At 33.0% G+C, this 65,767-nt stretch overlaps 6 protein-coding genes and 3 pseudogenes across 8 annotated transcripts in view; 4 read left to right on the plus strand and 5 right to left on the minus strand.

Annotated features, from left to right (window-relative positions):
• LOC129872833 (potassium transporter 8-like) overlaps positions 1-4,502 on the minus strand; it is a 6,672-nt gene extending 2,170 nt beyond the window's left edge. Inside the window, exons 1-6 of the mRNA XM_055947747.1 lie at positions 3,888-4,502; positions 3,320-3,803; positions 2,995-3,048; positions 883-1,143; positions 702-754; positions 86-209 (exon numbers count right to left, since the gene is read on the minus strand). Of these exons, the coding sequence (XP_055803722.1) occupies positions 86-209; positions 702-754; positions 883-1,143; positions 2,995-3,048; positions 3,320-3,803; positions 3,888-3,926 (1,015 nt within the window). The 5' untranslated portion in view covers positions 3,927-4,502. The remainder of the gene's footprint in view (positions 1-85; positions 210-701; positions 755-882; positions 1,144-2,994; positions 3,049-3,319; positions 3,804-3,887) is intronic.
• A 10,018-nt stretch (positions 4,503-14,520) lies between these two features.
• Positions 14,521-22,677, plus strand: LOC129873757 (cyclic nucleotide-gated ion channel 18-like). 2 transcript variants are annotated; one of them, XM_055948928.1, is made up of 8 exons: positions 14,522-14,804; positions 15,461-16,204; positions 16,339-16,396; positions 16,484-16,551; positions 16,690-17,003; positions 19,689-19,800; positions 20,371-20,607; positions 21,731-22,677. In XM_055948928.1, exons 2-8 carry the CDS (start codon positions 15,758-15,760, stop codon positions 22,475-22,477), a joined length of 1,983 nt encoding a protein of 660 aa, XP_055804903.1. In that variant the 5' UTR covers positions 14,522-14,804; positions 15,461-15,757; the 3' UTR covers positions 22,478-22,677. The 2 variants fall into 2 exon arrangements, with proteins under 2 accessions (XP_055804902.1, XP_055804903.1); XM_055948927.1 differs by having other exon boundaries at positions 14,521-14,804; positions 16,339-16,551.
• On the plus strand, positions 22,537-27,427 carry LOC129872783 (benzaldehyde dehydrogenase, mitochondrial-like; annotated as a pseudogene).
• Positions 27,428-27,477: 50 nt separating this feature from the next.
• Positions 27,478-29,861, minus strand: LOC129872784 (probable receptor-like protein kinase At5g18500; annotated as a pseudogene).
• Positions 29,862-30,900: 1,039 nt separating this feature from the next.
• On the minus strand, positions 30,901-31,425 carry LOC129872785 (RING-H2 finger protein ATL56-like; annotated as a pseudogene).
• A 704-nt stretch (positions 31,426-32,129) lies between these two features.
• On the minus strand, positions 32,130-36,894 carry LOC129874471 (uncharacterized). Its single transcript, XM_055949760.1, has 6 exons — positions 36,568-36,894; positions 34,290-34,579; positions 34,062-34,168; positions 33,794-33,926; positions 33,489-33,683; positions 32,130-32,727 (listed from the first exon to the last, which is right to left on the minus strand). Exons 2-6 carry the CDS (start codon positions 34,563-34,565, stop codon positions 32,413-32,415), a joined length of 1,026 nt encoding a protein of 341 aa, XP_055805735.1. The 5' UTR covers positions 34,566-34,579; positions 36,568-36,894; the 3' UTR covers positions 32,130-32,412.
• Positions 36,895-39,675: 2,781 nt separating this feature from the next.
• LOC129872399 (homeobox-leucine zipper protein HAT5) lies at positions 39,676-43,493 on the minus strand. Of its 2 annotated transcripts, none has more exons than XM_055947385.1 (4): positions 42,828-43,493; positions 42,055-42,191; positions 41,342-41,584; positions 39,676-40,201 (listed from the first exon to the last, which is right to left on the minus strand). In XM_055947385.1, the coding sequence occupies exons 1-4, from the start codon at positions 42,910-42,912 to the stop codon at positions 39,809-39,811; spliced, it is 858 nt and encodes a 285-aa protein (XP_055803360.1). In that variant the 5' UTR covers positions 42,913-43,493; the 3' UTR covers positions 39,676-39,808. The 2 variants fall into 2 exon arrangements, with proteins under 2 accessions (XP_055803360.1, XP_055803361.1); XM_055947386.1 differs by having other exon boundaries at positions 41,345-41,584; positions 42,828-43,477.
• An 18,365-nt stretch (positions 43,494-61,858) lies between these two features.
• On the plus strand, positions 61,859-63,782 carry LOC129874376 (bidirectional sugar transporter SWEET6a-like). The gene is made up of 6 exons (XM_055949654.1): positions 61,859-61,999; positions 62,437-62,473; positions 62,671-62,887; positions 63,000-63,161; positions 63,274-63,393; positions 63,483-63,782. The coding sequence occupies exons 1-6, from the start codon at positions 61,957-61,959 to the stop codon at positions 63,603-63,605; spliced, it is 702 nt and encodes a 233-aa protein (XP_055805629.1). The 5' UTR covers positions 61,859-61,956; the 3' UTR covers positions 63,606-63,782.
• An 815-nt stretch (positions 63,783-64,597) lies between these two features.
• LOC129873753 (peptidyl-prolyl cis-trans isomerase CYP38, chloroplastic) overlaps positions 64,598-65,767 on the plus strand; it is a 3,721-nt gene continuing 2,551 nt past the window's right edge. Inside the window, exons 1-3 of the mRNA XM_055948919.1 lie at positions 64,598-64,914; positions 65,238-65,528; positions 65,640-65,767. The exon at positions 65,640-65,767 is cut by the window's right edge and continues 72 nt beyond it. Coding sequence (XP_055804894.1) covers positions 64,735-64,914; positions 65,238-65,528; positions 65,640-65,767 — 599 coding nt within the window. The 5' untranslated portion in view covers positions 64,598-64,734. The remainder of the gene's footprint in view (positions 64,915-65,237; positions 65,529-65,639) is intronic.

Genomic DNA, 65,767 nt, shown 5'->3' on the forward strand with positions numbered 1-65,767 from the left:
CACATTTCAAATGCATTAAGTAAAAAAAAAAAAAAAAAAAAAAAAAGAAGTGAGAGTGTAGCCAAGAGAGGAGCAAAGTATTTACCAGGTACTGATACATAGAACCCAATGTGGTAATCACTTGCAATAGCGTGATGCTTGGAAAGATACGCAGCTTGTCCCATATAAGCAAGAATTAATGATGGGTAAACAACAAAGGTAAAAGCTATCTGCAGAGAAGCAGCTCTTGTTAGGACTTTGGTTGAATTTGCATTTGACAACATAAAGCAATTTAACTCTGTACCTCTACAAAGGAACTTTATTCACATCGAACAAAACATCAGCAGAAAATCTTATTTAGATAATGAACAATTTAACACACATCAGCTCAGTATCCTCCAAAATGCGGGGTACATATTTGACGGCACTCTTCTGAAGAAAAATTCAGGAAACTCATGCAAAACTGTACTGTGTCAATCTTTTCGGAACGAACAAAAGGGAAAGAGTGTCGCACGTGCAAGGACAAAGGGAGTAATATGACAGATGGGTTTATATAATCAAGTGCAGTAACTTTAAGTCACAGCTTAAGGGTAATCCATTATTTTCATTTAACCCTGTAAATACAAGTTCCATGCTTGATTGAAGAGTCTCTTGTCTGATATATTAGTCTTACAACTAATAAGCTTCAAGACTTGCATAAAAAAATTGCTCAAGTTAACTACCTTAATAGACAGCTGCGAAAAATGTCCAAGATCAGCAAACATAGCCTCCGAACCTGAAAGATGGACAAGCAAAGAGAATACAAAATTAACTCAAATAGTTTGAGGAATTTGACAAGCAAAGAAATGTCAAATTCCCACCATAAACATCAAGACAACTACTTCACATCAACGAATGCGCTACCTGTTATACATAATAAAATCCCACCCAGTGACATCCATCCTCCTCTTTGGGTCTTCTTCAAGAATTTGTACATGTAGTATGGAGATAATGCTTGGTAGACATGGGGGTTCCAGTGGATGATGTTGTACAATCCAATTGCGCTAATGCACAAAAGCCACGTAATCACTATCGGTGCAAATAGAAATCCTAGTCGATGCGTCCCATAATGTTGGAGAAAAAATAAGAACACAAGTATGACACAAGCAACTGGAACTTCTACATCTGCAGGATAAAAATCATTTCAGCACATTATTCATTAATTCCACAGCTGTTGCTTCTTGTTTCAACAAAAAGATTTTTAGTATGATCTAGAGGATAACAATAATTAGTGACATCGTTTCAGCAGACGAAACTAAAATTCATCATCTATAGAAACAAAATAAGTTTGCTTCTAACTCCCATAATTTCAAAAGTTAACTGGAGATATTATAGAAACTCCATACTAGTTAAGCAAGCATCATCCAAAAACCATCCAGTATCTAAACACAAAGCGTAACTAGTGACAACGGTTTCATTCACAGACGGTTATAGTGTGACTTAAAGCTGGAGAACCACATTTTCAGATTATTTCTGACACAGAAATCCATAAGTTGCTAGTAGGACTCCATCTTAGAGAATGAATATCCATGTTATGGGCAATAAGCAATATTTATATGAATAATAAGATTTTTTAGCTTATTCTCCAAACAGTTACAACGAAACTATTGAGCGGTTATCATTATGCTGCCAAATGGATGCACCCAACTATTTAGGTAAATAATTTCTGCAGTTCCTTATCATAATCGCAATCCACAATTTTAAGACATCAGTATATCTTTTGCTGTATTAGAATGTTCAAATGCTAGATCAGGTATATTTTCCGGACTGGAAGAAAGTATTATGTATATTGGGTAACTATCCATAAAAGCTCATAGGTGTACTTGTCTAAAGGATTCTCCCAATCTATTCTCTCAATTCTCACATTCTAAATACCAGATATGCAAATCGTGATGCAAGCACAACAGATAGAGAACTTGTCTTTAAGGAGCTCCAAGAGACATCATGCCAGTGGCATTAACTTTTTCCCTTCTCATTCAGCAGAATACACATTTAAATCAGACTAACATATTGTACAGCTTAACTTAATCGTTTTCCACTAATTCTATACAATTTCTGATAAAACCAACCATTATGCAGCAGCCTCTTGCTTTATGAAATAAAAACTATTAGTCTCAAGTTGAATCCTCACTTTTAAAATTAGGATAACATCAATGTGGTCTACCACAGTGGGGAAAGAACCTAACTTTATTTATTTATTGATGTTGATATGACTTTGATTACCATATACATTTTTGTCTTTAATTTAGTATCAAGGGACCCACAATAATGCATCTTCATCAGATATTGGCAACCTCTCCATGTCACAAATTGCACGTCCATTAGAAAAGTTTCTAGATAAAGAAAACCAACTTTAAATACCCGGAGTATCGTTACATGTAACCCAAATATTTCTGATTAAACTATGCACAAACCAAATTATAATAAGACAGTGGAATCAAGAAAAGCTAAAGAACAATCACTTGAGATCAGCCACAAGGAATTGATCTCTATCTTAATACTCCCTAATTTCAATTTGTTTTTCTTACTTTCACTATTTCAAAAAGAATGTATCTTTTTTTTGTCAACTCTATAATTTCAACTTTTCATACGACATGTTTAATACCACAAGATTAAAAGACATTTTGGTTTAAGAACACAAGATTGAAAGTCTTTTATCTTTTTAAATTCTGTGACAAGTCAAAATCATACTTCATTATGACCACTTTTAACCAGAAGTACACTAAACCTGAAACTATTTCCAGTAATTATCTTCTACACTTGGTCATAAACACCCCTAGGTCTTTTCAGTTAATCAGTTAGCTAGAGCATCAGAATATCACTATTTTGACATAACAAGGATAAGCATCTTTTAATAATATGGAAGAAAGCTGTAAAATAAAATAGATATGACTTCTGATTCTTCATTTTCTTCAAAGGGATATGGGCAAGGGGGCCATAAGGGAACAATAGATCTGCCAAAAGATATGGACTCACATTGGTGATGATGCTTTGCCATTGAAAGTTCTAGTCCAGAGACAGCAGAGAACACTGCAGATTCAATGCACCATAAAAGAAATTTAAAAAAAGGGGTCAATTATATAGCAACAAAATTACATTTCCAATCTGGCAATAAACTAAGTAAAACAAGCATCATACACGATGCGGATCCAGAAGTTAAATTTGATCGGTTCAACTTTTCTGTTGTCACCCCTGAAGGCCTGAACCCATTGCACTTTCGCAATTATGGGTTCAGAACACGATAATTATCAAAATTTTAATGATTTTTCACACACATATCGAAATCTCTGATCATATATACCTGAGATTGCAGGCGTAAGGACTCCATCACCGATAACCATACAAGTACCAATCAATGCTAAAATGAGCAAAATTTTCTTCAAAAATCTGTGTTTCTCCAGAGTTGATTTCAAGCTCATCCCAATCCTATCAGCTGATAAATTTCTATCATTCTTGTACTCATACAGATCCTCATCAGCCAATTGGCCATTAGGCAAAGTGCTAACACGGGCATATCGACACAATAGGGAATACAAGGCAAAAGTTCCACCTTCACCATTGTCATCAGCTCTCAGGACTATAAACACATATTTTAACAATGGAATAAGCGTTAATGTCCAAAACACAAATGACAAAACTCCAAATATCTCATCATTAGACTCTGAATGTTGAATATCCTCTGCAAAAGTGCTCTTGTATACATATAGAGGTGAAGTACTCAAATCTCCATAAACCACACCTAAACTCTGATAAGCTAAGGCTAAAACTGTCCTCCATGATTCTTTCTGCAACAAAATTGGATTATCAAAAATGACTCAAGACCTCAATTTTTTCAAACATTGGCAACATAATAGTGGCAAAGTTCTGACCTTTATAGGATTTTGACGGCCCCAACTTTCAATATCCATAACTGGGCTGATCAAACAATTGAAGAAAATCTCATAATAGGCAAGAAAATATAATCTTGAAGAAATTAATGACCCCTTAAGTTGAAGATATTGCAAGCAAAATCCAAGAATTTTTTTATGAGTGGATTGAGCAATTGAGCGACCCACAGGAAAGAAGATCAAAGGGACAGACACAAAACATCGTGAGGAAAAAAACAAAGATGATAGTATTGGGACGAGGAACAAAAAGTTGGTGGGAAATTGGAGCTAGCTGCTTTTTATTTATTTATACCAATGGAATAAATGATGACAAAATATATATGCACACTTTTTGGGTTTCACCTAAAATAATGACACTAATTCCCTGTAAGAAAGGGCATTATCAATATCACATACCTAATAAACTCATTTATGGAATGTAAAAATCTTAACTTTACATGACAAGAACCCAATATATACTTTTAAACAAGAAGGGTGGCCTTAATAATGTGTGAGATTTTAGTTTATCTTCCACACCCACTTTGTTTCTTGGCTGGAGCTTCTCTAATGGAGTAGAATATTTTTGAGTGGGGGTAACTTGTTGGGGGGGGGGGGAGTTATTTGTCAGTGAATGAATGTATCGACTGCAGGCACCAAATTAGCTGATATTCTGACCTATCGCACTGGACATTGAAAGCAACCTTCATTTGCACCATAAGCTTTAATAAAATGTTAATTACTACTCCGTTACTTTTTATCCCTAGTATAAAGGTTTTGTATAATTCTTAAGAAAAAATAATTTAACTAATATATTTTTTATTAATTTTTAAATTTTTATTTACTTATATATTTTTTGATTATAAATAATTAATGTTAAAAATAAAGTTTTAAAGAATAATAAATTTTCTGTTGATTATTTAAATTAATAAATATTTTTAATATATATGATAATTAAAATAGAACAAAGAGAGTACATTGTACCTGCAAATTTAAATTAGTTTAGACCAAATAATAAGGAACACTTTCTTATTCCATATTAATGGTGATGTTTGGTTAGACACGATTTTTTTTTCAGTTGTATGATTTCTAAACCAAACTAGAAATATTTGTGTCCATAAGTTAATTTTATTAGGTATAAAATGAAAGTTTAAAGTGTTGGTCTATTAACTCACGTAAATAAATAAAGATTAAACTTTATATAATTATTTCGCTGACATATGACAGAATTCATGTGCTTTCATTTTTTGGTCAAATATCTTATGGCAAAGTTTAAAACTTCTATTTGATAGAGTAAATTGTCTTAATTGACAAATATCTTTCAATAGTCTTTATTACATTTACTACCATTCTTTATTCTTTGTTTTAGACGTTTTAAATACCATCTTTTCTATATATACTTTTCAAGTATTCATGAAAGGAGGAGGAGAAACATTAATAAGGAAAAGACTACAGACTAAATATCTTCTTAATTTATTTTGCTGGATTTTCTCTTAATCTAAAATTATTGTTAAATTTCAGCTCTTAATTTTATACTAAAAAAGTTTTTTTAATCCTAAGAAACATACTTATAACGAATGAAATACTTAAGACAGTGTCATATACACGTTTTTTTTTAATATTTTATAATATAACTCACGGAGTTGACTCAGACGGTGACATGACAAGTACAAGAAAGAATGTAACCATATGCTGCTACATTTTAGAAAAAATCAAAGTAAAAATAAAGATATTAGATCAGACGCGTAGAAAACAAATATATATCGAGAGAATATGTACAATATACGAAATATTTTAATAATTCTACCACTTTCCTTTTTTATGAAGTGAAATACTGTAGAAAAATTGGTTGAAGTAAACATTTGTTCTTTTAAAATTCATATATGGACTTTATATTAGTTTATCGTTAATTCCTATGAGCTAGTAAATTGTGTTCCTTTATTTTTTGAATTACATGTTTACAAGAGTTGGTAAGAAAAACTAATAATGTTGTATAAAAACAAACGTTGATTGTTAATATAAGTTATGGACATGATACATAATATTGCACAAGAGGTTGAAAGTAAGGTGTTCCGGCAAGTGATATATGATCAGTCACACACAACTATTTATGTGTAATCCTATGTTAATTGGATGTGCTAGTTTAATGAAGATTAAACAAAGCTAAAAATACATAAAGGATTATTATATATGTTCAAACATCAAAAATTAAACGAAAATTATGCAACAGTATTTAAGAACTTCTAAATGAATTCTAACTAATTTACCAACCAAAGAAAGAGAATTAATTAGTTACTGATCATACCATACACATAATTTATCCATCGCTGAAAATCTCACCCGACTCGTTCCACCTATCCTTTTTTTTAATAATGGCTGGGCTGATAATTTTTTGACGTGTATGTGATATGAGTACCACAAATAAAGCAAAGTTGTCATTTTATTGTATGTGATGGACTAACTCGGATGTTGAAATATGTGAATGCGAAGTGACCATTTGGGGCAAATTTGGTTGTTTATGTAAATTGTGGACCACAACATATAGGATCGGAAACTTCAAGAGAGAAAATTGACAAACTAATGAAGGAAAGGGGGCTACCACGTAATCCCCTACGGCCCTACCTATAAAGTAGCTTTAGCTTGCACTTGACTACTTATCATCCTTTTTCTTTTATTTGAAAAATTAAAATAAGAATCACCGGGAAAAAAAAAGAGAGCTAATTTTGGACTAGAGGGCGGCTGTAGTAGTAGATATGAAATTCGTATAATTCAATACTCTCTCCTGTTTAAAATAAGTTTCCGCTTAGATATTAATTTCTAAAATAAAGGCATTTTAATTAAATTATTATTTATTAAATAATATTCCGTTAATATAATATTTTGATGATATAAAAATTCACTCATCTAAATAGAAGTAAATTTAAAAGAAAATACTCAATTAGTCCTGTTTTGATTATGTAAGTGAACGCTTACTTTTAATCAAAGGGAGTAATTTTTATTTAAATTTTTTATCCAAAAATTATTAAATATATTTAAATGCATAAGTTTTAATTTAATAATTAAAATGAACTATGAATTTTAGAGCAAATTCAGAAATCATAAATTTCAAATTTCAACTCTTATCTTATCTTAAAGATTGAAAAATTGGATACTAAATCAAACCAAAATAATCATATTTTTGTACATTTATAAGTTAAATTTGTCAATATTCGCAAAGACCTAACACTTGAAAATTCTTCTTTAAGTATTTGGACAAACAGTTTGTTTTCTCCGTTAACAAGAATAGAAAAACGAATTATAAAGTTATTAGCAACACTTTACTTAACACATGAAATTGAATGAAATCAATAAATAAAACTTAAATAGGTTGTTTCCCCCCCCCCCCTAACCCCCCCCCCCCCCCCCGAGCCCCCCCCCCCCACAAAAAAGAAGAAGAAGGAAATAATCGAGGCTTTACATATTTGATAGTTGGTAGTGTTTCACTCACCTTTTTCCATTTATTTAACTTTTGCAAAAGTGGTGGGGTTTTTCTTTTTAATTCTAGTGGTGTTTCCACCTTGCTCCACAAAATTCAAAGAAAAGCGGAAAAATGAGATGGAATTTTTAGCACTCTCAACTGTTACAATTTTGTTTGCCCTTTTTAATTTATAATATCTGTAAAAGAGTCTTTTCTTTTATATATATATTTTAAAAAATTATAAATAAGAAAAATATTTAATTAATTTATCTTTAAACTCTTTTAATAGAATCAATTTATGTTCCTTATTCATCATTGCCAAAATTAACAATAATGAAAGTTTTTTTTTTTTGAGATATTGCAATATATTTTGTCAAGACTGAGATTTAAAAATATATATTTTTTTAAAAAACAATTGTTCGACAAGATTAAGGTATCTATAAACGGTAGGGGAGCCGACAAAATTATAGAGTTGCTCTACTTTCTTGGAGTTTGCTCTAACCACCGGCCGGCCATCAGCAGATTCAAGATATTTCAGATTAATTAGTAGCATTAGCTACTTTAGTAAAAATCTACTCCTATCGTTTCAAATTATTTGTACTTCTATAACTAATGGATGTAACTTACTAAATATATTTTAATTATTAGATAAAACACCAAGTAAAAAACAATGTGCTTATTCCCATCAGTCTAGCTTTTCGAATTCGAATTAAAATTGATAATTCAAATTGAAAAATGATTTATCGATAATAAATTATTATTTTAACGGGTTTGATAACGATTTTAATTTTTTTATTATTGGGTTATCGTTTTTTAATGGTTTGAAGTTTTTCTTAAAGGGTTAACCGATAACTCAATAATAAATTAATAAATTATATTTATATCATTCGATATATGGAGTTCTTGACTTAAAGTTTAGTTTTATATTTTTATTTTTGACTATCTTAAACTCCCGGTTATTCTACGAGGTATCAGTGTTTGTTTTTTTTAAAAAAATGCAATATGTCAACTCATATGCATAGTTCACTTGATTTGTCATTTTATTTCTTAATAATTTTCAACGATTTTTATTATTGTTAAATCTTAACGGTTAAATCGATAAGCAAAGCGATAAGTTAATATCTTAATAATTTAACATATCTACAAACCCAATAATCAATAAGTCAAATCAATAAATTTCAAAATCTAATTGAGCGCAATAGAAAGCCCTAATTCCCATTACATATAGAGTACTTATTAGTATCTTCCCAAAAGATGTCATGTTTGTCTCTCAACAAAGGTGAATAATCAAGTCAAATTTTTGGCCGGCGAACTTAGGGACTAGAAGTTTGTTTGACTACGTTTTCAAAAAGCTATAAATATATAATTATTTTTTAAAAAAAAGTGCTTATGAGTAGTATTACTAGCTATTTTTCAAAAGCTAAAAATAATAGTAAGTTTTTCCAGAAGTATTTCTAAAATATTAGTCAAAGCACAAAGTATTATTTTAATATTGATAAAAATATTTTTTAAAATTAATTATTCAAATATAAATTATTACTCCTTTTTTAAAAAATACATTTTATAAAAATTACTTTACAATTGGCTTGAAACACGAAATAATTAGAACTTTGGCATAGTGAAATAAAATAAAATAATTAATGCCTCAACTAGAGTTCTGAAAGGGCGAAGAAAAAGGTGGAAAAAAAAAAAGAATTAGTGGAAACATTCAGTTGCATGACCAATCCAATCTGCAATAATGAAAATATTTTATTTATTTCTATATAAGAAAGTTTGAAGATGAGATCAGAGAATCAACATATGATACTGTTGTTTCCTCTTCCCAAAGGATGATAAGTATATATTTTTCTTTTATTGTAATTTTTTCATATATATTTTTAAATATTTTAAATTATTAATTACTATAATTTATAAATTTTATTATATATTTTTAAATATATAAATCTATTTTAAAAAAGTAAAATTTCATATTCAAATTTATAATTAAAAATAAATTATTTGAGTCTTCAATTCCAAATCATACCTAAATTAATTAAGACAGAGGAAGTATTATTTTAATACTTAAATTACGTGGGAGAGTAGCGCCAGGGACGGATTAATAAAAAAAAAAAAGTAGTGCTTTTCTGGGCCACAGAGTTAAAAGGTAACGTGTCCCAACTTGATTTTGTATGTGTCAAATCAATGCAAAATAATATCATTAATCACTCAACACCAAATAAATATATGCGTAAAGATCCTAATTATTTGCGCATTGTTTTCTCTCGTTTCAAAATGTCCGTATTGATTTTTTATTTAAAAATAGATATATTAAATTGTTTATTATTTTCAAATTTTAAAAGAATATTAATTATTTAGTTATAATTATTTTGAAGACTATAAACATTTTAATTACGAAAAATGGCACATAAGTAGAATAATATTTAATGAAAAAAATGTGATCTTAAAATGTAAATAAGAATAAAATAATTTTTTTAAAAAATAATATATAATAAAGAAATCCGATGAATAATTTGAGTTGGAGGAAAATATATGTGATGATTGCGAGCTAAAACCAATAACAATATCGCTATGATATTTGTGAAACAAATCAAGTTATTGGAATAAGAGTTCGAGTCAATCAATGTAATAGGTTCTCGATTTCATCCCCATAAAGCTTGCTAACGCCTTAATTCATGTTGATGCAGTTTAATTTCTCACTTTGCTCAAGTATTAATAAGAGTTTATGTGCATTTTTTTTATAGATTTTTCACACCATTATATTATGTTGAATTATAAATAATAAATAATTAATTACTCAAATCAAGTAGAACTATGATATATTAAACGGGATTACCTAGACTATTATTGTCATTTAATTTAGTATATTTAAAGACAAAGCTACAATTCTGCTTATGAATTCGATCATTTACAATCAAATAACACGCACCAAACTCACATATATGAATAAGTCCGATTTAATCAATAATATTTTTACTGCACTAAAATTTACAACTAGGCTAGAAGTGTGTTTGAAAACAACAACATAAAATTCGATCAGCACTAATTATTGAATTGATATTAATAGCAATCAATAATAGTGTACGTGAGAAGGCAAGGGATATTAAAAAAAAAAAAACATCGATCGCTATCAGCGAATTATGGTGAGGATTGAAAGAAACAAAGTTGTAAGAAACGTGTAGCATCTTTATTTATTTTTGCATATGTATCCAAACCATATCTTCCATCATTCTCACTTTTTATAAAATAAGTGGCCTACCAATTTGTCACCCTAATTTTGTGGAAATAAATACATTTCATGTTTTTCTATATATTTTGGATTGAGATTATCAGATGACTCTCCTCTTTCTGCTTGGAAATAATCTTCCCATTTTTTTAATTTCTTTTTTGGGGTGGGTGGGGTCATGGGGTGGGGGGTTAGCATTGTTTAAGAGATAAAAATGATTGCTTAGGGGGGTTGAGGCCTAAAAGTCTGAAATTGTCAACAAGTTTTGATGTCACAGAGCACACTAGTATAGGTGTTAATTATTCAACAAATCATAGTTTTAATAATTATGTATTTGTTCAGATTGCCTCTAGATATATTGTATTTAGTGACTGTATCTCTCCTCTCTCACTTCGCTTCTCTCTCAATCTCTTCTCTCTACTTCTCTGTATCCATGTTACATACTTATTTGTGTATATCAATTTCATCCATTGTATCTAATATCAAATATCCAGTAATAGTTTCATGTATCTAGTATAAAAAAATGCATTGATGCATCCAATGTATCTGTGCAGTTAAATATTGATTTTGAGGAGGCACAAATGTATCTTGTGTATTTATGATGTATCTAGTGTATTTGTGCATAAATATATCTATCTAGTATCAATTTTGTGATGTATTCAGTGTATCTAGTGCATAAGTATATACTTAGAAAAAATACAAAAATATAATTATTCAGATACATGTATATGGTGTAATTATGCTTTAACTATATACTTGGGAAAAGATAAAGACGAAAATATAAATATTCAGATACATATATCTGATGTAACTAGTGGTCATTCAATGACTCTCTTGTATCTATTAAGTAGCCATTAGTTCTTACAAGGAAAATCAACCAATAAGCTCCGCTTTCTATGTATAATGAGAAGGATTTTTGAAATTTTTATAAATGGAGAATAATTGAAAATATAGAAATATAAGGTGTGTAATTTGATAATTTTTTCAAAAAGGAATCCAAATGGGGCCTGGCCCATTTCGTGCTCGCCCTAGTAAGCCCATTTCAGTGTACCAATAATCCCCTCTCCCCAATTTCCCGCGTTCTTACTTGACTACACAAACTTGGATGGCCTCCACTCCGCGCAGTTCGGTGCTCCTAACAGATTTTCGCAATATTTAAAATTCGAATTCGAGATTACAAATAGAACAGTTTCATTACTATAATACCATCCGTAGGTTGATTTTAATTAAATTTACTGTATTTACGACTAAGCAATAGTATAATATATCTATTATTTTCTCTCTCAGATAAAAAGAAGAGCTCGCATAACAAAGTTGGAAAACGAGAGAAGCTTTTCCATATATTTATGATGAGATACTGTTTATGGAATAAAATTTATGAGCGAAAATCTTTTTCACCTCAAATTTGCTTTTAAAATTAAACTCTTCCTTAACTTTGAACAATAATTAAACTCCCAACTTATTTTTTTTTGACTTGTAAGCTGTTTTCAACTTATAAGTTGCTTAAAATAAGTTCATCCAAACAAATCTAGTGCCCGATGGGCTTAAAAAAAGTAACTTTTATGTATGAAGTGTTTTTAGAACTTTGAAGTGCTGAAAGTTATTTTTATAAATAAGCAGTTGGGTGTTTGGATAAAAATGCTTAAATGAGGAAAATGATGTGAATTTTAGGGTTAAAAGAGTAAAAAGGGTAGTTTGAAAATTTAGTTAAAATATAAGGGATATAAAAGTAATTTTCATGGTCAAAGAAAATGACTTTAAGCACTTAGAAAAAAAAAGTTAGGAATCCTAACTTTTCATTTTTGACTGACTTTAAGAACTTTATGGCTTAAAGTTAGCATTAGGCAAATACGTCCAAAAGCTAAAAAGGGACTTTAAGTTGGTTTTGACCAACTTAAAGCCCATCTAAACGGGCTCCTAATTATTTATTGAGGCTTATTTTTAGCACAAAATAACTTTAAGTTAACCCGTCAAACACTCAAAAAAGTTGAAAACAACTTATAAATAGCTTATAAAAGTCAATCCAAACGGGGTCTTACCCTTTTATATCACATCTATTTAATATCTATTTATATTATATATAACTAGTAAATTTGCCCGTGCGCGGTTATAATAAATTTTGAATATAATTTTGTAGTATTTTTTATTTAAATATAAGATCTACTTTTTAAATAAAGGCATATCAAAAAATTACATTTACAACAATTAAGTCCACAAACTCTCCTTATCACCCATTCACAAATTTATTGATATAGATAATACCGTATAGTTAAAAATAGTGGCTTAGAAAATAATAAATTAATAGTAAAAACGGTCTCCTATTAAACACATGAAAAATTGAAAAGACATATCTTAGCATCAAATAAATAAACTATCCCCCACAGAAGCTCTTCTTCATGATTTTCGATCTAGTAACTCATCTATATACTTCCAATAAAACGATCAAAGAAAGGACTATCTTCATCTATTTTAGCTCTCTTTGTAATCTGCACTACATATTGATACATCTTAGTAATGAATGGATTAATTGTAAATGCTTTCCAACTGCATCTTGTCTTTAAATCCACCACCCTTTCTAAATCGGTTGGTCATCAGCCTCTGCAAATTCCTCTTTTTCATCCCACCAATGCAAATACAATGTACTTATCATCAAAATGTACCAAATAAGAAGAACCAACTTATTTTTCACATGGTTTATCTTAAAATAAAAAAAAATATGAAAACAATAAAGCTTTAGACACATTAATTTACCATTAAAGTGTTCACAAAGTTTGTTTATCTTAAAAATCAAAAATACCAAAACAATAAAGCTTTAGACACCTTAATATATCATCAAGTGTCCTATGAAAAAGCTAATTTTCTTTTATGCTCATAAAGCTCAGCAAGTCTTGAAAAGAACAAAGTGTTGCGGCTCCTCATAATTCAATGAGAGAATATATGTACTTTGCATAGGTTATCACCACTATGAAATCAATGGATGGACTAATGGATATGGAGAAGGTTCAGGGAGTGTCACTTTGTAAGAATTCACCTTTTTAGACTAATTGTAGAATATATTTTTGGTCAAATAAATAAGATCGATTGTAGAACATCCAACTTAATATAAGTGTCGCTGTCGCGTTCCACCAAAAAATACTTATTTTCTTATTATCTTGTTCAGTTTATACTCAAGCATATTTTTAATCTTTACCATTTAACATCCGCTACTTACATTAAGCAATGTGAGTTACCAAAACAAAGAGATCACCTTTTAGCATATATAAGACTATTTATTTGTAATTGAACCCATAAAAATAAACATTTGACAATAACTTTTAACCACCAGTAGTGAATGAATTGTCAGTGCTACTCATCTAACTAAGGCTAACAGAAAAACTAATCTAAAAAGAAAATGTACTCCTTATATTTTCTTGACAGTACTTTTAGTTTCATTTTAATTGAGTATTCCTCAAGCCCGTCCCTTCAATGAATTCTCAAGTTTAGTTAAACAATCCAAACATAGTAAGAGGAAAGAGGAAATGAACTAAAATAAAGAAAGAGAGAATAACAGTACCTCCAACTCCAATGTCTTTCTAATTGACTTGTTAAAGTACTCAGCTCATTAAATTCATACACTGATAGCGATAGTGAAAAATGTGAAAGGAAAAACTTCAATACAAAAATATAAAGAAGCGTTACTTGAGGAGGGGTTTGACCATTAATTTTTTTTTCACTCTTTTAGGAGTTGCATTCCGAATTCAAACATGTTTGTCCATACTGTTCTGGAATTCAACTTGAAGTTGAATGGCTGAATTTTTACAAAAATATGCTTCACTTTTTTCACTCCAAATTGCTCACAAAAACTAAACTTTTGTATTCATGGTCAAAGACTATTTAAAAACAAAAATTAAGATTTTTAAATTTCACAATGAAAAATGATCAGAAACTTTCATAATATGCTATAATCTACAAGATTAAGAGAAGGAAATCTCTGCTTCAATTCATGGTTCTTTAGTTGCAAAAATCTACTCCAATGAATGCTGCTAAGTGGGGAGAAAATAACTTAAGGTTCGTGATTAGTTAGAAGACAGAGACTAAAAGACCAATATTTTTTCTTTAAAAGGGAAAGTACCAAACCTGAAAAAAGAAGAGGTAGGAGCTGCAACTGATCGCTGTAACCGGTGATATGTCACGAAGATTCATACCGCTTTCTCGATTCTCAACTACCTTCAGTTTCTTCTCTTCGGTTACTTAAGGAGATGCTGTAAGCGTTTTCCAACTGAAGGCCGTGATTATTAGTTGATTTGTTTTTTTTTTAGTAGTCGTGACTTGTAATTGTGTCTTTTGAAACAAATTACTTTAGTTTATTAGGAAAATAAGCTTAAAAATTGGGAAAATAAATAAATAAATAGCATTGCAGGACTTAGAAGCTGCCACATCAGCAGGCTTACGGTTTTTTTTTTTTTTTTTTATATATATATATATAAAATTTACTTTTTAACATGGATATTTATAATTTTTTCTAAGTTCTTTAACATTATAAGTAGATAAATATTTTTAAGAATTTATTACAAAGTTTAATTTTATTCTTATGATCGTTATTTCAATATAATATGCATTAAGTGTGTGTATATGTATGTATACATGTATTTTTTAAGCAATCATATACGTATTTTTTAAGCAATTATTAAGAGGTTGCCTAACTTATTTTTTTTAGTTTTTAAGCAAAACAACATATAAGCAATTTTAAATAAGTTAAGTCAAATAGACCTAATTATTTTTTAAACTTATAAAATGACTTTAAAGTTGATTAGTCAAACATTAAAAAAAAAAAAACAAAACTTACGGGTCAATTCATTTACTCTGATGATTAGAATCTTATTTAATTAATTAAATTTGAAATTTGACATGTGTTGTTAGGCAAATCGTACCAAGTTCCGAAGTCACAGGTTTTCCTCAGAGAATTTTCAATGGCAGTGAAGGAAGCATTGATGAAAAAAGGAGCTTCAATCATCACTCATGGAACACTCTTCATTCATTCTTCCTTGTTTTCTTCTCCTTCCTTATCCTGTTTTTCTAGCCCTAATTATACCACATTTTTCACTCACAGGTGTATTCATAATAGAATAATTTATTGGAATTTGATTAATTTTTTGTTTCCCAGAAGAGAGATAATCTTCCGGGATCCGATTATGATATCGGACTCCGCCATGGAAGATGACTAGAATATTTGCAAAGCCGGCGTCTCACCTCCGTCATTTCCATCAATCGTTGAAGAACAAATCCTCTTTCACTGATGTGCCATGGTGGCGCCAGATTCTCGATCCCAACAGTGATATTGTAAATCGCTGGAACTATGTCTTCCTCCTTACCTGTCTCATCTCTCTTTTCATCGATCCTCTTTACTTCTACGTCCCTTTCGTCAGCGAAAGGGCTTGTATGTCCACGGATGACGAAGCTGCCCGTGCCATTACCGTCTATCGTTCTCTCACCGACATCTTTTACTTCCTCCACATTGGCATGAAGTTCCGCACCGCTTTTGTCGCTCCTAGCTCCAGGGTTTTCGGCCGGGGTGAGCTTGTCATGGACCCCCGTGAAATTGCTATTAGATATCTCAAGACCGATTTCATCGTTGATTTTACAGCTGCTCTTCCCCTGCCTCAGGTAAGTACATATTTACTTCTAATTTATTGTTAAATCAATAGTTAAAATGTTGGTAGTTTGTAGGGGAAATCATCAATAACATGTTTAAAATTTGAAGTATTAATAGTGCCATTCTCCTTCTTTACAACTTGCAGATTGTCATTCGGTATGTAATCCCCGCAGCTAAAAGAAATGGATCTGGTCATTCCAAAAGTACTGTTGCCCTTATCGTTCTCATCCAATATGTGCCAAGGTTATTCGTTATTTTCCCATTAAATCAGCAGATTATCAAAACTACAGGTTTTATTGCTAAAACAGCCTGGGCAGGAGCAGCTTATAATCTCCTTCTGTTCATGTTAGCGAGCCATGTAAACACTCATTCCCATTCCCTTTCATTTCGAAATAATATACCTATTCCAATGCAAGATATTTGCTGGATTTGATGTGGAAGACATAGACAGAAATCACCTGATTTGAGAATTGTGCCTTTTCTTCTTTTTGTGCAGGTGGCGGGAGCTTCCTGGTACGTGGCTTCTATAGGAAGACAGTACTCTTGCTGGTCAATTGAATGTAGGAAGGAGCATGATGCAGTTCCACCCTGCATTCTTGAATTTTTAGACTGTACAAGTGTTGAGGATAGTTACGTACGCGATTACTGGCGAAACAGCACGCAAGTGCTTGCAAAATGTGATGCTATAAATGATGAAGATTCTGGTTTTAAGTTTGGAATTTTTGCTGACGCCTTTACTAATGAAGTGGCTTCATCAACATTCATGGAGAAATATTTATACTGTCTTTGGTGGGGGCTAAGAAATTTGAGGTTTGATTTCTTGACTGCAAATTTACTCCTTCTCAGTTTTGCATATTCAATGGTGTTGGTGATTATAATTGAAAGTTGGCATCTCAAAGTAATTCCCCCACGTGAGTCGTGACTATAACTGTAGAGACATCCGTTTTCTGATATATGCCTTCATTTTTAAAAAATTTATATGAAAGTATTTAACTAGTCAAGAAGTAATTTTAGAAAGAAAGAAATACTATTTACACATATGCTAAATATAGGTGACATGCCAAAAGAAATCCTCAGATCTTTTGGTCTTAATGCCATATCATTCCTATAATAAAAGACACTAATTAAGAGTAATATGGGAGCACCAGAATTGACGGCGTTCCATATATTGAAAGGTGTCAATCTTCTTGAAATGGAAGTTGGGAAGAATGTCATTTGAAATGGAACCGAGGAAGTATATTATTTCACTTTATCTGCTTTCAGGTACAGTTTATAACAACTGATAGAATTTATGTAATCCAGTCAGGCTTTTAAAGGACTCTTTGCATTTAGGTCTGCATCCGAATATGCAAGTCACTCTGTCTGTTTGGTACCTAGTCTCTTATCTTTGGTTAATTCATCAGGCAGCTAAGAATTGGACTAGGATTTCATCAATATTCACCATTGTCTATCTCAGTTACTTAATTTTTGGCAAACACTTCCACTGCTGTTAATCATTGTAAATGCTAAAGTATGTTCCCTGCTACCTCATAGTGATCCTCTGAAGACTTTATCTTGGATCATGTATGTCTACTACATAAAATGTCACAGATTTTAGTCATTTTGGATTATATAAATGATTTGATGAAAATGAATTTCTTGTCTTCTGTGAGAAATATTTAAAGAAAAATATTATTGAATTGTGTATGTACATTATTACACAGAGACCCTATTTATAGACACTACAATACAATTCTTTACCAACTAGGATACTATTTCTATTCTTATTCCTATTCATATTCCTATTTCTATTCTAAGTAGGATTGTATATATCTATTCCTATTCTAACACTCTCCCTCAAGCTAATGCATACAAGTCATACCTAGCTTGTTACAAATGTAATTAATACGAGGACCCTTTCATCCACTGCTCAGGCCACAATTGAGATTGATTCTCTTTATGAGAGTATTGATTTCTATTCCACCATTACCATGCTAGATTTGAAGAGCTTAACATGGATCTGTTCAGGAAGTGTATGGAACCAGTTGAGGAGTGTTTGAGAGATGCTAAGATGGACAAGAACTCTATCCATGATGTTGTACTTGTTGGTGGCTCCACCAGGATTCCCAAGGTTCAGCAGCTCCTGCAAGACTTTTTCAATGGGAAGGAGCTCTGCAAGAGCACCAACCCTGATGAAGCTGTTGCTTATGGTACTGTTGTACAAGCTGCAATTTTGAGTGGTGAAGGTAATGAGAAGGTGCAAGACCTGTTGTTGTTGGATGTTACACCTCTTTCCCTTGGACTTGAAACTGCTGGTGGTGTCATGACTCTGTTGATCCCCAGAAATACCACTATCCCAACCAAGAAAGAGCAGGTCTTCAAGATCACCATCACCAACGACAAGGGCAGACTCTCCAAGGAAGAGATTGAGAAGATTGTTTCAGACCATAGCGTGACTTACACAATCGACATACAAGACTACCAGACTCCTCCTGAGCAACAAAACTAGGTGGTTGCACCATCTAGTTTTTTTTTTCCACAATGCAGCGGTCGCCGGAAAGTGCTCAAAATCTGGTATAAAATATATGGATCGGCTTGGAATCAATAGATGAGTAAATCTTAAACAAGAAAGTCACCGTAAAACTAGCTGGAACATGCTCATACGCTGGATTATTAGATTTGATGGTTGAAAATAGTCACAATCTGAGAAATAAAATTATATGAGTACGGTCGGAAAAATGATATGACCCTACTGAGAAAGAGAATGATATGGATAGGATCGGAATGATGGCATGACCCTATTGGAAAATAGAAATTATCTGGGTGGAGTCGGAATGTTGGCACGACCCAATACAAATAAGAAAGTAGTCACCGGAAAGATGGCACGGTGCTACGCAAATAAAATATGAAAAAGTAGTCACCGGAAAGATGGCACGCTGCTACACAAATCAGATATGAGAAAATAGTCTCTGGAATGATGCACGGTGCTACACAAATAGATATGAGAAAGTAGTCCGGAAAAATGCACGGTACTACGCAAATTAAATATGAAAAAGTAGTCACCGAAAAGATGCACGGTGCTGTGCAAATTAGATATGAGGAAATAGTCACCGAAAAGATATACGGTGACCCAGACTTTTGCTAACATAATCATTGGATAGACGGGCGACAATATGAGTAATAGCTGCCCGCCGGCAGCGGAAGCTCTTTAATTCTCTATCAAGTTCGTGGAGGCTCTGATACCATGTGAGAAATATAGGAGAAAAATATTTTTGAATTGTGTATCTACATTATTACACAGAGACCCTATTTATAGACACTACAATACAATCTTTTACCAACTAGATACTATTTCTATTCTTATTCCTATTCATATTACTATTCCTATTCTAAGTAGGATTGTATATATCTATTCCTTTTCTAACATCTTCTTTGTTGCTTAGGATACCATTAAATTCTTCGGGTCTTTTTCCAGGTAGAAGTCTTATATTTGTCTTTACAAATGTTGTCTTGCAGTTCATATGGGCAGAATTTGAATACTAGCACATATATTGGCGAAACCTTATTCAGCATTTTCATAAGCATCATCGGTTTAGTTCTCTTTGCACAGCTAATTGGAAACATGCAGGTAAGATTTTGAGGATAATATTTTTCAGTATGGATGACTATTATCATCTAGTGCAATTATCCAAAGTAATTTCATCATGATTTATATACATGAATGATTACCTATACATGTTATGTCAGACGCCTTCAAGTTGTTATAATTATTCGCCTCTAGAACAATGTTAAGCATGATAACACTGTTGTTTATTTGTGATAGTTAATTTACATAATTTTGTGTTAATTACCAGCTAAATATCTTATGGAGATGGATTAGTTATTTGAAGAGTAATCAGAAACCTTTAAGAGCTCCAATTTCTTTTTTCAAGTTAATATGCCTGCTATGTGCCATTACTCTAGATATCTTCCCTAAAATGTCAAATTATAAGCAGCTTAGGTCCATTGGGATTAATAGTATAATCATTAATCAACATTACTCTGGGTTGAGTTGGATACTGCTTTCAAATTATGCCTAGGTTAGTTGGTGATTGGTAAGGTTTTTTAAAAATTTGAGCTATCATTTTTCATTTGTTCCATCTAGTATAGAACATGCTTCTTTGTCCTTGATATACTTCTAAGTTTCTGCCCTTTCCAGACTTATCTGCAATCTATGACCGTAAAAATTGAGGAATGGAGAATTAGAAAAAGAGATGTAGAAGAATGGATGAGGCACCGCCAGTTGCCTGAAGACTTGCAAGAACGTGTTCGCCGTTTTGATCAATGTAAATGGCTTGCAACAAGAGGAGTTAAAGAAGATGTGATCTTGCAATCTTTGCCTTTGGATCTTCGTCGCCAAATCCAAAGACACCTATGCCTTAATCTTGTTCGACGAGTATGTCTTTCTGGCACTACATATATCATTGTTTTGCTTGGCTCGTGCATTATATATTGGACTATCATGACATATTGATGTATTTAGGGGTCGTTTGGTGTAGTGGATAAGGCAAAATAGTCTTGGGATAAATTTTTAGTAACCCTCAATTGTTTGTTTGGTTACAAAGTGTGGGATAACTTATTCCAAGATTAATAATTATGACTGAGATAACTTAGCCTTCCCTTTGAGTGGTATAGTAATCCCGGGATAACTTATCTCGGGATAAAGTAGGTAAATGACAAAAATATCCCTTTAAACCCTTTTTATACATCACTTTTCACATTCATAAAGGGTATTTTAGTAAACAAATAATTTATTCTTAAAATTTATATAATGCATATTATTTTGAATGCAACAAACCAAACACTCAATAAAAAATAATCCAATCAAAATTTATCCCATCATAACTAATCCCATCATAATTTGTATTCAAACCAAACGACCCCTAAGTATTCTTTCTTCTTGAGACTTGATGGGTTGGAAGTGTCTCGAGCAGAAACTGTCCACTGGTTCCCAGGAAATCCTTTGTTCCTAAATTGGTATAGCTTTCTTGTCTAAATTGGTGCATACCGACTTTTGCATATTTTAACAAATTATTTGCACATTCTATGATTTAATTTACCTTGTTTAGACCCAGAAACAAGAAACACTCATTGTTCATAGATTATGACATTTGCATCAGCTCTAGATCTCATTGATGACTGATGATAGAAGTATTTCCTATTGAAGTTGCCCTTGTCATTATGATCTTTAGATATATGACATGGCCTGATGATGTATCATATGGTGTTTGCAGTATTTCACTTCTCTTGGAATTGAAATACTTTGAGGAGGCAAACATAAAGGAAAAGAACTGCAGACAGAAATATTTGGCCACTAGTTGAACAGAAATGAAAGATTTGAGCAAAAGAAATGCATAAGAAATAAGTAGTATTAGTGAATGAATAAATAAAATAGTTCTATTTCTTCAGTCATCAATTTAAGCTTTGACTTGGACTTGTATTTTTACTCTGTAAATGCCTAAGCCCATCCACTTTTGTTTGCTAAGCTTTAGAGATCCCAAAATCTCCTGACTGCGCAGGTTCCATTTTTTGAGCAAATGGATGACCAGCTGCTTGATGCAATATGTGAACGCCTAGTGTCGTCCCTGAGCATAATGGGCACCTATGTTGTTCTAGAAGGTGATCCAGTGAATGAGATGCTCTTTATCATCAGGGGACAACTAGAAAGCTCCACAACAAATGGAGGAAGATCTGGATTCTTCAATTCTATCACCCTTGGACCTAATGATTTCTGTGGTGAAGAATTATTGACTTGGGCCTTACTGCCTAATTCAACGCAGTTGCCTGCTTCAACTCGAACTGTGAGAACACTTTCTGAAGTTGAAGCATTTGCACTTCGAGCTGAAGACCTGAAATTTTTTGCAGTTCAATTTAAAAGGCTTCACAGCATGAAGCTACAGCATGCATTTAGGTACTATTCTCATCAGTGGAGAACATGGGGTTCTTGCTTTATACAGGCTGCATGGAGAAGGTATAGGAAGAAAAAGATGGAATACGAGTTGGCTCTACAAGAGAGCTATTATTATATGCCAGATCCTAACGATGATGGTAACTACAATGAGCAAAGTTTTGACGATGCTGGTCCTGAGCAACCATTAGTAGACAGTGATTCTCGTGGTTCCCAACAACTTGGAGCTACAATTTTGGCCAAAAGATTTGCTGCTAATACGAGAAGAGGAATAGAACAGAAGATGGCTGATTCTTCTTCCAGCTTAAAAATGCCCAAGTTGTTTAAGCCAGATGAGCCTGATTTTTCTGCAGAATGAAGGCGACATTATATTAATTAGTTAGAATACCCTGCATTACTGAAAGGTACTAGTGAGTAATGACAAAGCTAGTACCCCTTTTTTAATCTTTTTGTAAATTTCAGGAGCCATAGGAACTTTTGACAATTTTGATTACAACATTATTCCTTTTTCAATCGTGTGAAATACAACCTCCATTTTTAGTTGTTTGTGCCTAAAAATTGGACCTATTAGATTGTCAAATCTGTTTGATGTACCTAGTTTTATTGGACAGAAGAAAAAAGAAAAAGGTCATACGTATGGCCATTTTTTTCATTTCATAGGGATCAGGAAAGTAATAGTGGAATGGAACGCACAGAAGAAAACTTCAAGGGAAGGGATAAGCTTTGGGGATATATTTATCTCTAGTAAATCAGCTAAATGATGACGTGCAAGTAGTTGGACACACTACCTCTGCATGCCCGCACACTGATAACACCAGCAAATCTGTCTTAAAATTAACTTTTTTATTTTTTTATTTTTATGTATATATATTATTAGTGTTTACTTTTTTTATTATTTGAATGTCTCGGCTCCGCTACTGGTCACTCTACTTGTATCCGATTCTGCTCTGTTCTTAGCCATCTCTCTCTACTAAGTGTTCTCTTGCCTCCAGCTGCATGGCTATGGCTACTCGACGGATCTTTTCTCTGCTTCCTTCCTTCTCTTCTCTCTTCAAGTATATATATGCCTCTTTAATTAACTTTGTTTATAATTTTGATGCATCTTAATTAGTATGATTCTCTCGCTTATATATACACTGACAGTGTAAATAGTTTTGACCAACACTAGAATTTAATCAATTATAACAAGTTAACTGTCTTATTTTCTAGATGACTAATTTCACTTATAAGTAGTTATGGTTTAAGCGACCTGATTATTTTACGTTACACAGTTTATTTTCATGAGGTCTTAATTTGGCTAAACAAAGTTTAAGAAAGAAATTTTGAACTTTAGCTATATAAATTACTTGTATAATATACTAAAAGTACATTCTTAGACTATTTTCCTTGGGATAAAAAGGAAATGTTATGATTAAAGAACTTTTAATCAGAAGTAGTCCTTTTGTAATCAGAATTAAGAATAATCTTGATGATTGTAAAAGCTAATTTTGCAATTTCAATCTAAAGGTAGATACTCCAAGTACTGGAAAAATGGAATAAGAAGGTTTTGTAGCAGCACGGTGGTGCATGAAGAGCCAATCACTCCACCTGTTGAGGTTAAATATAATCAGCTTCTCATTAATGGACAGTTTGTATATGCAGCCTCAGGTGGACCTTTCATCCCTTGGAATCTTTCATTTTATATGTTAATGTAGAGTTGCTTCTGCTCCATTTGATAAACTTAAAAGAGTAACATGGAGAATACTATGTCTTCAGGAAAGACATTTCCTACATTTGACCCTAGAACAGGGGAAGTCATTACTATGGTTGCTGAGTCCGACACTGAAAACCGTGCAGTCTCTGCTGCTCGTAAAGCATTTGATGAAGGACCATGGCCTAAAATGACTGCTTATGTAAGCATACATACAGTACCCGAGACTTCTTATTTTTCCATATCCTCTTCCTTGGTCCCAACCGTCAAAGGTGGATTCAGAATTTAAACTTGATATGTTCAACCTTTAAGGTTCTTTCCACTGAACTTATTGAACTATTGAGACTTGTGGGCTTAGATTTTAATATTTTCTTATATTTAAGTAATTCTTCACATATATATCAAATGTACTGTCGATCCCCCTCTCCTACAGTTGCTGCTTGTTTAAACGCCTTGTCTTACTTAAGCATGTATCATAATGTGTTTAATTAACCAAATTTTTTTCCCAGGAAAGATCATGTATAATGTTGCGGTTTGCTGATTTGCTTGAGAAGCACAGTGATGAACTTGCAGCACTTGAGACTTGGGATAATGGAAAGCCTTACGAACAAGCTGCAAATGAAGAAATACCGATGCTCATTCGTCTTTTCAGATACTATGCTGGTTAAGAAAATTAAAATATGGAGTTATGTTTCCTGTTGACAGTTTAATAACCACTTATTGTATATCCAGTGACATTCTAATGTTTGCTGAATCACTCTGAATGCTTTTCTAAGTATTTCTGCTTACATTCTTTTTCAGGTTGGGCTGATAAAATTCATGGTCTTACAGCTCCTGCTGACAGTTTGCACCATGTTCAGACCCTGCATGAACCAATTGGTGTTGCAGGACAGATAACACCCTGGAGTTTTCCGCTATTAATGTTCGCTTGGAAAGTTGTCCCTGCACTTGCTTGTGGTAATACTGTTGTACTAAAACCTGCAGAACTGACACCACTCTCTGCACTGCATGTGTCAAAGTTATTCCATGAGGTATGTACCCGAGGGTAACTGTACTTTTCGTCTGCACCGGTCATGACTTCACAGAATTCTAATGAGTACTCATTTGTACTTGTCATTTAGTTCTTTCTAATATGTTGTTTACAAATTCAGTAGTTTCAAATATACAAGTGGAAACTTTTCCACTGTTATTGCAGCTCAACTCGAAGATTTCTCCATCTATAAAAGATGATAGCCCGTAATTTGCGCTTCACTCCATCTGACAGGTTGGACTCCCCCCTGGAGGTCTTAAATGTCATTCCTGGATCCGGTAGTGCAGGTGCAGATCTTGCCAGTCATATGGATGTCGATAAGGTATTTTCTGAGTTTCGGCTTTAGTTCCTGATATTACAGAAAGGGCCTTATGACCTATAATATACTACTAGAAGATTTCTGAATAGGAATCTACGGAACAAATGGCTTATGCTTCTTCAGATAAACCTACACAACAAAATCCAAGGCAGTTTTGATATCACATTTGAAATGTTGGATTATATAAAGGAGTGTCAGAACATGGTATTTCAATTTCAACATATCTCTAGGTAGCAATGAAGCTATCCGTCGCTACTTCCACCCCCTCCCCCACCCCAAAGAAAATTAAAAAAGAAGGAAAGGAACCTCATTATAGCCTCTCCTTAGATAGTCTAATCCACATGTAGGAAAATGAAGAAAATTATTTCTTTTTCTTCCAACTTCCCCTTTAAAATTCATACAACATAAAGAGGTTATGCATCCTGATGTAGCTTTTGTATTTCATGCTCGCTTTTATTGATACAGATGTAATGGTAAAGTTTTCTGAGCACTGACATCTTCTAGTACGTGTCTTCGTATGGATTTAAACAGCTTGCCCCTCGATATTACTTCTTGCATTTTTGCCCCGTATAATATGTTTTTTGGTAACCTTTTAATTTTTCTGTGATGCCTAAATTACAATGTGTCTCTACATCACTCATTTTGGTGTCTACAGATTGCTTTTACAGGGTCCACAGAAACTGGTAAAGCTTTACTAGGTGCAGCTGCAAAGAGCAACCTGACACCAGTGACATTGGAGCTCGGAGGAAAATCTCCTTTCATCATTTGTGAAGATGCAGACGTTGATAAAGCTGTTGAGTTGGCTCATTCTGCGGTTTTCTATAATCAGGTAGCAGAGCTCCACCCTCGAAAAATTGCAACCTCTGGTGCTTGCTCCAGAATGAAACAATTTTCAAGTATCTGCAGTTACAATGTTGCTGTGCTGGATCTCGGACATTCATACATGAAAGGGTGTATGATGAATTTGTGGAGATATCCAAGGCTCGTGCTTTAAAACGTATAGTTGGAGACCTTTCAAGAAGGGAGTTGAACAAGGTCCTCAGGTACTATTCTTCTTGTATCTTTTGTCATGGATAAAAAAGAAGAGAATAGTTAAATAAATGCTTTGCCGCCTTAAGGACAAGAAAGGAATAATATATCTTTACCAATTTCGATGTAGCCAACTTTTCAGGCAATGGTATCTTTATTATTTCCTTTTCAGCATCTTACACAAACTTAAATCATGAAGTTCCAGTGAAGGAAAATAGTAATCGTGGACTTCCATTTACATTTCTGAATTAGTTGTAACATGATTTTTTTTGTGTAGATTGTTACTGAGCAATTTGAGAAGATCCTTAAGTACATAAAGTCTGGTACTGAAAGTAGGGCTACACTAGAGTCTGGAGGGGAAAAATTGGGCTCCAAGGGATTCTATGTCCAACCTACTGTCTTCTCAAATGTCCAGGTATAACTAACATTGTCCATAGAATATATCCAGATGTAAGGTGAAAAGATGAACATTGTTGTGATGACATCTAATGATTTTGTTTTAAAAAAAATTCAACTATTTAGGATAACATGCTGATTGCCAAAGATGAGATATTTGGACCAGTGTAGTCCCTCTTGAAATTCAAGTGAGATTACATTTCATCTGTACTTTTTCTAGCTGTGCTTGTATTCCACTTATTAATTTCTGAACCTGCCTTGAAACAAGCAGAGATGTTGAAGAAGTTATTCGAAGGGCAAACTCTTCACATTATAGGTTGGCGGCGGGTGTTTTTACCCAGAATATAGATGCAGCCAACACAATATCTCGAGCCCTTAGACTAGGGACAGTGTGGGTTAACTGCTTTAACATCTTTGATGCTGCCATTCCTTTTGGTGGTTATAGGATGAGTGGACATGGAAGAGAAAAGGGAGTCTACAGCCTAAGTAACTACTTGCAGTTCAAAGCTATTGTTACCACTCTGAAGAATCCAGCATGGCTGTAATTTCCCCCCCCCTGCTTTGATACTCCTGAGATGTCATGCAACACGGCAATCTTGTTTTTTTGAAGTCACTTGTATACTTTGTAGATAAGACCAAAACCTATCTTGTTTTTGTGTTGTTGTTTGTTAGTAACCTTTTTTGATCTGATACAATATGCAACCTTGTTTGTGTGAGACCTTTCTTGTATTTCTGTAGCTCTGATGCAAAATAGGATCTTGTTTTTGAGTTTTGTGGGAATCTAATGAATTGATATATAGATGTTAATGGTACACTTTTATATTACTACGGTATATATTTGTTCGATGAACTTTCTATGATGAGATAGACTAGGTAACATTTTCAACTGTTGTACTATATTATTCCTAGAGTTATTAATTCTTGGAAAGAAGTTGAAGACCAGACTGGTGTAGAGTGAGGTTTTGAAGCTTTTGCCCTTCTTGTTATAGCTAAGGCCTCCTCCAGCTTGTCGACAACTTTCTCAATGGAATTTCTTTGTTGCTTTGGTGCAATGCAAGAAATAGCTAGCTCCAGTGTGAGCTGGAAAGCCTCTGTAGAGTAATCTCCATGAAGTTTTGGATCAACAAATTCCATTGCCCTTCTTTCCCTCATCAGCAATTTCGCCTGAAATGACAGGTATTATCAACATTCATATAATCTTCTACGAGTAATGAATGATAGATTCGTGAAAAGGGATAATTGTTTACAATTTTGTCCAACAGTGTTGGTTTTTCCGTGTTCATGTTGACAATTTTCCTTCCAGAGAGGATCTGCAGAAGTACTATTCCGAAACTATAGACATCACCTGCTGAATTTACATATGATGGTTTGTTTCATATTCGGGATCAACATAACCATAGGTGCCTCTCACTTCTGAGATCATGTAGGATTCATCAATGTCTATCACCTTGGACAATCCGAAATCAGAAAGCTTAGCTTCAAAATTCTGGCCTAAGAGTATGTTTATAGGCTGTGGAATTAATATAAAGAGACTTAGCCATTCAGGAATGTCCAAAGTTCAGACCTTTGAAGTGAATTCATAACCATTTTCTACCTTTATATCACGGTGGATTATACTTCTGTCATGATAGGTGTGAAGAAACAAGAGTCCCTTAGCGCTATCAATGGCAATTTCAAGCCTTTGGGTCCAGGATAGTACTCTATCATTTGCTGTTCCACAAAGCTAATCTCAGCATTCACCATTACACAAAAGAGGGAAGGTATAAGGAACAAAGTAAATGCAGCTTATAATAGCAATAGTGTGCCTTAGCATCCGAACCCTATAAAAGACAAAAAATGCTAGGTGATTTCTTTCCATCTATTTAATCCTTGCTGAGTAGAGTTACTCAATACTTGTGCTGGTTGAAAGATAGGAGCTGCTAGGTGGAATAGTCGAGTTAAGGCATAAATAATCGGGAAAGTTGACATTTCAAGCAGAGAGAATTGTACATACCAAAGAGCCACTGAGAGAGATTACCATTGGGACAAATTTCATAAATGAGGAAACATTCTTTTGCATTCTTGCTATAGCCAAGCAAGGCTACAAGGTTTGGATGTCTGACATTAGTAAGGCTTCTGACTTCCCTGAGGAATGTTTCGATACATTCTTCATGGATTATGTGCTTTATTGCAACCTCCTGATAGTTGGAGAGAATGCCTCTATACACCCTTCCTATCAGAACGTGATCAGTGAAAAATGTCAAAAATTCAACAGTAAAAATCTGTTCCGATAAATGGAGAACAAAGTTGATATAGATGCTAACCAGATGCCTCCTCACCAATGAAGTTTGATTCATTTAGATTGTTTGTAGCAGAGTAGACCTCCTCAATGGAGACTTCCAAACTAGAATCTTTTGGCATTGCCAGATCTGTAACTGCTAATTAAGTTATCATTCTTTTCAGTCCGTCATACACAACATGTTCAAGAGTTGCAAAAATGAAAAAGGTGGCAACTATCTTTTAAGAGACCTGATAGCGTAAAAATTGTTTTACACTGTTAGAAGGTAGACTGAATGGCAAGAACATTACCAAATTTCTTCTCAGATGCATCCACATTGGCCCTCTTACGTATGAAAGTCCACACAGAGATAAATACAGTTATCAGGACTGCTAGGATTCCTCCAATTAGAACTAATAAACCTGTTTCAAGTTCAAATAATACATTAAACTTGACGTAATCCATCTTCTAATGACGAAAACAGTATTCTGCTAGTCGGATTACCTGGTCTAAACTTGTGTTTTTCTGTCAGCTCTGAGTGCTCTTCTGCCTCTTACTCTTTTTCTTCGGTATGTGAAAAGTTCACAGGTTGCTTTTGATTTGAAAGGCAATTGTACAGCTTTCTGAGCCACGCTTGATCTGTAATTCTAGAACTTGTTAGTGATACTAATACTGCAAACCTACATATATCTGCTTCAGCCTCCGTGTATTTGTCATTTATCGACTTCATTTCCTTTATATCTTTCCAGCTATTTACACAGGACTCGCAGAAATGACCTCTTTTATCAGCAGTGTCCTGAAATTGACAGTTATTATTCAACTTTCTGAGTTTATCTCCTAACTTTATGTTAACATCATTAACAGAGAAATCTGAGCAGCTGCCACCAGTTTTTGTTAGCTTCTCAATCCTACAACCGAAAACATAAATTCCATTTCCTTCATTGTTCATTTTAGTCAAGCAGCTCGTTTGCTGAGTCGAATTCAGGTACATTTGTCCTGTTTTATTTGCTCTGATTCCCATTGCATAGAGGTAGTCTCGAAACGGTCCTTCACAGGCTTTATAATGAAAGAAACTACCCCAGTTTCCACCAACATCATGTGCGTTATACGTACTGGAAACTTTCCAAGTTGAAGGATGCATTCACTAGCAGAAAATGCAAGGCAGAATGTGTTGATTAAGCTGAAAATGCAAATAGCAGTAATGAGATTGAGATGTTTAGTCCTGTCCCTTGTGTAAATCCCCATTAGAAATTCTTCTATCAACCCGTCTTACAAAGCAAAGAGAAGGCACTACACGTGCCCCATATTGAACTGTTTGAGACTTTAGATGAAAAAGTCACACAATTTAATATAGCATAAGATATTTTCACGTGTTTGACTCATGAAAAAGTTTTGGCCCTTGAAAAAGAATCAGGCCACTTGTGAGTAGGGGGTGTGTTTTTGTACATGAAAGATAAACAGGATGGACTTTTGATGTGTAGCTGTTTAGTTACAAAGAAAAGAATATTCTTGGTTTAAACCAAACTAGCACTTCTCGAACGCCGGCTTAAACGTATGATGACAGTGTAAGGAGGTTTGTAGCAGCTTGTAGTATGTTGTCACTTTGATTTTTTCTCTGTTAGTTTTCATTTGTATTCGACAAAGAAAAAAATAACTAGAGGCCAAGAGACAGGTGTATAGCCATACAATATATGTTCGTTTTATGCACTCACAAATATTTAGACAATCAAGTTACGTTATTTATAAGGTAATCTTTATAATGAACATTAATTGGTACAACTCTTTTCTACATAGATCAAAAGTTAGTACAATATAATTGTGTAATCCGATATTTAAATGTATCTGATTATATACATAAAGAAAGAATATCACTCTCCACACACCATAATTTTTCATTAAAAAACTATAAGCAACAACAGAAAATTTGTTTCAATTCTGGTAGTAAATTCTTAGCTAAGGACCAATTCAATCGAAGAGTCACCCAAGTCCAGGACTAAACATCTGGTGCGTGGAAATGGAGCTCTTTGGTAAACCAAGAATAAAGACGAGTCTACTCGCTATCAACAAATTAAAATCATCAATTTCTTGACGCTCTCTCAACTCGATTCTTGTCTTGTTTGACCACTTTCACTGTATCCGCTGCTTGCTCCTGCAGCTATGCAACAGCCCCTCAGAACATCAGAGCTAGCTCTGCAGATTGGACAAAAAAGGGACTTGGTGAGCCACAAGTCTATGCATTCAGCATGAAAACTGTGGTTGCATTGAGGCAACATTCTGCAGTTATCACCCACCTTGAAATTGTCCAAACAAATTGCACAGTCCACTGGAGTACTAATTCCCTTCTCTTTAGCTTGAAAAACAAAGCAAGGAAGCTTTTCTATATCCTCCTGGCACATGCTGGTGCTCCCTCTCTCCACCATATTAACGTTGTCGGTTCTTCTGTCGAACTCCCTCAATACTTACACAGATATGAATCAGGACAAGAACTCCGACTAAAACAAGTAGCAATATCACTGATATCACCATTGCCAGGACTATAACACGCGTGGCACTGCGCAGTTCATGGTTCTTCATTGTAAGTTAAATCCTTTGGGAAAACTCATGATCTAAGGAGGAAATGAAGAATAAAGATGAGAGATTACTTGCACACTGCAATTACTGAATGAGTTTATTTTTTTAAGGATTGAGATGAACTTTTATATAAATATATATATTAGACCTATCACTTAAAAGAATTTCGGACGGCATAGGTAGTTGACCCGTAACATGTGTTAATGAAGGTACACATAACACAAGACGAAGTCCAAACTTTTATCTTCCAATCATTTCTTTTGAATTTAGTATGACGCACTTTGCCAAATTAGAGTTCCTCAGGAAAAAAAAATTCTTTTTGCAGTGTTTATTGTTGTCTCGGGTTGCATTGAATATGGCGCTTGCATGGACTATGTTAAGTGTTGATCCTAACATTTACAGTTTAAATCTCAGCATAGTCGTTGCCCGTCACACAGTGGATGATGCCTTTTCATAGAAGATAGAAAGTTCACAAGCATAGATTTATACATCATGAAATTAAAAAAACCTGACGAATGTGGACAAGGAAAATCTTCAAATCTATCAGAGGGAATGATTCAACACAAGATGATGGATAAGAGATCACCAGACAAACATTAGAAGGAAGCGTGTACATGAAATGTAGCAATGCCCAAATCAAAAGATTTAACAGGAAAACTAACATATCATGGCAAACAATGCCAATTTCGCCATTATGAACAACTTCTCGACTTCACAATAATGGAATTTGCGTTTCAACCATTAACATACCATGGTAAACAATGAACGAGCACAATTACATGTATACTGAACTGCAAAGCAAGCATTCATGAATGACTTTTAAGTATAATGCAAACGTAATCTAAACCATATTTCAAGACACTAGAGAACTATAGCTCTATATATGGTCTAATTGCCTCGCAAACACCTCAAACCTTTCATGGTATATACAGGTATAAGAAACCAAACCAAAAAAATGGCGAAGGACAAAGGTGAACTATAGCTCGTTGCTTGCACAAATACTATGAGCCTAAAACAATACCCTCCCTAGTGAGATTGGTTACACGAAGAACTGCTTGAGCATTCAAAGGCGAGAGCTTTGATTGACAGAAATGCTCCCAGGAAATTGTTTCTGGGTCTTCACTCACGGAAATTGTTTCTGGGTCTTCACTCACTGCTGGTGGGGGGTTAACCTTGAGTGCTTTTTTGTAGATATTTTGCAGTTCTAACAACAGTGTACGAGCGGCCTCCCTTGACTCAGGAAGCTGGTCACTGAGCTGGGATGCAGCTATTCGGATCAAGTTCTCAATTCCATATGCTTTGATTCCCTCTACTCCCTGTGAAACATGCAACTCTGTTAGTAAAGACCAGATCTAGTAGTAAAAAAGGAAATTAGGCAAACACCTAGAAAACAAAAAACTAAGAACAAGATGAAGTTTATTCCTCTTTCATGTTTCAGTGATATGATCATAATCAGAAAATGTTTCCCGTGCTGAGGGTCCACTAAGATGTAATATTTCTTGTTTTCATTCAACAAGAACAAATATATATCGTTGAATAATAAACAAATCACCAGAAGAGGATTGACTAATGAAAGCAACTAATTATAGGCATTGTGAACAAAACAGATTGGAGAAACCATGTAAAAATTCCTTAGCAATTTTTAACTATAAGCAATATACTCAAATGACTGACAATTTGTTACTTAGTCATTTCTTTAACCAGTAAAATAATTATTGAAACACTCTCAAGAAGGGTTCCTACTTGAGTGGAGTTTAGTATCAAGACGTTGTCAATAAAACATAGCCAAGGGAAAGAGATTAGTCAGCATATAAACAAATTATTAACTAGTCATTCCCTTAACCAGTAAAGTAATTAGTAAAACACTCTCAAAAAGTGTTTCCTCCTTGAACTGACTTTTGTATCAAGATGTTGTCAATAAAACATAGCCAAGGGAAAAGATCTTAGCCAGCAAATAAACAAACAAACTCGGTAAACAATGAATTGCAGGAAAAAATTGTAAGAATGAAAATAGTAATAACTAAAATTCACAGGTCAGGGTGCATAAGGAAGAGATTTTAGAACTTAGAACTCTCACCAGACGTGGTACACTTCGGGAAAAGCAGCTTGAAGCTTTTGCTCGAATTCGAGGATTTCTGTGTTTCAGATTCGGTTGCAACTTTGGTAACAACAGTGATGGAGAAACCCATGTTGTCATAGCTATAAGAGCTTTCTCAGCTGCCTCGCATACAAATCGCTTGTCTTGTGAAGATTTCAGAAGAAGTTGTACAAGCTAAGCAAGGACACAGTCACATAATGAGCACAAGGACAAGGTAAAATTATGAGAAAATATATTGCCAAATGCATTCACAAGTCACAAAAGAGAACAAAAATTAAAGTTACCAGTGGATCCATCGAGTCAATAATGCTGTCACAGTATGCTTTGAAAATGTCAGCTGATGCCATAATAGCAGTCTTACAAACGGCACTTCTCGGATTTTTCAAAGATTTCACAACAAGGGAGATCACATTTCCCCTGCTCATTTTAAGTAGCAAACATAAGTCAGACCAGACAAAACAAAAGGAGAGCATACAAAAAGATATGTCTAGACCAGCTAGAACATCATGATCAAACATCTTTCAGGTTATAGCCTAGGTGACAAAGACTCACAACATATCAACCATTGCTTCTTTGTGAAATAGGGACAGACGCCGAACATCATTGAGTGCCTCACACACTAAAACCCAGTCCTTGGAGTCTAGCCCAGTCAACAGTGTCTACAAATGAAAAAGGAGAGGCAAAGACATTGAAAAGAGATTTTTGTAACCAATATAAAGAAGGCAAAACAGAGATGCAAAATACTACAATGAAACATCAAACTATATCAGGAATCATTACCTTAAGACTTGTGTCAACATCTTCTACATCATTCAAATTCTCAGATTCTATGTATTCCACTTCTGAAATTCCCACCTCTGCCCCAGTATTCACCTTACTGTCTCCATTCAGGCCAGGTCCAACCAGTAAGGCAGGCTTTTCTTTTTCCTTATCTTTTGAATTTTTATCAATGCTCTCAACCCCCATCACTGGAACACTCCCATTACTGGGGATCTCGTTGTTCTTCCCAGCTTCAGGTAGAACAATGAGATCTCTAGCAGCTTCCTCAGACATCATAAAGGGATTAGATTCTGAAATACCAGCAGTGTAAGGGGCTATTAAGAGCCACGCCAGCAATGCACTTAAGAAATCATTTCTCATGGAATACAAGAGGAGAAAGCAACATGATAAACAGATATGTGAACTCCGGAGAAGAGGAGAAAGCAACAAAATAAACAGATATTTGAACTACGGGGTTTTTAGAACGAACTTTTGACCTCAACAATGCTTTCTCATGTTTGTGGTCATTCCAGCAACTTATTTCTTTTTCTTCCAAGGTCCCTTGACTAATTTGGCATATCAAGACTTTGTCCTTCTATTGATATTTTTGTTTACAATAGATGGAAGATATTCTCAATCATCTCACGAGACTTCACATAGAATCGTAAATTTTCATAGAGGAACAGTATCCTAGTGACAATACGGCTATTAAGGCTTCTATTCAAGATTAGAAGTTGAAATAAAAACCCGTCTATGTTGTCCCAAGGAGATAGTTGAATAGTTAGGCATAGAAGTATCAACCTGAAGATTCCAGGTTCAAACTACCAGTTATAACACCTGGAATGAGCCGATTTAGTTTAGTGTAGAAGGTTACCTAGTGGATTGATCAAGGTGCCTAAGATGGCACGACACCACAATAATCAATAAAGAAAGAAAGAAAAAGAAATGATAAACTAAGTTGTCCATGTCTCTGAATCTTCGCATGTATATTCACTACTTTATTAAAATCACACCAAGGGATTTCTCACATGTCCAACTGTAAGAAAAAGTGCTAATAGTTGGAAAAATCTGTAAAACGCCTACGAATGGGGACTAAAACTGCAAGAAATTATGGCCAAGCTCCAAAATCGCAAGATACCCTATAGCCGAAGAACCCAAAACGTCATTTCTTTTGGCCCTTGAGAGCTTCAATAGTAGGCCCTGACCTACGCATAAGAACTTGAATTGAGTCCCATCATGCAAAACTTACCAAGATATTAACAACATATTATCACATCTCTTTATTAATCATGTAGATATTGGTGAACACCTGGCAATAGTTTCAGCATATAAATTTGCTTCTAATAGCACCTTGAGCATTACCCTTCCCATCGCTTTCGCTTTTATAAATCTATAAAAGGTGATTGTATTTTATTACAACAACAGTACTGATTTTTTTAAAGGTTAACACCTGACAACCATACAGTTAGTATAACCAATATTCCGCAAAAGAACTATGGGGACTCACATTATCAAGCAAATGATGTAGCATTAGCTTGAGAAATGGAAAGAGAACACACTAATCTAATGCCTTAGAGAAGAAAAAAAAGAGCAAGTAACATAGTGATCTAATGTTTCTGAATGAAGAATCGAATTTTTTATTTGATGAACTGTAGCATTGAAGGTTTGACAACATTACTTCACTTTGAATTGGTGGTATTGGGTGTGAAAATCACTCAACCAGTAAATTAAGTAGAGTATATGTTGCCAATGTACAACTCACACAACTTTTGACTCAGATCATGCTGCAAAAACCTTTTAAGGAAAAGACAAAGAACACCTTGATAAAGAGCAAAACCCTAAGTTAAGCACAAATGACATAGTTAGCTCATTTTTGTCCATCGAAGTTAGCAACAAAGCACTTTGAATCACTATTCAAACAATGATTAGAGACATCAAACTACAGTAATTCCTTTTCAATAATCATTACTGGAAAAATTCTTCATAATAATATCAGTAACGGTAAAGAAATCGCATCTACACTACAGGATCAGAAGAATCAACTACAACAAGCACTAACTACAAGACAAAACAATCCCAAAACGTATTACAGCAGAATAGCAAAGATCTCAGCGAGAAGAACATTCGCAGATCGTAGTTAGCAAGTTCAGAGCAAAGTACAATCAACAAACCTATACAATTGGATTACTCCAGCAGCGATTCACAAAAATGCAATGTTTAGGGGGTTCAGTATGTAAAATACTACATTTTCACATATATAAAACAGTAAATAAACAGAGTAAGGGAAGATTGACGATACCAGAAAAACTGGGCGGTGAAGTGATCGGGTAAAGGAGCAAATCGAAATGATTTTGAACTCTCCTCTTCAGAGACGAGCAGATTTTAACCTAGTAAACAATGGAGAATTTGATGTGTATAGTGAGTGAAAGAGTAGTAGTCAGACAGAGTAGAAAGAGATATTTGTAACCGGCGAGAACAGTAGTATGGGACGGCGCTATTTGATACCCAACTTGGGCCGGCAGCACGGGAAATGTACATGTGACCGCGGAGCAGAGGGAGTCCAACGACATAAATTCGAGATTTTCGCGTTGACGGAATTACCCCTACGTTTTGTCATAATTACCGACACTCAGACCATTTCCGTCTCATTCTCATTGTTGTTTTTAACTTTTTTATTCGATGCACATCTAACAATTACATTGGACTAAACATATTCCTAAACTTGGTAGCTTTTACATATTGATGTGGCAATGTGGCAAAGAGCATCAATAAACTCACATTTAGACGCGTGGAAGGAAAAAAAATTCAAAAACTCAGCTTTCCAGTGGAGTATTTTTTTAACTACTAATTATCACATAATTATATTTATTTTAATTGTATTCCTCTTTATTTTTCTTAATAAACTTTAATTTTAGATGTCCAGTGAATAACACTTTGACAAATTTAGAGGGCCTAATCAATTATGCTTATAGTTTATTAAGTTACTCTTATTTAATAATAAAGGTAGGCTAATATTTCCTTTTAAATGTTGTGCATACTTTTTTAATATTAAGAATATAATTTAAAATATTTTTAAAAATCTAATTTCTTAAAAAAGTTGTTACTTTTTGAAATAAAATGACAGTAAATAAAAGTATTACATATATATAATCCCCAGCTTATGAAAGTTGAGACTTCATTTTGAACTGACCTTTCAACAGAAGAAAAGCAATTTTTGAATTTGGTGCCACATCATTTGACTAGGACTGTTTCTCCGCTAATTAATTTTCTGTTATTGTATTTAACCAAGAATAGGAAAGACTTTAATTAGACAATAATGCTCGCATATCATTACGATTCGAATTTGAATTGTGAAAGAACTAATAGATCTTGTTAATCACTACCAAAAATAAAATGATTACGTGATAAATAAAAACCAAAATTTGAAACTGCCAAAATTATATTTTATCTTTTGGGTTTGTGGACTTCAACGGCATAATCTTGATAGTTGAGATCCACAAATGATAATTATCTACTTTTCTTTTTGCTGATGTTATAAGGGAGTATATAATATATAAATTATATACTAGTTGTACTCTCTTTTTTCTGATCCACAAATGTTAATTATATATTTTATAGTAATAAACATGACAACCATTACAAGTAGGGAATCAAAATTTGGCCGCAATACTAATAAAATTATCATATTTCTGATCTTGATGGTTGAGATCCACAAACTAATATCTATGTTATTTGCAAACTAATACATTACCAATGTCATGAATCATGATTTGTTTAATATAAAGATTCAACTAATTTGGTGCTGTCCATTTGATGATTTCTTTGTGTTGGACTTTATAAGTTGGATAATTGCTCTAATCTGCAACTTTGTTGTAAATACTTCTTTGTTAAAAAACAAAATATCCCACAACTTCAGTAAAGTCTTAGCGCAATGCTAACTTTATCTTCGTGCGACCATCAAGCCATAGAAACAATTAGAATGCTTACATTATGGCAGATTGACTACATCACACCTCGTAATTCAGAATTTCAACTATAATGGCTTGCTGGCTTATTAATTCTAGATCGATAATACAAGTGACGTAACATTGAAGATGTGAGTTCACAACCTTACAGCCATATTGGATTTGAATGATACCCATCCCATCTGATTTTTATTCTTATAATATATGATGAATTGATGATTGAAGAAAAAATGAGTCAGCACACAGGTTCACCACATGGGATCCTCTCCAGCCACTGCCAGCAAATGGTGCATTGAGTTGGTCACTCATCAAATTAGGACAAGAAAGCACACACTCTATTGACTATTCCATATTTAGTCTATAGGTACGTAGTACTCACATTGTACATATATACTCACATGGTATATATTAGCGTTTCACATGGACCCTGCAATAGTTGATAATCAGATCAGTTTTGTTGTTTTGTTTTAAGAACATTGTGTCCTTGAGTAAAGATATTAGTAATATACTTTAATGGCACAACAAAAATTATATATGGCATTGAAAGGAGAGAGACCATACATGCATGCTATTTGTCCAGATTTTTATTTATTTACTCTTTTAACTTTAAGAGTTCGGGTGTCAGTGTCGTTGAAAAGAGTATTTATCTAAAAGTTTAACTTGATAGAAACAACAATAACAACATACCCAGTAAAATTCCTCAAGTAGGGTCTGGGAGGGTAAGATATACGCAAACCTTATCACTATCTCATGGAGATAGATAAGTTGTTTCCGAAAGACTCACCGTCCCAAGTAAGAGAAAAAAATAATATATATAGCATCATAACAAAATTTTAAAAAAATAATGTAAAATTTACAATGTAAATTTAACTTTATAGAAAGAGCATATATATTTATTTACTTAATTGATTCTTCAAAAAGTACGTCATAAATATCATGCGCACGACAATGGTGCAGAGGCGGAATGGATCTACTGTAGATCACTAAAAAAACAAAATGACATGGGCTCTAAAAGGTCTAATTTTGTGCTTCTGCTACAACTGTTATAGCCATATTTAATAGTATTTAATTGTTTGTCTTACTTTTTTCTAATTTGTTTTAAAAAAATATTTTTTTTACGATTTTTTAATTTCAATTTTTCATATAATATGTTTAATATGATAAAATTAAAAAAGATATTGTGATACTTTCAACATATTTTAGTTTAAAATCACAAAATTTAAAAATTAGTTTTACTTTCTTGAATTTCATGTCACGTCAGTATAATAGCAAAGCATGATTTAGACAGCAACAGTAGGTAACATGGAAGTGCTGATACTCCTTACTCATCAGTTACGAGTATATGAACTCCTTCCCTGGTATTCGATCAAGCATGTAATAATTGGAACATGCAGTTAAAATACTAGATGTGAAATATATGAAGAAACATCAAGAATCAGAACTAAATCAAGAGAACAAAAGATGCAAAAGCATATTAATAGATGTTTAAATTATGAGTACGAATTACAACGCTTATTTCATCATACAAAAGGAGCGTAGATAAGAAAAACTGTAATACAATACTCTAAAATTCAATTAAGACCAGAACCATCCAAGAGGCTCTTCTCCTTCTTCGTGATGCTGCTCCTCTGCCGCCACAAAGACGTTAGAGAAGTAGCCGTGGCAGCTGCCATCATCACTTCCATCATCTTCCTCTGATTGTAAACCATCCACGGGTGGAGGAATATTGCATCCTCCAGGCCCTGGATACTCATGATCAGTGTGAAAATATGAGTCCCCACTGTCCACCAGCTGTGGACTATGCTCATCTACCACCGCGCTCCCACCACTGCCACTGCTCAGCCGGTCCTCAGCCTTCACCTTCACTTGAAGGGTCGTCATAGCATCAACCTCCACGACCTCAGATTTTTCACTTACCCCCGCTCCTCCAACCACTTTCCCCTGCAACTTTTCCATCAATGAAACAACCTGCATTTTTTCCCAATTAACAAAATAGTTTAATTAGCTTCTATAGAACCATAACATATAAGACAGGTTACGGGCTATACATATAGCAGTAACATAAAAATGTAATCTTAAAACCATCTTGATTCATCATCAAATTAGTTTAACCGACTATAGCAGGTGATTACCCGGCCTTACCATATATACTAATCCAAGGTATTACGAAGACTAGCCTGTTGTTATAAGTCAACTTAGCGTAATATTGTAAAATATCTATATACACGACGTTAACTCAAAGAACTTAACTCTATTATTATTAGTATCCCTTAATAATCCTTTAAAAAAACCAAAGGTGCAAAATAAAAGCAAAAGAATAAATTAAAAGCTAGTCCTATCAAATAACCAATACTGTAACTGATAGTGATACATCCACTATCTAAATAGTAAGGTCTTCATCACTGCGCATATTTTAAAGCAAGTTTTCCCAATATATCAAAAGTATATTCGCTTTTTTGAATTGAAATCCAAGTAATTGAAAAACATAGAAAGTGGGGGGGTTAGAACTTAGAACAGATGCTACTTTATTTATTTGACTTGATGCAAGATGACTCGGAAGGACATTGACAGATATAATTTTCTTTGTAGGTGAAGAAGAATATTGTAATTATTGATGGCCAGGTGTTACACAGAATATGACCTCAAATTAAAATTAAAATTAAAATTGAAATTGCTACCAATTACCAACTTCCCCGACAAAAAATTTCAACAAACATATCTTAATATTCTCTATAGAGGTTATCATAGACTCTCGTAGCTAGTTATTGAATAAGATATATTATTCTATGCATATATGTTCATATTATCATATAGTAGTAAAATGGCTATATCATCACTGTAACCGACTCTGCAATGTTACAAGAAAGGTGACTTTTTGTCATGATTATTTTAATAAGGATTATGACACAATCATTGATCAAATTGTTGCAAATCAGGTTGTATCCAATATGATTTCTTAATGCTTCCTTATGGAGTATTGCAAGTTAAGGCCTTGGGGACATACTAACTAATAAAAGTGCCAAAACTCGATTCAGGAAACCGATCTTAAGAGGTTGGTACAAGGTACAACAAAATTTAAGTAGACAAATAAAAAGATCAAGACACTACTACCTCAGATTTGAGCTTATCGTTATCTTTGCGAATGGAGTCAAAATCAGAGAGAAGAGAGTCATAAGAGGATTTGAGCTGATCATAATCCCTCTCGAGCTGCTTGGTCTTCCACCGGGCACGACGGTTTTGGAACCATACAGCCACCTGCCTGGGCTGCAGCCCCAGCTTCTTGGCCAGCTGGGTCTTGCGTTCGGGCTCCAGCTTGTTCTCTGTCTCAAAGCTCTTCTCCAACAAGTGCACCTTCATTTGCGTACCCAACAACGCAGGACATGCACTTATTGCTTAGCAAGTAATCGAATCCACAAAATTATAAAATTTTGCTTAAAGTAAACGCTCGTTGCTAAAAAGAAATTCTATTCTTTTCAGGGTTTAAAGGTCGAATCATGGACACAATATTGTGAAGAATTTGATGCTATCGTGGTGAATATGTTCCAATACAATTAAAAACTTAACACTTAAGAGGGAATCTTCTTTAATTACATAATTCAAATTTGACTAAACAAATCTTTTCACATGTAGTGGCCATTTGCCAAATATATTTTTTAATGACCGTGAGATTTGAACCAACATAATTTAACTGGCTTGATAGCTAGCACATATATGTTACAGTATGTTGAATTGCGTAACAACTTCATCTAACTGTTAAAGAAAATGCTTTTCTAAATATTAATTATATTTTTGGGTAGATAAAGGAAGAGCAGGATGCTAACCTGTTCAGGAGTGAGACGGCGCTTCTTCTCCGGCGACTGCTCGTCGTAGTATTCCTCATCATATAGATCCTCCGGCGAGCTAAAGAAGGGTCGCCTCTTCGAGGAGTCCTCCATCTTCATCATAGTCGATCTTGGTCCTGCATAAATATAAGTCAAGCGTCAAAACAGAATAGTATAAAAGGCCACCCTTAGAACTTACATGCAAAAAGGTTGTTATAATTTTTATTTTTATTTTTATTTTAACTATACCGGACAATCAATCTATAAAAACAATATCTAAGTGAATTGAATTTTGGCATCATAATCTGAACCATCTGCCTGTGATGCCAAAATTCTCTTTCACTCGGAGTTTTGATTTTATAAGTTAGAAAAGATTTATCGAAAATAATTTTTCTACCTCAATACGTGTAAGATCTATGTGGTCTTATCCTCTCCATATTCATTATAAATTATCTATCGCATGTTACCTTCCCTACAAGTTAACCCCTTCGTTTCATTTATACGATTTGGAATATTTAAGATGGTCAAAATTTTACTACTGTATACTTTTAGCTGTAATTTTGAATAATGAAATTAACATAATTCAAATTGCTCAAACACACCACACCCTTCATCTTCAATTAAAAATTTATGAGTTTGAGTCATCAATTAAACTATCATTCAATTCAAAAATTATGAGTTTTGATTCACCAATTAAACTATCATGAAAGAGTAAAACAATACTAGTAAGGTAATACTATTTGGAATAGAGAAAATAAATGATCTAACAGTACCTCGGAAAACAGGATCTCCGTTCCCAAGGAACAACATGTTGCCGTGACACGACGACGGGTCGAAAAATATATGCCCAGATCCCATATTTTCAATGATCTGGAAGATCGCCGTACAAATTATATATATACAAAGACGATTATTAATATGTTTCCGGTGAAACAGAAAAGAAAAGACTCCAGAACAGAGTTCCTTTTTTTAAAAGCAGGGATGTGTATGAAAAAGAGAGTTGACTAAGTTTTAGAAGAGCATAAGCTTGTGGCGGAAGAAACTAGTACTCCACAGTAATCTAGCAGGAGTTTCCAAAGGACAAATACAAAATCCCATCACGAAATCCACCTTACCCAGCTCAGGTTTTTTCCGTTCCCAGAAAAAAAAACGCTATAACAACTACTTCTTCAGATCGGAGGTTAATTATTTGACCTCCGAGCTGAAAAAATTGAAACTTTTAACGACCGGTGTCGGTGAAAATAAGATTCCGACGAGGGTGTACTATGTGGTTTTGTCTGTAGATATGTTTGTGTTGTAAGTTTATTTTGCGACTAAAGTTGATGGAGGTGAACGATAGGGGTTTTATAGTGAATGGAGAGTATAGTAGAGGGTAGTTTCGGTAATGTAAAAATGAAGCAGGATATTAACGGGGGAGTGACTAACTTGCGACGTGAGTGTTTGCAAAGGTATACTTTCTAGAAATATTCACTGATTGTTTAATGGGGAAAATTAGCATATGTGCCAGATCAGGGAAGAGAGTGTGTCCCCCAGAGGAGCCATTCTCCGTGGTCGGGAGTCTGTCGGATAGATGGAATGGCTGTGTCAGTGTTTCCTCTTTTACAGTCCGATTCATTTTTATCACGTGTTATCCTTGCTTGCTGCTACATCATCCTAATTTTACCAAAACAAGATTTATACTCGAAAACATTCAAGTTGGAATTTTGTGAGTGAGAAGGTGCGACATATTAGATATGTGGGTATTAGGAGAGTTGAAGTAGGTTGGATATGTATTGAAATATGTGATTAGACATTTTTATGATGATATAAATGAGGAAATTTAATATGAAATGTCCGAGTAATTGACCAGATATGATTAAAAAATTGAAATGTTATAGTCCCAAAATAAAGATAACAAGAGTATTGTTTCCCACTAGTAGGTATAAGCTCCTATGCCTTTTGTTTGAGGATTGAAAAAGGGAATTTACTGTAAGCAGAGAGAGCTACTATTGAAAAACACCATTAACACTGTAGCAAAAGCGAAGGCGATTCTAGAAGCATGTAAACTTAGCAGGCAGGAGCAACACAATAATATAATCATTCAAATAGACTCTGTGATATTGTACAAGATTCTAGAAGGAAAATGGTCATGCCCCTCGATAATCACAGATATGGTAACAGAAATAAAAACATGCTTACAGGACAAACAACATACATTCCAGCACATTCTCAGGAAAAGAAATCAACTAGCAGACTACTTGGCAAATATTGCAATCGATAAAGGAGGGTGCAACTATACAGATTTCAGTAGTTTGGAAGTAGCGGGAAGAAAGATCACTGACAGTGATAAACTAAAATGTCCCTATTTGAGATTAACTCCAGCAAAGGGATAGAGGGGACAGGAGGCTACAGCATGAAGTTTTCACATATACAATATTTACAAAAGCATTGGAGGCAACAAAAAATGTAAAATGTTGTCTAACCTATGCTATTACAGCCAGCAAAAAGGACTCGACAAAACGGGAGGATCTAGGTTAGATTGAGACTTCCATTCGACTAGATCCATCAGCAAAATGTCATGAGTACGTACAACCCAAGGAACCTGAGAACACAGCTGGAAAAGGAGAAACAGTCAGAAACAAGAAATAAGACAGAAAAGCAAAATCAAAAAAGCTTACTCTTGTTAGCTGAATATCTTTCAGTGAAGGTCAGCAAATCCAAGCGATTGATGACCCAAAGCAAAAGATAACAAAGGCGACAGTTGTCCCAAAAAGACAATATTCTTCAGGGGAAAAGGCGGTAAATGTGGAGAGGAGACAAAGAAGAAAAGAGGCTTCCCCCTTTTTGGAAACCCTACTTAGACAAATATAGCCCCTCTATCCGGAATGAACTGGGCTTGGAGGTTCAAAGTGTTAGGTGTTTTGATTTTGGTTGTTTGTTTATTTCTTTCCTAATCAATTGGGCCATGTAAGGAATGAGCTTTGTCCGAGGTGGTGTTTTATACTCATTAATTCATCAATAAAATATCAAAATTTAATAATAAAAAAAGACACATGATCTACAACTAATTGATAATATGACCTTCAATAAGAGAATATGGACATCTATGATAAGGGTATAGGTTAGTATGTAATCAGTTATTGTTTAATTTTTCTTATCAGTATTATTATTAGTAATTACTCTTATATTGTCTTATTTTTTTATTTTACTATTACTTTATTGTAAGCAACGACCTCATGATTGAGTAGCAGACAAAAGGCTAGATTCGATCTCAGGTGTTCCACAACCACTCAACCATTTCTTTGCCGGCAAAATGTATTGATTGGTAATTGATCTGTAGTCTTATAGATAAATAACTGAACATCCAACCACTATATTGAATTAAATTCTCAAATAGTTACTTATTTAATTTTTTTGTGTAACACGAAAATCAACTCAATTTATGAAAATTATCTCAAAAAATCATTCAACTTTATTTTATAACAAAAAAATCATTTAATCATAGTTATTTCACCTAAAAAGTTACTCAATTTATAATGATTATCTTAATTTATGATCTCTAATAATAAAACTTCCTCTTCGATCCATCTACAGAATAGGTAATAGGAAAATTAATAACTAGTGGTAGTTAGAGGTATCAAAATGGGCTGACTCAATCCAATCCTAAATAACTAGCGAGTTAAATGGGTTACGACGGACTGACCCTTTTAATTAAAGGACCTATAAAATAGCAGTTCAATCTAGGCTTAAGCGGGCTACTGGTTGGGACGGATTGACCCTTCAATCAAAAGATGGACAACATTGACATCTTAGAAATACTATCGAACATTGATCAATACAACACCAATACCTCAAAAATTCACATGTCCATAAGTTTTACACACCTTAGTGGAATACTTACAAAACAATAGAATAGATAAAATACAACAGTCAACAATCATAAGATTTATAATAACAACATACATTACATGATCATTTTTTCATAAACTAGAAAAAAAAAAATTAGGCATAAACACAAAAATAAAAGATGACAAAGATTTATAGTTATAATAACTTCAATTGTCTAGTTACTTGAAAATTTGGCAAAATAATATACTACTTAAAATATATATAATAAATATTTTTAAAATTCACAATCTTAAATCAATATTACCGGTCAAATCTATTTTGACAGCTCCGGTGATAGCTAATGACAGGCTTATTAAAAGGATGGTGAGTTTTTTCCTAGTGGAGGTTGCAACGAATGTGTGTAGTAGTGCGTTACAGGTGATCAAACGACACAATTTTTGTGTTGGCATATGTCTTGCTCACCTCATATTCCCAACGACCTTTCTAACACTCCATTTCTGGGGCCCAAGGAATCAAAAACTCCTTTCCATTTCCCTTATAGTGGGGAAATAAAAGGTAGCATCATCATGGAAAATTAGAAATTAATCATAAATTTATATTTGTCCAATATCATTTTATAAAATACTTATGATAAAAGGGTGTAATGATTTTGATAGAAATAATCTTCAGTTTAGAATTTAGAAGAGTTTATTTGGACATTAAGACTTAGAAGAGTTTATTTGAACATTAAGATAAGTTCAAAGCATAACTAATATAAAAAATATAAAAAACTGTGATTTGATAAACTACATGACAATTTTTTAAACATATTACTGTATTATGAATTTAGTTAAATTTTAAAAATAGCCTTTCTAAAATCTTCTTTATTATTTAGTTAGCGGAGAGGATTTCAAAGTATATTCCGATCAAATAGGTTATTATATAAATTTGATTCATTAAAATTCAATACTATCAATGTAAAATATAAATTTATATATAGAAATTTATTACAATTGGGTAAATCTCAGTTCATAATTTTTAAAATTTTAGTGTAAAAAAAAAACAAACAATGTTATGATTGGCCAGTGAAATTTAGGTTGCTTGGAGTGGTGGGGTCACAGATAGTCAATAAATCCAAAGTGGAAGTATGATATGGATCTTTCTGATGGAAGAAAAGAAAGGAAACTCTGTGGGAGAGACAATCTATTTCATTGGTTTTCTTCTTTCTATTTCATTGGTTTTTTAGAAATAATTTAATTTCAAAATAAAATATGACAACTAATATAATTTTATCACACCTATTTCATATTCTTGATTGGGTGACACCCGGGATCATCGACACATGGTATTTGGGCCAAAGGTAGATCTTTTAAAGGCCCATGATACAAGAAGTGACACGTGGTAGGTGGGACATGTCCACATTCCCATGTGTTATCCAGTTGTCATTGTTGGATAGCCGTCCAAGAAATTCCAAGATACACATACACTCCATAGATCTTTTTTGGAGTTTCATTTAATAAATGATTTGAATTTCACTAATCGTACTAAAATAGTTGTCACATTCTATTTTTCTAGGAATTAATTTAATTTAATTTTTAAATTTAAATTTAAATAATTTAAAATTATATAAAAAATATTAAAAATTATAATTTTTCTCATATTTCTTAAAATGTTAGTTAAAATTAATATCGTTTGATTCTAGAAAATGAAATTGTAACAAATATTTTAAAACAGAGGGAGTATTTGAAATACCAATAAATTTTCACAGTTTAATTTTTTGACTAATTATTCTTGAAGCTTAAACTTACAGATTAATTTTAAAGTTCTCATTGATAAATGATTTAACTCCATGAATCATTCATAAACTTTGAAGCTGCATTAAAATTTATTTTTTAAGTTGTGAACGTTTAACTAATTCATGAATCATTGTAAGAGTCCGCTACTCTTAACAAATTATGGAGTCTCAATCCAATTTGTTAAAATTCTCTTAGTAATTTAATTAGAGATGTTTCTATTTAGATATTATTTCCACCTTTAATAATAACTATTTTCAAATTTCAGTTTAGGCAATTCAACAATTGTCTGTTCGATATAATTTTTATATACGTTTTTCTTCCCCAACAAAGAAAGATTCGGTTAAATTTTTTAATTATTATTAATACTTAATTATTTTGATTTGTATATTTTACTTCTTTTTTTTTTTTCAAATTTCAAAGTTACGTACTTATTTTCTTGTTATATTTTTGTTTTCTTATTTTCTTGTTATATTTTTGTTTTCATTATGATATCCTCATTTTTTTCATCTTTACGTGGGTGATTGACGTCATGAGAAATAACACCCACTAATCTTTAAAATGAGTGGTATTAGAATTTTTAAGTTTCAACTAATTTCACGGGATATTTCACTTGATGTTTTTGTTTGTGTTGGAAATAAACATGAGATCACATAATTTTCAACCCGTTTTAATGACTATTAGGTCACACTCTTAGTGTTATAAAGTATCCAATTAAAACTCCTTAAATCATTGAATTTAATTATTTATAATAAAATATTACAATAACAACACATTCAATGTATTTTTATGCATGTGAGATCTAGATATAAACACTATATATTTTATTTTTGACTTTATATGTCTTAAATTGAGTGCTTCTCTTTTTATTTAACTAGTATACGTATCCGCGAGTTGCGCGGATATTTTGAGATGTTATAAAAAATATTAATTAAAAATAACTAATAAAATTTATCATGCATTTAGTAATGTTTATTTTAAAAATAATGATACAAATCGTTAACTTATTTATTTCAGCACATTAAATTAATATTATAAATATACAACTTAATTTTTATAATATTAATATATTATTTCTATAGCTATAGTCAGCTACGCCTATAGTTTTATATATATAATATTGAAATTTTAGTAAGGATAATATTAATTTTTTTGATTATTTTATCTTGATAAAAAAAAACAAATACTTCATATGTTTTTACATGCTTTTCCTACTATTTCTTTTATTTTGTTTAAATGGAATAATATTATTTTCTTGTTAGCAAGCTTTTAATTCTATTTTTTCATATGAAATGATTAATATCATGAAATTAAAGGGCATTTTGTACATTTTACATATGTTTTATTCAAAAAAGATTCAAAAATATTTCTTACTTTTTAAAATTCAACTAAAATTATAATAGAAAAAATGAATTAACATAGAGTGAGTAATAAATAATTTAATATTAAATACAAACATAAACATAACATTAATATATGCAATTATGCATTTTGTATTTATTATTGTAATTAATTAAATACAAATAGTGAATCAATTATTTTTATTTCATTAATTAGATAAAATGTGCTTGTGAGCCCATGTATATGTACTTGCGTGTTTGCAAATATAGAGAGTGGGGGGACGTGCACTTATGGTGAGTATGTGCAGATATGAAAAAGAGAACGTGCACAACAGGGGTTAATGTGGGGTTTGGGTAGTTTATTTTAGGAAAATTTTGTTCTTTTCTTTCTAACTGAAAATAAATAAATTTTGTTTGGATCTAAATATTATTTTAACTTTTTTAAAATATAGATTTTAAAACTAATTAATAACTCTCAATTGATTGACTACCTGAACTTTCACCTTATTGGTGAATGTTCGACTCTCCACATTATAATTCCTCAATTTAAAATTCAAATATCGAATTAACATTGTCTCCATAATAATAATAACAATAACAACAACAACAAAAATAATAACAATAACAATAACAACAACAATAACAGTAACAACAAATAATAACAATAATAAGAATAGCAATAGCAAAATAATAATAATAATAAAAAACAATAACAATAATAATAATAAAAATAACAAAATAATAATAATAACAACAACGACAACGGCGATAACAACAACAACATGATGAATTGAGTGTTAGTGATTTGATAAATTTAATTTGAAAATTTTCTATATAAAAAATTTAATAAGAACTTAAAATGAAAATTTGATAATTTTTTTATATTTGAATAAGATTCTAAGACCACATTTCCTTATATTACTCTTCATAGGATTTTATATTTTGAAATCACTCTTTGGTTATAATAATCATTTACATATAACTTGCTTGATTTCTAAAATATGTTAAAGTCCTAAATTTAATTTTATCTTTATTGGTATTTGAGTAGAATAACTCTCTTTTAAAAAGATGTCTTGAAGTTTTAAATTTCTAAAATTACGATAAAGTGGGAAAGTTGTAATCAACTTCAAAATTAAATTTATTAAATTTTAAATTTTAAATCTTTTATATTTCAATATTATTTTTATCTTGTAGTTTGATTTTGAAAAACTCTTTTTAAAAATTGTATATTTAAATTTTAAAACTCCTACAATCAAGAAAAAGTGGAGAAGTTGTAACCACCTCAAAAACTGTTTAGTATTAGATTCAAATTTTAAACGTTAATTTTTCAATTAATTTTTTTTAATCATTTCAAGATAAAATATTTGTTGTTAAACCAAAATTCAAAGGCAGATTTATTTTTAAATTAAAGTTTTAAATTGATTAAGATTTAAGTATGAAATAGAAATATTTAAAATATATGTTCAGTAAATAAAATGATGAAATGGATTTTTTGAGATTATAGGATCTTATCTAAAATTTGTATGTATTTCAATTTAATTAAGTGTGGATTTTTCAGTCTTAGAAGGCTTTCGCCATTGTTTTAGAACGATTATGTACGTTTTATTTTCATAAGTTTAAAATAAAATTTCAATGTATTAATTTAAAATTTAAATTACACAAAATTTATTGATTTTGATGATCATTGGGGGTGGAAGCGGGGGGGGGGGGGGTCCATGATGACATTCATACAAATATACTCCATTCACTTTTGTAAGTATTGTTGGTCTACTACACTAAACAAATGTGAATATATATATATATATATATATATATATATATATTATTGTATACATATTTTTCTTATTAAGTATTATTATTCATTTCCTAATGAATAAGATGATTTATGATAATTAAGTATAATATAGTAGTAATTTTTTTATTTTATTATTAACTATTAATTTATATATGAAAACATTTAATTGATACAAAGTTTAAGAATAAAAAAACTCTCACTGATTAGGTTTATTTAAATTGATTTCCCAACATGAAATGTAATACGAAATTGTCATATAGTGATTGCAGTGATGTTAATCAAAAAAATATGTAGTGTTCAACCTCCTCACATGTATCTTCTTCTTTTATTTTTTTTTAATTAGTGATAAATATCCAATCAATATTTTTAATTTCGTACTTTGTCAAAATCTGATTTTTAAAACTTTTTTTTTAAAAAAAATAATCAAAAAGTAAATTATCTTTATATAATAAGCATGCAAGGTCCCAAAATAATATGTAGTAATACATATTTGTATTTGAATGACTGATAACATTTCACTAATACATTTGGTCTTTAACTCCGGTGATTTTACGATAAATATAATTTATCTTCAAAAAAAAAAGGCACACATTCCGAGAAGATAACTCAGCAGACACCAAATAATAATACTATATACTATTCTAAATATTAATATGGAAGTAGTAGTATAGGTAGTAACATTATTTAAGAACCGGTACCTGTTTCATAAAGACTGAACATGTTCTAATTAATTTAGTTTCGTAACATCTAATCATTAATTTCTAATCTACGCAAACAGTGCCAGGCATCTTGTGTTAATGGAATCAAGGGGACAATCTTATATATATTAGTAGTAAGTATTTTATTAATATCGTTTCCCCATGCATATGCAAATTATGCATGGTTCTATCAACACTCAAATTTAAGAATAGAAAGTAATTTAAATCTACTTACTTTAATTCACTACAACAATGAAAACCCATCAAGGTGACTTTACTGTTGTAACAATAAAGTTTTGAATCTTTATGTTATATTGAATAAGCTTTTTTGATTTTACTATTATAATTAAAGATAAAAGAACAATAATTTAATGTGACGAAAATAATTTTATAATATAATCAATGTATTAAATTTTGTAAATTTCAGTCATATTAATAAATAAGTTTGATTGAATTGTAAATACTGATGAGTTTTTTTATATTTTATACTAATATAATTTGATGCTCAAAATCCGTTGTAAATGTGTGAGAAATATAGTTGTCATGAAAAAACTAAAAAGAAAAAGATTGATGGAGTATAGTGAGGCCGATAGGAATCGATGTGGATGAGAGTTTAAGGCAACATGAGCATGGCATATTAACAATATCAAAAATGATTATGGAAAGAGGTAGCAGAGACCTAGATGAACATACCTTAGAGCACAATTTTGAAGCAGCTGTTAGAGCAGGAGATATCTCACCAAAGTATCTCCAAAAAGGAGGAGGAAAAGAAAAAAGAAAGATATCAGGAGAGACAAGTATCCCACCTGGAGGTGGAGTTCATACTAGAAGGCAGATTAATAAACTTAATAAACCATGATGAATGCTCTTATATGGAATATTAGGTCAGTCAATACCAAGAAAGCTTTTACAAGGTTGATAAAAATGAATCAAAAACATCATTTTGGATTTATTTGTTTAATGGAACCTTTTCAAGAATCAGACAGGATAGAGGAATATAGAAGAAGGCTGGGTATGGAGCATGCAGTGGCTAATATATCAGGTAAGATTTGGGCTTTTGTGGATAATATTTTTGACTATCATGTAATGATGGACCATCAGCAACATTTAACCATCAAATTGAGAATTAGAGGAAGTCAAGAGAAGATGCTAATATCACTAGTGTATGCAAAGTGTACTCAAAATGAAAGACTGCAGCTATGGGACTCAATGGAAGATTTATCTACCTCAGTAAATATTCCATGGATGATTGGGGGTGATTTCAATGCAATAACCTTAGAAGATGAGAAACTGGGAGGTCTTCCAGTAACCATCAATGAAATTCTGGATTTCAGAGGGTGCATTCAGAGCTGTGGAATAGCAGACTTGGGGTTTAGTGGCAGCAAATTTACCTGGTGGAATGGTCAAAATGGTGAGGATTGCATCTTCAAGAGATTGGATAGATGCTTGGGTAATCAAATGTTACAAACAAAATATGCTAGTATTGATATCAACCATCTGACCAGGAGTGGGTCAGACCATCCCCCTATGTTAATTTCTTATACAGGAGACAATAGAAGAATCAAAAAACCATTTAAGTTTTTGAACTGGTGGGTAAAGCAGGAAGGTTTTATGGAAATAATTAGACAAAACTGGACAGCTGAGTTTATGGCAAATCCTTTCATTCTTTTTCACCATAAATTGAAAAAAGTGAAAGTAGCTTTGACACAATGGAGTAAAACAACCTTCGGGAACATATTTCAGGAAATTGAAACTCTTGAAGAGATTATTAAAGTAAAGGAAAATCAATTTCAAAATTGTCCAACAGCTACTAATAGACAAGAATTGCATAAAGTCCAAGCTGATTTAAACAAATATCTACACTTAGAGGAAGAATTTTGGAAACAAAAAGCTGGAATGCAGTGGTTCCATGATGGGGATAGAAATACAAATTTTTTCCATGCACATGTACAGGGAAGAAGAAAAAAAATACAAATCAGAAGAATTCAAGGAGAAGATGGGATTTAGATAGAAGAAGAAGGGGGAATAAGTGTTGAAGCCATCAAATACTACACTGCTCAGTTCACAAAAGAAGAAGATCCGAAGGACTATGAAATTCTGAATCACTTACCCAGAATGATCTTTGAGGAGGACAATGTGATGTTTGAAGCAGAGCCAACTGAAGAAGAAGTGAAGGCAGTGGTTTTCCAACTAAATAGTGACAGTGCAGGAGGACCAGATGGTTTTACTGGGGTGTTTTATCAAACCTGTTGGGATATCATTAGACAGGATGTCACCAATATGATAAAGGCTTTCTTCTGTGGTGCAGAATTACCCAGGTTTGTCACTCATACTAATTTGGTCTTAATACCAAAGAAAGATATGGTTAATACCTTCTCTGATATGAGACCAATTAGTTTGAGCAATTTTGTGAATAAAATTTTTTCGAGGCTGTTACATGAGAGATTGGCTGCCAAAGTACCTAATATTATATCTCCCAATCAAGCTGGTTTTGTCAAAAATAGAAGTATTGTGGAGAACATACTATTGACTCAAGAAATAGTATCTGATATAAGGCTAAGAACAAAAGAAGCAAATGTTATTATAAAACTGGATATGGAAAAAGCATATGACAGGGTATCTTGGTTGTTCTTAACTAAGGTACTCAGACACATGGGATTCTCAGAGAAGAGCATAGACATGGTCTATAGAATTGTCAGCAATAACTGGTATTCTGTCTTGGTTAATGGGCAACAACAAGGATTCTTCCAATCTACTAGAGGAGTAAAGCAAGGGGACCCTCTATCCCCTACTTTATTCATACTAGCAGCAGAGGTCTTAACAAGGAGCTTAAATGCACTTCATCATGATATGCAGGTTAAAGGTTTTGGCATGCCTAAATGGAGTCCAAAAATAAATCATCTTGCATATGATGATGACATGATCATCTTTACTTCAGCAGATATGGTCTCTTTGCAAAGAATAATGAGGATTTTGAGAAAATATGAGCAGACTTCTGGCCAAAAGATTAATATGAACAAAAGTGCTGTTTATATGCATAATAAAGTGGCAGGAGACATCAGTATAATAGTGGAGATTGTCACTGGCATGAATAGAAAATAATTTCCTTTTATGTATTTGGGATGCCCTATCTATCATTGTAGGAGAAAGAAGGAATTCTTTAATACTTTGACTCTTAAGATCATGAATAGATTACAAGGATGGAAGGGTAAAATGTTATCTTTTGGAGGAAGGGCAATACTTATTAAACATGTACTTCAAAGCATGCCAATGCACATGCTATCAGCTGTTAACCCCCCTATTGGAATCATCAGACAAATTCACAAAATGTTTGCTCAGTTCTTCTGGAGCAACACAATTGGGGGCAGAAGTAGACACTGGGTGGCTTGGAATAAGATGTGTGTTCCTACTATAGAAGGAGGCCTAGGTGTTAGATCATTACATGATGTGGCATTAGCACTGTTTTGTAAGCTATGGTGGAACTTTAGGACAAAACCTTCCCTGTGGAGAGACTTTATGACCAACAAATATTGTAAGAAAGAGCATGCTATAGTGGTGCAATGGAAACAAGGGTCACAGACTTGGAAAAGAATGCTAGAAGCCAGGGACCTAATAGAACACCAAATCTGGTGGCAAGTGAGGAAAGGAGATTCACTTTTCTGGCTAGACAATTGGACTGAATTGAGAGCTTTATACTATGTAAATCCAGGAAATACTTATGATGCAAGTATTCAAAATGTTAAAGAAATGATAGTGCAGGGGAGGTGGAATGGAGAAAAACTTAGGGAAGAACTTGCTAAAGATATTGTTGATCATATAATAGACAATATAACCATACCCAAGGAAGAAAGAGACTTTGATAGACCATGGTGGATTCTAGACACAAGTGGAGAATTTACAATTAAATCAACTTGGGATTTTATTAGGCAAAGGGGACCAAAACTGGACATTTACAGGTTCATGTGGATAAAGGGTTTGCCTTTTAAAATTTCCTTCTTCATGTGGAGATGCTGGAAATACAAAATTCCTACAGATGATGTCTTAAAGAAGATGAACACTATTCTGGTTTCAAAGTGTTGGTGTTGTATAAATCCTAGAGAAGAGACTATACATCATATTTTCTTAACTTCTGAGACAGCTAAAAGGACTTGGTCCTTTTTCTGTAAGGCTGCAGGAATAAGGATGGAGGGGGTACAACTGCAACAGCTAATTGTGAAATGGTGGATGGCACCAGTTACTAACAGACTGAAACAGGTTTATGCTGCAGTGCCATCAATTATAATGTGGGAACTTTGGAAGAGAAGGAATGGTATCAAGCATGGACATAGAAAGATTAATAGTTCAGTTATATATCTAGTCACAGTTTCTATCCAAAGACTAGTACAATATAGAAATCCCTCAATTAGAACTATCCCCCCTGGATGGAAAAATCTGATCCAAATGCTAGAGGGAGGCAAGGCAAGAGTGAAGGTAACAAAAGTTAGATGGAATCTACCTCCACATGGGTGGTATGCTTGCAACACAGATGGTGCATCCAGAGGCAACCCAGGGAGGAGTGCATATGGCTACTGTGTGAGAGATGCAGAAGGGAACTTAATATATGCTAAGAGTGAGGAAATTGGCTATGCCACCAGTATAGAAGCAGAAATTGTGGCTCTTTTGGAAGCATTGAAGTACTGTAAAGAGCAGGGACTAAATAAAATCATTTTCCAGACAGATTCCCAAGCTATTCAAAAAATTTTGAATGGAGAATGGAAACCTCCATGGAATATTGCAGGTTGGGTAGATGAGGTGGAGGAATACAAGAGAAATTTGGATGTCATTTTCAAACACACCCTAAGGGAAGCAAATAAACTGGCAGATGCTTTAGCAAATTATGCCCTAGATGAGGGTCCCCTGCGGGCTTATTTGTTTGAGGAGTTGAATGCACAGATGAGAAGAATCCTAAATAGTGACAAGAGTCAAATTCCGTATCTAAGAATTAAGAAATGTTGAAGGAAAGGGAGGAAAAAGGAAATGGGAAACTGGAGACACAAAAAAGGAGAATGAGTTTGATGTCTTTACTAATCGTTTGTTCATTTTGCAGGTCTACAAACTACACTTAGTTGAATCAAAGGCAAATAAGGCATCTCACAACTTTCAGAAAACACACAAAAGCAACAAGATCAACAGAGGAGTACAATACACACAAAAAACAAACTATAACAAATGAGAATCAGAGGAAACCACACTGAGTTTCTTCATCATCTTCAACAATAAGGGGAGAAGAGCACAAAGACAGAATAAGAAGGAAGACAAGGAAAGGTCCACCTTCAAAATAAAAATCGAGGCAACAAACACACATGCAGAGCAATCGGATGTGAATCAGAAAGAATCCATCAAATCAAATGGTCTCCTCATCATCGTCAACACTAAGAGGAGAAGAGCACAAATTATTCAAGGCAACAAACACAAATACAGAGCAAACAAGCGGGTGTGAATCAGAAGGAAACCATCACAGCAAATTTTGGCCTCTTCATCATCTTCACAAGAACAGCAGAAATGGCAAAGAACGTCGCAGAAGAAGACGAAAATGGTCATCTCCTGACTATTCAAGGCAACAAACACACATACAGAGCAAACAAGCTGGTGTGAATCAGAAGGAAACCATCATAGCAACATATTTTGGCCTCTTCATCATCTTCACAAGAACAGCAAGAATGGCAAAGAGGATCGAAGAAGCAGACGAAAATGGTCATCTACTGACTATTCAAGGCAACAAACACACATACAGAGCAAACAAACGGGTGTGAATCAGAAGGAAACCAATTTTGGCCTCTTCATCATCTTCAATGGCAAAGAAGATCGAAGAAGAAGAAGAACACAGTAATTAGGGCTCAAAAGGGAAAGTGTGTGTAGGGTAAATGGTACCCAAAACTATCTTTTACCTCTTTTACAAATGAATAAAAGAAAATAATATTTACTTAAAAAAAAGAGAGGCTTAAAGACAACTTTAATGGTATATCTTTATGTTAAAAAAAAGAAAAAAGAGTAGTACTTTCACTGCTTATATGTTAAGGTGATGAGAATGTGGAGCACCAATTGATATATGGGAGACACCTTTTGACCAAAGAATCTTTATAATATATCACCATTTCTCGATTGGCGTGCCCACCTTCGATATTTATAAATACTTTTATTTTAAAATAACAAATAACAGTCGAGTTAAAAAAGAAAAGAAAAGAAAAGAATTTGAACATTCAATCTAATCTTAATAGGAAAAAAAAAGTGAAGTAACTTTAATAGCTTGTTGTTGTTGTTGCACTTTGGGTGGTTACTAGCTGCAGGTGTATTAATCCTTAGAAAAACAGAAAGGAGATTTTACATATTAGTGCTCCGACAATATGGAGTATTATTTTTTATTCTCGATTATACCACGTAAAATGGAATTTTCAGAAGCAAAGATTATGTAAACTCCGCGTACGAGCATAATTCATAAATAATGCTTTACATATTCTCTATATCTACTTGGGATATTATTATTATTAATTGGAATACTTTTTAATGAAAAGGAGAAATACAATAAAGGTGATGGAGGAGGAGAATTATAGCCATGCACGTATTCTCCTGTAAGACTTGGGAGAAGTAGAATAAGAACCTATTCTTTTGGTATGTAGTAGTGTTATATATATTAAAATGTACTTTTTATGCATTCATGTCTTGATTTTTGGACGTGTTTATTAGGTATTTGATAATAACCAACGTAAGTAGAATTTCATATGATCTTCGAATATAACAAGCTCCTTGTTCAAATATATATATGGACAAATTCGGTATTTGAAATTTATGGTATTTTTTTCCAAAAATTCAACTGTCTATTTAAGTTATTGAGTTAGATTATTCCATATTTATACATATATAGTTGATTTGAGGCAAGCCTGTTGGGTTCACCTAAAACCATAGATCATATCGTAAATCTGCTTGGGTGTTCAGTAAAGGGGAAGATTTAGTAATTAAATGTCATTTACTTTCAAAAAGTATGTTGAATTTTAAATTTTTTATTATCTTCAACCAAATACCATTAAAGAAAATTAGGTTCGACCTTGTTCAGATTCTATGATAATTGGGCTAAATAACCAGAACTTACTTTACTCAAGTATATGGAGTCGAGTTAATTGGGCTAGAAACTTCCTCCTAAGATCCAAGTTAAATAAGTTTAGCCCAGTTTTGGGCCAGAACTTCACTGGGCTATCAATAGGTGAGAATCTCCTGTTGGGCGGACGACTTTACATATTGCACGGATTGTCCCTATTTTGGGTCGGACTTTAATTTCTATAAATTTTATCTAAATTCTATAGTGATTCTTTCCAATTACATTCTATTTTTGCTCTTTAAAAATTACACAAAATTCCTTTTTTTTGGTCGATATATCACGTAAAGTGATGTATCCAACAACGTTCTGATACATCACGTAAGTGATGTGTTTGATCAATACATCGCGTAGAGTGATGTATCCGACTTTTTGATACATCGCATAAAGTGATGTATTCGACTTCTCGATACAAAGCGATGTATCAGAGAATAGGAGAAAGTAGAGATTTTTGTAATTTTCTCAAATGATAATAAATTTTAGAGAATATGGTAAAATAAGTTGCGGACTTATGTATTTTTTACTTAATTTTTCCACAAATAGATGGTCTTTAATTTTTGCACATATTGCACATTTAATGATAATTTATGGGCTAAACTATTTCTTAACTATGATCTAATTTCGTAAGACAAATCTTTTTAGAAAATATTTGCCTAAGTTCAATATTATCTAATTTGCAAGGCAAACCTTTTAGAAAACTTTGCCCAGGGGTATGTTTAGTTGACATAACTTGTGCCTTGGGTCATAATAATTTATAACTTGTACCTTGGGGCATAATTTTGGCCCTCGAAGTTGACTCATTTCAACTCTATAAATAAAAATCAGGAATTCGATAGAATATATGAGTTTAGTTTCGCTCTATAAATAAAGTAGTTTCTTCAAAATAAATAGAAAATTAATGTACAAGATGCTCTCCTCATAGATTGCTTTTATTTTTGAAATTTATGATTCTCATGTCGTTCAGTAGATCCGGACATTACTAAATGTCATAAGGTGGTGAAGTCATGTTCTACATTAATGTATAGAGATATCATAGCATCGAACTTCATGGCTCTATAGGGTACAATATTGGCGTTTTCTTTGAGCATTTTGCAGAATACGAGTTTATCTGACCTTGCAATTTATTTTGTTAAATTAAACAATACGTGGCACACCAAGATTTTGAAAAAAGGCATGTACACTAAAATAAGAATTTTATTATTATTATTATTCTTGTGTTTGATGAAGTGAAGTATATGATTGCACGCAAGAGGCTTTGTACGGAATTGGGTACGGATCATCATCAATAAACTTATGCTCTCTCAAATTTCGCCTAATATTTGTATTCGTCCATGGACTTGTAAGTTATATAAGTTTATTCAAGGCCATAAAACAAATCACCATTATTTCATTTTTGGTCCTTCAAGTATCTTATAAGTTTCAATTTGTCAGTGTATACATTAAGATTTTTTAAATTGTTACATTATTCCTAATCACTCTAATACACTGGTCAAGAGGCAACAATTAGACAGTTATGTCACGAATTCTAATCCCACTAACTTCTTCGATATTAATTACTGTCTACTTGGCAAATTGTTGTTATAACGAGAATAAAACACATCAATTTTTCTAAACTACAAGCAGAAGCTTTAATTAACATAGGTGGTTAAAAGTCTTCATAGAAATGCTCACACGTCTTTAAATAGCCTTTAATATGGATACGGTTGCGGACTATTGAGTTTAAGATATCATTATAATGATCGTGTGCGTGTGCGTGTAGATATGAATCTGTCCTCATGAGAACTCACAGTAGAAGAATTTAATCTTGTTTGGCGTTTGCGCTTTTCAAATACAAGAGAAGAAGTTCAAATTAAAATGGTTTCCAGCTATGTATGGGTCAAAACCTGGTTTTGGTATCCCGACAAACCAGAAGGCAATATATGACGGTGAAAGTTTAATTAAGTCTAGCTCAACAACACTGCCTTGACTTATGTCTGAAGAGATTGCTCTTGTCTATCCAAGTTCGGAGTCACGAAGAATATCCACCTAACTCCATATAGATAATGCTCACCAATAACTTCTTCTTGAGAATTTGTAGTTCACTCCAATAGGTGAATGTAACTGTTGTAAAGTGGAGATGCGGAATTTACATAATATATTTTCTACGATTAAGACTATAAATATATTTCTTCCCCTCACTTGTATCCCATTTGATTTTCATCACTCTCAAACATTATAACTCAAACTCTCAAGCTCACAAAATTCTTGATTTCTCGGTGATATTGTAAAACGGCAGGAGATAAGCTAATTAATAAAATTCATTCTTTTTCTTTCATCAATTGTTTCACAATTTACAACTTTCATTCATTACTTTATAATACCAGTCTACTAATTTAGCATAAAAAAATATTAACTGATCATTATAATTTGTGCGTCTTTGAATCACCTAAACAAATTCAATTGTTATTTTAAATCAAAGTAAACAACTTGGTTAATTTTTTTCAAAGTTCTATACGCCAAACTAGCTATAGTGAAAAGATATTAAGATTAACCGACCAAATAGAATAAGGATTGTATGTGTAGGAAAAAATGCATTATTACTAGTCCCATATGAGTTATGCAAATATTTAATAAGCAAATAGGACTACTAATTTTCATCCAAGTTTTATCTTTTTCTTATTATAATTGACTTGCACGCCAGGGTACAAAGTTGGTGTAATTAACCAAAGGGGTCATTTGCAAATAAGTGGGAAAAGGAAACCAATAGGCAATTACGTAACTTACTGTAACTAACTCAAAGAAACACCCACTGTCCGTTCTTTTGGCGTGATAGTCTGTTGAAAATAAAAGGCATTGTCAAATAATAATAATAATAATAATAATAATAATTTTAAAAAATCGCACTATAATTATAATTTAATTTATTATAACAAATTAATCATTGCTCTTATCAAGTTATCGGTTAATGCTAATTCAATAGTCTTTAATTATTGATTTCGCTGTATTAATTTTAAAATTTCCTTAGTTTAGTTAATACTTTGAAGTTTCATGTACTTTATTTTAACTTAATCAATTACTACATAATAAAAAGTAAACCTGGTTTATAAAGGATTGGGATTAAAACAAGATTTGGATAAAATTCCAATAGAAGTAGATAAAAGAAATAAGAATCCAAATTAGATTAAAATCTGGATTAGTTGCGACACAGTCCGACTAAAACTCTATTAACTTTTTATATCTATATAAACACGCCCCTCTTCCCTCCATCACATTACTCACACTTTTCTTCTCTTCTCTGAATCCCTGAATTCCTCTGTTCGTTCGTTCGTTCATTCAAGTTTTTTCTCAAAGGCAACCGAAGATGATGACTGCAGATCATATTCGTTTTGTCGTCGGCATTATCGGTATGAGTTTTCGATCCTCTCTTCGATTTTTTTCATACTATGATTTTGAATGTAAAAAGTGTTTATAGTTTAAGTTGATTGAACTCTTTGAATCGATTCTCCGATTGTTGTTCTCTACTGCAGCCAAATCAATTCGAATTAGTTAATGAATTGATTGATAATGTTTCGATTATATGGAATTTCTTCTAATGAACCGTGGTTTTATGCCTTTTTGATCAATCGATTTGTCTGAGCTACTCTTCCTCTGCTTTTTGTTCTGCTATTTTATCAAAGTTCCCATGGACACATGCATGGAAGCATTAATTCTGCTAATCAAATTAGGGGTAGGACGGATGAATTTAAGTCTGTTGACATACATGCATGCATACATGTTTGCTATATACATGCTTGATCATGTAAACAAGTTCTCTAATGTTCGATCTCTTCTTCTTTTGCAGGCAACGTCTTATCTTTCGCTCTCTTTGCTTCGCCAATGTAATATATCTTCTCCCTATCTATTTGCTTAATAGTAGTTCGATTAATCTCATGTGTAGTCACTTAATCCATCTTTTCTAGGTTGTAAAGAGATTTAAGTTATAGAAACATCAACCAAATTAGACAACTAGATGGAAAAATCAAAATTTAAATATACTCTATTATCATATATACTGAATTTGATTTCTGTGATTCAGGCCAACGTTTTATCGAATTCTCAAAAACAAATCGGTAGAGGAGTTCCATCCGTACCCATACCTAGCATCTGTAATGAACTGTATGGTGTGGATTTACTATGGCATGCCTTTTGTTCATCCGAACAGCATTCTTGTGGTCACCATCAACAGCGTTGGTCTCTTCATGCAGTTGTGTTATCTTACCATATTTTTCATCTACACTGGCAAAAGATATCGGGTATCTATCTGACCAATTCTTCTCAAGTACCTGAGATTACTTTATGCTCTTACGTATGTACTGTAGTATATATTCCTCATTGTTTCCTGACACTTTCTGTTATCGATCTCAGCTACAAATAATTGGCATATTATTGGGGGAAATCGTGGGGCTGGCCGCCGTCGTAGCTGGAACCATGTTAGGCATGCACACTTACGCAAGTAGAACCCTAGTCGTGGGGATTCTCGCTACCTTCTTCGGAATTTGTATGTATGCATCCCCTCTAACAATCATGGTATGTACAAAGGCCTAGTTCTGGTGTTCAATTTCATATATGTAGAATATCAAACTTACAGAAGTTTATTTTGTACTGATCTGGCTAATTCTTCTGTTTTTCCTGAAAACAGTACAAGGTAATCAAAACAAAGAGCGCTGAATTCCTCCCAAAGATGCTGTCCATAGCATGCTTCCTTAATGGAATCTGCTGGGCCATCTATGCTCTCCTCAAGTTTGATCCCTTTATCTTGGTAAGTACTTTTTTCTTAAATTTCATGTACAGTATTTTTTTCTGTAATTGGAATTACTAATTGACTTGTAATGCTCTGATATCGTGTAGACTGGAAACGGACTTGGAGCACTATTCGCTTTAGTTCAGCTGGTATTGATCGTCATTTACCGCAACCCGCCGCCCAAAGAGGACGAGAAGCCGTCTAAAGTGGAGCTCCAAAACGTCGTCTGATTTCTTCAACTCTCAACAGAAGACTATGATCCCCTTAGATTTGTTTCTATTATCCACTTCCTATTTCCACGAGAATACGAATTTCTGTGGCAATTGCATTAGTCATTGAGTTTTTAGCAATTTTTTGAAAGTTAAATAGATTCTTTAACTCAGTTATAATACTAAATCTTTTCTTTATCCTTTGTTTTTTTCATTATAGGAGAAAACATATAATCTTCATGTTGTTTATCTTAACTTCCACGATTGCTGGCATTTTCTGATTTCCATAATTGCACAATGGATGGTTTCTAACACCAACTCAGAGTTAAGCAATTTAAGTAATACTTAAAAATCTTTCCTCCTTTATCCTCTACTCTATTAAGTTTAGTTTACGCGAAGCATTTAACATGAGTTACAATCTTGCTTAATTCTAAGTTACATAACAAATTGAATAATGAGATCTCTTTAGCTTCGGCATTAATACCCGTAATCCATATCTAATGAAAGAGTTGTTGTCCTTGAAGTAATCATCTACTACTTCTGCACAAGTAACCTAAACGGATTTTTTTTCTTTTTAGCCACGGGTACTCAACAACTTATACTCCCTATACAAAAATAAATATTTTTAGCCTATTTATATGGTATATTTTTCAAAGAATGCAGCTCTACCCTGCAATTAATATTAAAATTATTGAATGAAGTTTTATTTTTTAGCATTATTAAATAAATAGATTTCAAATAAAATAGTAATATTTTTCCAAGTGAAATTCAACTATGAATGAGTAATATTTTTCATAACAAATTTGGCGCCCTAATTCGAAGTGTAAAATGGCGCAAAGCAAAATTGTGTGTAATAATGTCCCGGCCCAAAATTTAGCGATAAAGCCCAGAACCCATTAAACGTTGCCGTATTACGAATATCCAATTGAAGTGACACTCAATTATCTTATCCGGAGCATGAGGTTGACTTGAGTCTCTGGTATTCCAATTTTATCCTTATCCCTTTCCACTCTCCTCCTGTCCATTACAACAAATTTTCAATCTCAATTTCTCCATTAATAACAGTTGCATTTTGTCAATATATTTTTTTCTCCAAACTCTAATTGTCCTCTAGTTTTTGTTAACTGTGTAACTAGTTGTTAATTCATCAATGGCAGCATCTGTTTCCTGCCACTATTTTTCTACCCCATTAACAACTTCTACCAAATCCATCAAGCCTAAGCTCAATTACAGCCATTTTGCACCTTCTCTTAATAAAGGATCGATCCGCCATTTTGTTCCACTCTGTGCTTCACAACGCTCGTGTCCTTCTCAAAGCCAAGAGAAAGAGGCAAGTTCTATTATTTTCCTTCATTTAAAAAAAAATAAAAATAGGTGTTCATTAGTTCCAAATGAACTAATGGGAATTCAATATCAAAATGAGAAGTTTAACAGTACAATTGTATCTATTACTTCGCAGTGTTGGTATTTTTAGTATAAAAAATCGACTATATGTATATAGTTTGAGCCGAATTCACTACCTTAACTGTACAATGTTAGCATTTGTAAGTAATGAAAAGACTGCTCCTGTCAATTCTTTCTTTCTAAAGTTCTCAAGTGCGTGTTCTAAATAAGTAGGAACTTATATGATGAAGATTTTTCCTGAACCTGCAGAAACATTGGTTCTTGTCATTAAAGAAATGTGCAGCCGCCGTTGCATTGTCAGTTAGTTTGATAAGTGGACTACCTGGATCACAATGGTTGGGTCCTGCTTATGCGAGCACCCCTGCATTGCCAGATGTTTCTGTATTGATATCAGGGCCACCAATTAAGGATCCAGGGGCGTTATTGAGATATGCATTGCCTATAAACAACAAGGCAATAAGAGAAGTTCAGAAACCTCTTGAAGATATTACCGATAGTCTCAAGATTGCTGGTGTCAAGGCGCTTGATTCTGTTGAAAGAGTAAGATGACATTTGCTTAGTTGCTCCGAACTTAAATCATTTATTGGCTTGAATCTTCTCCTTGTGTAGTTTTCTAGATTCGTAATGGTGGTTCGTATTTTAACTGTATAGAATACAAGACAAGCATCGCGAGCTCTCAAGGAAGGGAAAACATTGATTGTTTCAGGACTAGCTAAGTCAAAGACTGACCACGCCATTGAATTGCTAAACAAACTAGAAGCTGGGTTAGGTGAGCTTCA

This window comes from Solanum dulcamara, chromosome 11 (assembly GCF_947179165.1).
Source record: "Solanum dulcamara chromosome 11, daSolDulc1.2, whole genome shotgun sequence".
Classification (NCBI taxonomy): domain Eukaryota; kingdom Viridiplantae; phylum Streptophyta; class Magnoliopsida; order Solanales; family Solanaceae; genus Solanum; species Solanum dulcamara.

Coding starts and splice junctions, on each gene's coding strand:
- LOC129873757 (XM_055948927.1), top strand. CDS start 15,758: ATGACTAGAATATTTGCAAAGCCGGCGTCTCACCTCCGTCATTTCCAT. Junction 16,205..16,338: donor CTGCTCTTCCCCTGCCTCAG/GTAAGTACATAT, acceptor TACAACTTGCAG/ATTGTCATTCGGTATGTAAT. Junction 16,552..16,689: donor TGTTCATGTTAGCGAGCCAT/GTAAACACTCAT, acceptor CTTTTTGTGCAG/GTGGCGGGAGCTTCCTGGTA.
- LOC129874471 (XM_055949760.1), bottom strand. CDS start 34,565: ATGATGTCTGAGGAAGCTGCTAGAGATCTCATTGTTCTACCTGAAGCT. Junction 34,169..34,289: donor ATGTTGACACAAGTCTTAAG/GTAATGATTCCT, acceptor TTTCATTTGTAG/ACACTGTTGACTGGGCTAGA. Junction 32,728..33,488: donor CCCGAAGTGTACCACGTCTG/GTGAGAGTTCTA, acceptor CATGTTTCACAG/GGAGTAGAGGGAATCAAAGC.
- LOC129872399 (XM_055947385.1), bottom strand. CDS start 42,912: ATGGGATCTGGGCATATATTTTTCGACCCGTCGTCGTGTCACGGCAAC. Junction 41,585..42,054: donor GCCGTCTCACTCCTGAACAG/GTTAGCATCCTG, acceptor ACGCAAATGAAG/GTGCACTTGTTGGAGAAGAG. Junction 40,202..41,341: donor ATAAGCTCAAATCTGAGGTA/GTAGTGTCTTGA, acceptor GAAAAAATGCAG/GTTGTTTCATTGATGGAAAA.
- LOC129874376 (XM_055949654.1), top strand. CDS start 61,957: ATGATGACTGCAGATCATATTCGTTTTGTCGTCGGCATTATCG. Junction 63,162..63,273: donor CATCCCCTCTAACAATCATG/GTATGTACAAAG, acceptor TCCTGAAAACAG/TACAAGGTAATCAAAACAAA. Junction 63,394..63,482: donor AGTTTGATCCCTTTATCTTG/GTAAGTACTTTT, acceptor GATATCGTGTAG/ACTGGAAACGGACTTGGAGC.